General features: G+C 34.2%; 5 protein-coding genes and 1 non-coding gene across 9 annotated transcripts in view; 3 read left to right on the top strand and 3 right to left on the bottom strand.

The window, feature by feature from the left end:
* The first annotated feature begins 5,396 nt into the window (after positions 1 to 5,396).
* Positions 5,397 to 14,633, top strand: LOC145635620 (uncharacterized). Of its 2 annotated transcripts, XM_081686934.1 has the most exons (9): positions 5,397 to 5,589; positions 7,343 to 7,441; positions 7,558 to 8,012; positions 10,140 to 10,203; positions 10,309 to 10,362; positions 12,751 to 12,819; positions 12,902 to 12,967; positions 13,335 to 13,403; positions 14,143 to 14,629. In XM_081686934.1, the coding sequence occupies exons 1-9, from the start codon at positions 5,479 to 5,481 to the stop codon at positions 14,227 to 14,229; spliced, it is 1,074 nt and encodes a 357-aa protein (XP_081543060.1). In that variant the 5' UTR covers positions 5,397 to 5,478; the 3' UTR covers positions 14,230 to 14,629. The 2 variants fall into 2 exon arrangements, with proteins under 2 accessions (XP_081543060.1, XP_081543061.1); XM_081686935.1 differs by lacking the exon at positions 10,309 to 10,362 and having other exon boundaries at positions 14,143 to 14,633.
* A 673-nt stretch (positions 14,634 to 15,306) lies between these two features.
* On the top strand, positions 15,307 to 24,202 carry LOC145635619 (serine/threonine-protein kinase Aurora-3-like). 2 transcript variants are annotated; one of them, XR_014113881.1, is made up of 7 exons: positions 15,307 to 15,571; positions 15,669 to 15,911; positions 16,772 to 16,867; positions 17,305 to 17,519; positions 17,623 to 17,695; positions 17,791 to 17,991; positions 24,171 to 24,202. XR_014113881.1 is itself a non-coding variant. In XM_081686933.1 (6 exons), exons 1-6 carry the CDS (start codon positions 15,374 to 15,376, stop codon positions 17,890 to 17,892), a joined length of 927 nt encoding a protein of 308 aa, XP_081543059.1. In that variant the 5' UTR covers positions 15,307 to 15,373; the 3' UTR covers positions 17,893 to 18,170. The 2 variants fall into 2 exon arrangements, 1 of the variants encoding a protein (XP_081543059.1); XM_081686933.1 differs by lacking the exon at positions 24,171 to 24,202 and having other exon boundaries at positions 17,791 to 18,170.
* On the bottom strand, positions 21,998 to 24,670 carry LOC145635618 (myb family transcription factor EFM-like). 2 transcript variants are annotated; one of them, XM_081686931.1, is made up of 4 exons: positions 24,263 to 24,670; positions 23,170 to 23,781; positions 22,893 to 22,966; positions 21,998 to 22,730 (listed from the first exon to the last, which is right to left on the bottom strand). In XM_081686931.1, the coding sequence occupies exons 1-4, from the start codon at positions 24,474 to 24,476 to the stop codon at positions 22,233 to 22,235; spliced, it is 1,398 nt and encodes a 465-aa protein (XP_081543057.1). In that variant the 5' UTR covers positions 24,477 to 24,670; the 3' UTR covers positions 21,998 to 22,232. The 2 variants fall into 2 exon arrangements, with proteins under 2 accessions (XP_081543057.1, XP_081543056.1); XM_081686930.1 differs by having other exon boundaries at positions 22,893 to 22,969; positions 24,263 to 24,669.
* A 5,301-nt stretch (positions 24,671 to 29,971) lies between these two features.
* LOC145634308 (uncharacterized) lies at positions 29,972 to 30,634 on the bottom strand. The gene has a single exon (XM_081685727.1). It carries the CDS (start codon positions 30,632 to 30,634, stop codon positions 29,972 to 29,974), a length of 663 nt encoding a protein of 220 aa, XP_081541853.1.
* A 27,093-nt stretch (positions 30,635 to 57,727) lies between these two features.
* On the bottom strand, positions 57,728 to 57,799 carry TRNAG-UCC (transfer RNA glycine (anticodon UCC)). The gene has a single exon. It is a non-coding gene; the product is annotated as a tRNA-Gly (tRNA).
* Positions 57,800 to 59,206: 1,407 nt separating this feature from the next.
* LOC145636521 (ABC transporter G family member 38-like) overlaps positions 59,207 to 64,305 on the top strand; it is a 9,072-nt gene continuing 3,973 nt past the window's right edge. Inside the window, exons 1-12 of the mRNA XM_081688107.1 lie at positions 59,207 to 59,496; positions 59,906 to 60,026; positions 60,146 to 60,234; positions 60,627 to 60,711; positions 61,339 to 61,498; positions 61,636 to 61,712; positions 61,946 to 61,999; positions 62,168 to 62,258; positions 62,759 to 63,060; positions 63,188 to 63,469; positions 63,665 to 63,981; positions 64,078 to 64,238. Of these exons, the coding sequence (XP_081544233.1) occupies positions 59,207 to 59,496; positions 59,906 to 60,026; positions 60,146 to 60,234; positions 60,627 to 60,711; positions 61,339 to 61,498; positions 61,636 to 61,712; positions 61,946 to 61,999; positions 62,168 to 62,258; positions 62,759 to 63,060; positions 63,188 to 63,469; positions 63,665 to 63,981; positions 64,078 to 64,238 (2,029 nt within the window). The remainder of the gene's footprint in view (positions 59,497 to 59,905; positions 60,027 to 60,145; positions 60,235 to 60,626; positions 60,712 to 61,338; positions 61,499 to 61,635; positions 61,713 to 61,945; positions 62,000 to 62,167; positions 62,259 to 62,758; positions 63,061 to 63,187; positions 63,470 to 63,664; positions 63,982 to 64,077; positions 64,239 to 64,305) is intronic.

Below are 64,305 nucleotides of genomic sequence, written 5' to 3'. Positions count from 1 at the left end.
TGAATCAACCAACACTCTACTGTTAAGAAATTAAGCTACATACATTTGATTGATTTTGACTGATGAAGTATATTCACTTATAATCTGGTATATAATGAACGTAATTTGTTTGCACTTTTCCAAACACATATATAAACTCTGTTTATACTTATACGAGTATTAGTGTTTTACTTTTATGTTTTCAGCTGGTTAAACAAATTAAGTGAATCGACCGCTTAAAACTAACTATGCCACGAGTACTCCCTAGCTAATAACCAATATTATTTGCTTATACTAGCTACTAGTGGACTGGCCTACTTAATCAAAGATCTCACATGGTGGAAATCAGTTCAAGACATTCTTGTGAGATGAAAAGTTGTTGTGTCAAGATCAAATGATGAACAAAAAGACATTTTTTTTTCAAGTACATTACATTATACAAATTAATTATTTAAATATAAAGGAGATTGATAAATGGTGGAGATGAATTCGATCATAGCATATTTGAATAAGGTATATAGTTGAATGATGACAATTCATGAAGAAAATTATACTACCAATGTCCTTTGCATCATTACAAAGTGCAATAAAAATAGCCAATACTTGTACTCACTGTTTAAGTTGTGCCTAGAATAGCTGATTTGACCCCTATATATCATTCTAATCCATTTTGTCGGTACTACAAATTAATTAACTAAAATGAGAAAATTGAGTTTAAAAGATGGCATACTTAATTAATAAAGTACAGAGTACATGATTAACAAGTAAATAGTACTCATTATACAACAAATGCATTGCATTGAAATTTTATGAATTGTAACATAAAACTTCACATAGTGTACATAACGATCATATATACGTAGTATGATAAATAAAATCTTCCAAACGTGGTAATATCTCAAACACTAAGAACATTGATTGAAAAGATTCAATCACCACTGATTCAGGCTCAGTTATCAGTATGTAGTCTAACTCTTATATTATGCACACTTGAGTTGCTCCTTATAAATTAGGGTATATGTTCTGTTCAGTTTAATTTCAGTTAAGTTCAGTTCAGCTCCAATCAGTTCATCTTTATTTCAGTTCAATTCAGTTAAGCTCCAATCAGTTCAATTCAGTTCCTAATTTCCTTATCTTCTCTCATAAACAATTAAGTTTAGCCCCAATCAGTTCATTTCAATGAATTGGAACAAGCCCTTAGGCGACTCGCCTTAACTGGCCACATGGTTGCGTTCAACTTAGTACAAGTACATCATTTATCAATGAGTTCCTATTAAATGATGGTAAGCGAAGCTGAACCTAAGTATATATAGTACTTACTCAGATCATGTCAAAAAGTGGTCAAGATCAATCTATTCATCATCTTTTTCTTTATGCTAGATAATACATACACAAAGTCGATAAACTACGGAGTACCAAACATGCATACAATTCCACATAAACAAAAAGAAAGCAAAAACACATAGATACAGAAAATGATATATGCAGATGATTGCTTTTATAATGCAAAGAGAACTGAAAAAACAGTTTTAAGGGTAAACATAATATATATAGTGGAAGTTAAAGGTTCCAGAACAAAGACACAAACTCACTCCTTTTCATATATAGTGTTTGCTGTAAAGGTAAAAGCATTGTTTAGTGGATGGATCCATTCATTCATCATCTATCTCTTCGATCAATTTTTTTGATCCCACCATCATATCTCATCCACAATAAATCCCAGATATAGTATATCATTGCATATGCATGAACATTGCTCCTATCTTAATCATATAGTATATGCTCCTATCTTAATCATATAGTATATCTGATGAATATTCAAGAAATAATTATGAACTATATTATGATGATGACTTGTACATGTGCATATATACATGCATGCATTGATCTTTTCATTTTGCCATGGCCTTTTGGTAAGTTATCATGGATATTAGCATGTATCATCATAATTTAAATTGTCGTTTTCACTTTTAGAGCGGAGGCTGAATGGTTTAATGGCTTGCATGAACGTCTTAATCCTATCAGTGGGTTCGGCTACATCAGCCAAAACAAGGACTTTCTAGGATTGAGGAGTTCACCCATCTTAATACATATTACATACACCTTTCAATCATCATTGTGACGCATGTCAAGCAATATGATCTGATAAAGTTTTACACTAGTTGTTACTGACCTACGGTAATCCTCCTTCTTTATTCAAGCTTAAGACTAGCAGTAAGAAACCAACTAGTAGAGTAAATAAGCTGCATACAACTTTACATACATATTACGGAGTATATGTAGTTATATATATGTACAATATAAAAGTTAACCAGCTAACTTGTTATATGCCACACATTTTCGAATTAATCATCTAATTTGAGACCATTTTCCTAATTATACACACACATGGACCAACATGATTATAATCAATATTGTTTAAGGATAATCTACCAACAATTTATGCCTTATAAACGATCCAAAGACGATCAACATTTATTTAGTATTAGAATTGAAGTAATAGTCGTGCTAGCTAGAAGTTAAGGGTTACCAACTTACCAATGATATTGACATGATATATATTCTATATAATCACTAACAAGGAACTAATTATGCAACCAAATGTCCAAATCAACTATAAATTAAATTGTATTTTAGTGTTTTAAGTTTTGTTTTGGCTTTATCAGATTGAAGTTAACGGTTTACCCGTTCAATTATAGTTCAAAGCAAGTATAATTATATGAAAAGCATGTCTTTTTGTCTCGGATGAAAGTTGATGAAAATGTACGTGAAATGACTTTAGACTAACTAGCTACTAGTGGGAGTTTGATGTAAAACTAGCTAGACAGCTAAGGTGGGGTAAATAATTATATGATCATAAAGAAAATTTGATGTACTCATGTAGTATAAAGGAGTAACTATGATAGGTGTGATAGTTATTTGATTTGTTCAATTCGTCCTCTTCTTTGACTGGTTTTTAAGGTTAAAATAAAAGTTATAAAGCATGCAATATAAAAACGGACAACTTCTGCTAAAAATTTAGGGCATTTTTTTTTATTCGTTCTTATCATCTATTTAAATGACGAGTACAATAAAAGGAGATAAAGATCTTCCTCTCTTCAACTTTATTAGCTCCAATGTACTTGTTCTAGTCGATGCGTAAAATTGTATAGTAATAACTTTGATTATACGTGTCATTTTTAACCACTGATATCTTTAAAGGATGATAATAGATTAATAGTGAATTATGATATCATATTCTCATACGCAACTAATGCAAGTTATTCTAGTTTTTTTTAGGGTAAATTCTAACTTTATTGTTATCTAATTGTTTTATTATTGAAGGACCACTTTAACCAAAAAGTTAAAACGATGATTAAAGTCCAAGATTGATTTATATAGTTTATCACTTATTTTGCTCATTATTGCCCTAAACGAAGGTCGTGCTCCAAAGTCCAAAACCGTTGTGATGTACAATGAAACAACAAAATCTAAGATGCGTGCTGAGCCTCCAGCTATATGTACTCCTCATGGGAGTGAGTTAAAGATTGAAGTTCACAAACATTGCAATCTTATAAAGATCCGTTACAAAAGCTAGCTTTATGTTGGTTTTTATAGTAAAATTAACATATTATGTAACATAATTTTGGTTGATAAACTATTAAAATCAATAAATCTTTTTAGCCCAAAAAGTACTTTTTTGAAAAGATTTATGGGGTTTAGGAAAATGAAGATGGATTTGTAGTTATGGCAAGGAACAAAGAGACAATAAAAACTTTAAAAATCATTGAATGATACCCGTGAGAAATTGTGTGCGAAAGTGAATATGTGATGTTTTTATTTCCTTTATCTATAACTATTAACTACATAAAATGGGTTCAATAACATAGGATATATACTATCATGAGTCATGAACTTGTATGACATTCTAACTACCATGCTTTTGTGTAAACACATACTTCCATAGTTTCATTTCATTTCTTGTATGGATTTCGTGTATTGGTTCCTAAACTTATCATGCGTTATGATGGCATGGCAATCTCCTTTGTCACAATCTCAATCTCTAGAATTTGTCACAATTTTCTCAAAACCCGATATTTTTCATTGCAACCAATTGGTTGTGGTCTTGTGGATGATTGGTTGTTATTCTTTCGGAGGTATGTTGATAGGTACGGAGAGTGATTTAGGTCATGTTCCTTTCAGCTTAATTATAAAACAAATTTGTAGTAAAAATAAGAAAAAAAATTCAAAAAAAAAAAAAAAAGAGTTAAATTCTAAAATATATATTTTAAGTAAGTTTTCATATAAAAAAAAATAAGCATACTTGAGTAGAAATAAGCTTTTTGAACAAAAATAAGTTGAGTACAATACATATACGATGTATAGACTACGTATAAGCTAAGTAACCAATAATCCCATCTCAAGTGGACTTTTCATTTACTTTCAATTTGTCTCAATCACTCAAAGGAGGAATTATTGATATTAATTTTCCATTGTATATTTAAGGGGTGGATTTTATAGTGTGTTAGGATGACTTGTATTTTTTTGGTAACTTATCATATTGTTGAGAGATAAATAAAGTTTAGAGATGATGCAAATTGTCGTGTGTCTTATTTATAAACTAGGTTAGACATTGAAAGATATAGTACTAAGAAAGACATATTGCGGTCTTGTGGAAGAGAGCTTTCTCAAGCTATCTTTACTTTTAAGCTATGAATGGGGACATAAGAGAAGGGTAATAGTTTTGACGGCACATAGCAAGTTAAATTGAGTTTATATATGTATCCACAATAACAAGTTAGAAACTAAATTAAAACCTTCTCCATCACATGGAATGGCTACATAGTCACTATAGAGTATATAATTATATCATTCATAACCTAACCCAACCTATACTTCTCCACTCTTAAAATAGTGCGTTGAGTATATAAATTTGTTCCACATGTGAAAATTTCAAATTTCATTTCGTGCAATCGGTGAAACCAATCTGTTTAATATAGATTGACCATAACAATTTTATAAGTTCAATTCTTAGCACCTATCGAGTTTGAATAACCATCTCATAACCTTCCTCTTATATACAAATCAGCGTCGTTCGACCTTGGTCTAAAATCAACTTATTTCTACTCATGTATAACACTCACACTTTTAATTCACTCACAACTTTAATTTTTCTCGCCAATTTTAAGAACAACCACAAAATATAAATACTACCTCCGTTAATTTTTATGTGCAACTTTAAAATATTTTATATCTCACAAATAATATCCTAAAGTTGCACATAAAATTAACAGAGGTAATACACAAATTGCGAGACAGAAGATTTGAATCCGTTTGACATACACTTGACAACATAATTTCTCAAGTCCTTTACATTCAAAATAAGGCCCAATTCAACAATTTCATTTATCAAGCATTCAGGCCAATTTTCACACTCCCCAAATTTGTTAATTTTTTTTTTTGAATGAAACACAATCTGAAATTAATGGAGCCAAATTAGGAGAAGAAGCTCTCAGAAAAATGACAATAGACGATGACAAATCTGTTTACGTCGGAGGACTTCCGTACGATTGCTCGGAATCCCAACTTCGTCGTGCTTTTGATTTCTACGGCACCATTATCGCTGTTAAGGTTTTTCTCTCTCCTCATTTCAATCCATTTAGGGTTTTTTTTTTTGGAAACTTTTTGATGACATGTTATGCGAATTCATTGAATTTGTTGTGTTTGTTGAATTCGCGAAATTTGTTGAGAATTGTAATTTTGGAGCTTTTATGATTTTGTTTATTGAATGAAATGAATAATCAGGGTGTAATTAGTGTAATGAAGTCAGTGATTTTGGAAGGTTGGAGAAATTGGGTTAATTGCTAGTCTGGTATTAGAAAATTTACATGTGAAATTGTGGAATTAAATTATATTGTTGGATTGCTAAATTGTTGTGACTGAGAATGTTGTAATTTTTGGATTGGAGCATATTTGATTATGTTTGAAGAATCGGCATTTTGCGAAATTAGCTGTTCTTGTTCGATGTAAAGATTAAAAAAATAAAAAACCCAAAAAAGGGGAAGCGAGTGGTATCTTGTATGGTAGGAGAAAACGGTATAAATAGCTAGTGTGGTATGAGCTTAGCTTAGAATTGGCAGTATTGCTTAGAGAATCATGTTAATTAAGTATGTGTTATGAGAATTTTGTCCGTGATCGGTACTTGGTTGATGTATAGAGAGGCGGTTTGCAATCCTCTTTGATTCAGAATTTCAGATGTGGTAACCTTGATTATGTCATAGTAATTGATGAGAAATGCTGAAACGTTAAATGTTCAATGTTAAACAAGCTAGTATAATTTTGCTCATCGTAATAGTTCAAAAGTAAAATTTTGAGCTAATTGGAAATGACCATATTTGAATAAAGAGTACCATGGTCTCAACCAAATGATTTTGCTAAATAATCATTTACTTATGTTACCATCTTCCCATTACATGGGGTATGTGTGTTTGACATATATAATATCTTAGTGTCTTACTACACAATCAGCAATATTGCTTAAAGTTGGACACCGAAACACTTTCCTTAATGTTTCCAACTTAAAATAGAATGGATAATTGTAAAAGCATAGTCTTTTATGTTTGGGAAATGTGATATAGCCTGCTTGTTAACTATGGATAAGATAATTTATGTGTAACCCTTGAAGGGAGCCTTGCTTAGCATTTTGGGTTATTATTTACTAAAAAGGATTTATTACCAAGGAATGATATGGGTGTGGGTTTTAGTTGTAATCAGATTTTTTATATTACCTCCGTTTCATATTATTTGCAACGATTTGACATAAAGTAGAGAGGAAAAATGTCTAATCGTTGCAAATAATATGAAACGGAGGTAATATGTAGGATGAATAATTTTGAAGTAATATTTACTACCTTTCAATTGCCATACATATTACTAAGTCAACTGATATGCTAGAATTTCATACTCACTCTCAAGTCTCAAGGGACTAATTGGCTTATTACTGTGGGAACATCAAAGAGGACAGCTAATTATTTGTTGTGTGATAGTATATGTTCCTTTACTTCCCCTATAAGCCATATAATTCTGCTTCTTTTACTTTGCATGGTCTTTAGTTCTTCGATTGCCTGGGAAAAAGAAAGGGCTTTCCTTGAATTATAGGAAGGATGAAGGAGGAACTTGAAAAATTTTCTATCTTCAACATTGAGAGGATATTGTGTATAAATGTAACTTGAATTTTCATTTTCTATACTAAGGCTTTTATGTGACCATAGTCTTCACGGTTAACAGCATCTCTACATGCTTTACTTTTTTCTGGGCATCAATGTATCATCTTAAGAATACTTTTTTTGATGGTTATTACATGTTTGTATGTTTTGCCAAATAGATAATCAATGATCGAGGTGTGGGAGGAAAATGTTATGGCTTTGTTACTTTCAAAAATCCTCGATCGACGATTGAGGCCATCAATGAGATGGATGGGCGGGTATGTTTCCTATCTCCATATTATTCATACTTTAACTGAGCAAAATTCAAGTAGGAGTAATTTTCAGTACCCACTCTTTGCTTTCAATTCCTTTTCAATTAATTTCATTCCTTCAGGCTATTGGTGGTCGAGTTGTGAGGGTTAATGGAGTAAAGGCAAGAGGTGCTGGTTTGAGATCTAACTCTGGTCATGATAGCTTACGACGTAATCAGAGGGAGAGTGTCTTAGATTATGACAAGGGCAGAGGTAGAGAATGGCAGAATGACTTCCATAAGGACAGGCAACATGATAATTCTCTAGAGCACGACGGAGAAAGGGAAAGAAGGCATGATAATTCTCATGATCATGATCAGTCTAGAGATTATTTCCAAGGAAGAGATCGAGGTCAAAGTAGGGATTTGATAGACTGGGAACGGGATCGGGGACGGGTGCATAGCAGAAATCGTGATCGAAAATTGGAAAGTGATAAGGATTTGAACTCTACTCAAGATCGGGAGCTTGATCAAGTAGTCACTGATCACGATAAAAGGGTTGACAAGAGCAGAGCCCTACATACAAAGAGAAAGAACAGGTAAAATATCATATACTTTGTATTATTTGCTGCCTCTCTGCTGCTGCTACATTATCACTTATCAGTGCTAAGCCATTTGAAAATGAGTACAATATTGAGACTAACAAAAATCTTGTACTGATGAAAATTTGTGGGTCCTAGCTCAAAATTACCTTAAAAGATTTTTAAACCAATCCGACGCTGCAATGACAGTGACCTAGTTTGTGACTAATGTTTTTGCTACATTGTGACAGCTATTGTGATCATGACCATACCTTCTTTTTAGAACATTGGCTTAAAATGGATGATTGCTAGCACAAACATTTATCATGCACCTGGCGAAAATAACATACTGTATAAAAACAAAGTATGATTGATGAACATATATCATATATTATCATGACATAAAATACATGAAACAAAATAGCATGTATGTAGTTCAAAATAAATGAGCATATATATATATATATATATATATTATCATGACATAAAATACATGAAACAAAATAGCATGTATGTAGTTCAAAATAAATGAGCATATATATATATATATATATATATATATATATATATATATATATATATATATATATATAAAATCAGGCAAATCTTATACATTAAAATTACTTCTCATTATATCTTTCAAGTTTATCATTTCTCTCCCTTTCCTCCTTCCACATCAATAGATACGCAGTATTTTTTGCCCCTTCTCACCTATAGCTGATATGATAGATGCTCTCATACCTTGTACCTCACTCTTTGGGCCAAATATGTTGTTCATCATCAAGTGTAGTATGCTATACTCTGTACTACAATTTATTTATCATTTTGTTTTGTTTTGTTTTTGTTTTTTTTCCCCTCTTTTTGGATGCATTCTGTAGATGTTAGTTTATTTAGAAAGCTACAACGTTCACATTACTCTTCCCCTCTTCCTTTTGCTTCACTACATCCTTTCTTTCCTTGTTTATGATCTACTATAAGTTGGTATTGTGAAAAGTTTTGTGGTTGATTTTCTCCCACTTAAGTTCTAGATTTGGGACATTGGTGTCCAAATAGACAATCATTAGTGCCAAATGAATATTATGGTATGAGATTGAACATTGTGCTGTTGAGTAAGTGGTAATTGCATCAGGGATGGAGGAGCAGCGACCATAAAGGAAGGAACGGGGTAATGGTGGGATTTCAGTTGTGTTGGTGCTTGTGTTAGTGTAGACCTGCTCCTTTTTTGTTTCTCTCTTTATTCTTAGTTTCCCTTACCCTGCTCAAAGCAGGAGTTTTATCAGGACTGGGGCAGAATTGCAAAAGTAGTTAGTGCTCTTGATTCTAGAGTAGGGGTTTGGGGCAAACCCTCCTTTCCTCATGGTTATGGGAAAAGGTGCTTATGAGAAAAGGTGCTCCTAGAGTCCTAGGCAAGGTCATTTCATTGAGGTGCATATGAGGAATGCTGAGTTGCTCTAAGGCACACCGAGTTGCAAGTTTTAATTTTCTGTTAAGTGCACCATACTGCTAGAAGGATCCTTATTACCTTAGCAGGCTTTAGCCTTTTTATACATTGCTCATATCCGAGGGTTTTCTGAAATCCATCAACCTAACGTCAAGTAAAGTTTGGGTGATTTATACTCTCTGCGTATTTTATTACTTGCTCCATTTCTCCATGCATGGAGTTTTAGGAGAAATAGTAGAAAGTAATAAAATATGATGGAAGAGGGGTTGGTTGAAGGATAAAAAAAAATCTAAAAAAGCATAAGTGAGTATAAGTGAAAGAGGACACAAAATATGAAAAATATTAAAATATGATATGAGGAGACTGCTAGTGGAGAAGGAAATAGTAAAATATTGTTAAAAGTTTCCAAAAAAAAAAAAAAATGGAGCAAGTAATAAAATACGGCCTCAAAAGGAAAGTGGAGTAAGTAATAATATACGGCCGCAAAAGTGGAGTAAGTAATAAAATACGAAGGGAGTAATTTATAGTAACTAATACCTATACTCAAACAAACAGGGCCTTAGTATGTGGTTAAATTTGTTTGTGATGTTTATATGCTGTGCTCTATATGTTGTAATCCTTCATCCCAGATGCTGTGAAAGAATAAAGCCTTTGTTGACAACATCTCTCTGTTCTTCACATTTTTTTTCTCCCCTGCTAAACAGCGCCAGTAGTCATGACCAACATAGTAGAGATTTGTCATCAGAATCAAGTGATTATCAGTACCAGGTGAGCTTATTTCTTTAGGGTACACTATTCCTGAATACAATTAATTAATTTTGGCTAGAAGATGTCATCGTATCAACATTGTGCTTCTCTCTTCTCTAAAATTAGATGGAAGAGCAGCTGGATATGTTGATTAAAAGACGAGAAGAACTTCAGAAGGAGGTCTGTGCTCAGACTAGACTCTTGTGACTTTGCCAACAAGGCAACAACATCAATACGACGTAACACCTTTTAATTTTTATGTTGCTAGTGCTTAGGACTACTCATCACTCTTATTTGCATTTGAAGCATTGAGCACTAGCAGTGTTAGAAGGTATAAGCTGACTGCTAAAAGTCTCAAATTCTTTCGTATAAAGTGCTTGGCCTGTGAAGAAATCAAGTGATAAAATTATGGGAATTTCCATAATGTCTCCTATTTGTTCTGAGAGAGAGACAGGGCCACAGGAGTGGGGGGTGACTGGGTGAGTGTGGAGTTATCATATGGCATTATATACTTGTAGGTCATTAAGTCAATTACGTTTAATTGGGGTGGGACGTGGGAGGGTATTTGGGAAACAAGATCATTATTGGCCTAATAAGGTTAAACATATAGAGGGAGAATCTGTATCAAAAGAGCTTCAGCTTTTCTCGAACCTGCAGATCTGCTTTTTGTTTACTTTCTGCCTATCACATTTCTCGTATGTTCAGACAATCATTTCTGCTAAGTTGCTAATTACCCGGAAATAACTTTAAGCTCTTTGATAAATGCTAATAACTTGTGTACATCACAAAATCCATCAAGTTTAGAGTTTGTTGGACTAGTTATCAGCATATTTTGGACCTTTCTGAGTCCAAAACTTTGTGCTAGTGACTGTCCACAGTATGTCAGGTCATCTTCCAGTCTATATATAATCCATTAGACTCCATATTTTAGCACTTTTCTGTGGAAGAGTGGCCATGAACAACCTTTATATTTTGCTCAATTGAGTTCCAATTGTTGTTTATATGCATTATGGTCTTGACAGCCGTGCTAAGTATTTCTAATGAAGAAAAAAAAAAAAAAAAGGGAGAAATTGAGTTTATAAAACTTTGGGCGATTTACTATGAAAAATCCCAACTATGCATTATCCCTCAAAAATCCTAACTTTGATACCCATTTTCTTTTAAAGATCCCAACAGGTCACCAAACCTGTTACTATAGGTTACAATCCACGTGTCAACACGGGATTGGTAAAAAAATAATTAAAAAAAAAAAAACTAAAAAAACCAAAAAAAAAAAAAACAGCAGCCCCCTCCCCATCCTGGAAAACACCCTACCCGTACCCCAAGCCCGCCGGATTATCACCCCCCACCCCCGACAACTCCACCCCGTCGCCGGAATCCGACGACCAACTATCTCCCACCCTCGAAACCCACTCCTGTCGCTCCTCCCACCCTCGTGAAACCCACCCACTAACCCCCTAACCCGGAATACACCCCTCCCCTAACCCCCACCTTCGAAAACGCCCCCTTCCCCTTCCCTAACCGTGGGTCGATTTTTGGGGTGGGGGAAGGGAGGGGGGCGATTTCGAGGGTGGGGGTTTTGGGATGGGGTTTTACGGTTTAGGGTGGGAGGGTTTCGCGAGGGTGGGGGGAGGGTTTTTCGCCGGATTCCGGCGACAGGGAGGGATTATCGGGGGTGGGGGAAGGGTGGGCGCCGTTTTTCGGCGGCGGGGGAGGGGTTTTCGGGGATGGGGGGCGATTTCCCGGCAGGGTGGGGTGGGGGTGAGGTGTTTTCCGGGATGGGGGTGGGAGCTGGGTTGTTTTTTTTTTTTTTTATTTATTTTTGAATAAATCAGATTTTTTTATGAAAAACAATTAATTTTATTTTTTGGACCACTAAAATTCTGACAAGTGGCAATTTTTTTTTAGAAAAAATGAGTTAACCTTCTTTTCAGGTAACCGGTCATCTGGGATCTTTAAAAGAAGATGGGTATCAAAGTTGGGATTTTTTAGGGATAATACATAGTTGGGATTTTTCATAGTAAACCGCCCAAAGTTGGGATTTATAAACTCAATCTTTCCAAAAAAAAAAAAAGCAAGAAAGAGAAAGAATTTTGATGCTTTAACAGCAGTTTGGTCTAATGAAATTCTATTCATCAAAACCTTGGGAAAAAGCTAATGGCCCTTGATAGTTGATGTGTACCTAGATGATGTTTTTATTTTGAAAATGCATGGGGTGATCTTTAGTCTTAAGTTTCACATTGACTGCTTCCTGCAGATTATTTTTTTCGAATTGAGCTCTTGTTCATCCTCCTACTCTTAGATAGACTTATTACCAGTATGGCAGTGTGTAGTAATCCCTGTAGTATATATTGCTATATAGCCTCAGCATTTAACTTGTCAAAGATGCTCATTTCATTTATCAATCAACGCAAGGTTATAATTAAATCACGCGGATCACAATTCCAAAAACCTTTTGTGTTGCTTATTAATTACTTCATTTCTAGTCTGTATCATGCCGTTTCTTTACATATTTTCAATGAATATTAACTTCAAAACTATCAAGAGACTAATCTATAACTTTATCAGAAATCTGACATGGAGCAGAGTTTAGAAGAGAAGAAACAACTCATAGCTGATTTAGAGAAAAGATCCCAGGTGCTAAAATTCTCTCTTTCTGTTGCTTAGCACAGGTAGTTTATTTTTGTTGTTGTAACCTGTAACTTGATGGTGATAACAGAAATTGGAAGATTTGTTGTCCTCTGCAAAAAAACAATCCTCAGTGCGTCAAATGCAGTTGGCTAAGGTATTTGCCTGGATGGATAACACACATTAACAGTGTGTTTGGATAACATTAGAGGAAGGAAAAGAAGGGGAGGGAGGAGAAGAGGAGGGGAGGGAAAGGGAGGGGCGAGAAGAATGGTGAGTTTTCCTTCTAAATCTCTATATTGTTGGAGGAATCATTTTCCTACAATTTAATCCCTCCATTTCTCTCTCCTCCATTTCTCTTCCTTCCTCATTTGTTATCCAAATGAAAGATATCACATCTCTCCATTTCCCTCCCCTTCTTTTCCTTCCATTTCCTTCTATCCAAACACACCGTAAGTTTTGAATTGGGAATTTGAAGTCAAAAGGTTTACTTATTGTGCCATGGAATCGTGGATTACTTGCAGTTACATAAAGGTTTCCAGCAAGTAAAGGAGTGTGGCGTAAAACTGAAAAGTGCCGAAGAGAAACTGCAGGTCAATTTCCCTAGTCTTTTGCCACATTACTAAGACACAGTATTATGATAATTTTTTCAGACCTATTTTGTACTAGCATACCTAATTATCTGACTAATAGAGAGTTGTGTAGCATGTGCTCACTTCATGAGGAAGCATACTCTGAATATAATTTCTGTTTTTGCTTGAATTTTTATTCAGTTTTGAGTCATGTAGGCATGTAGCATAACATTCTGTGGTTCTTTCCTTTATCCAAATGAGCTGCACCAGTGCACCTCCCCCCTCATGCAACAAATCAAAGCTTATCTGTCGAATTCTCTGTCACTTGTGTTCTTAATCTTATACGCTGTGTATTGGGAGCGTAGTTATGGAGATACATGTGGATTTTGTATGAACTTGAAATATTGTCAGTAGATAAATTTTTTCTGGTCTTCTGTGTGAATCACAAACAAGTGCTGACCTTATGTTTCATAATGATTTTGTTTTGGAGTAGCTTTTAGGGGTATGGGAACCTGCAATCTATTAGAAATGAGACATTGTAGCATCCTGTGACCTGGATTCAGCATTGCTCTGATCATAGGGGAAGCTCAATATGGATTGTATGATATTTGGATGCAAGAAAAATAATTTACTGGGGTTTAATACTTTGATGTTTAATCAAGTAGCAGTGAACAGCCTTTTAGGAGATGCGTTGTTATAGACTAGATTTTTCCCGGATCCATGCAATGCTCTTACTATATATGTCCTTTGCTATGTGCAGAAACTTGTAGATTCAGTGAGCATGGAAATTGATGCTGGTGGTGATCTTGGAGCAAAGGATGCCAACCTCACAAACGGCAAACTTTGAGAAGCCTCTGTAGATGTCTTTTCACCTTGTAAAACAGCAGCTCTTTTGCTGTTTGTTTCTTGTTAGGTATATACAGTAGAAAACTTTTCTCTCCTTCTGTACTTATCGATCTTGAAATTCAGTCAGCCTTGTAGAGAGCAGCTCTCCACGCAATGGAACCTGTAGATCATTGGCAGTCTTTGTCCTGGATTTTGAAACCTGTATATAGCAACTTCCTGCTCTCTATGTTGCGCTGTGTTATTGAACGCATAAATTATAATGGGAAATTATCTATAGTCACCTCAACTGTGAAGATATCTGTCAATTTGAGATCATAAACAAGCACACATTTGATAAATTTTGGGATGCTATTTGTAGACTCTAATACGGTGCAGAAATCAACCTTGTGACATAAGACATGGGTAATGCCACAAAATAAAACATATTGAGATCTTAGCCATTTTGCCTCATAATTTGTCGAGGTAAAGCTAAGAAATTTTGGTTCTTTGATTTTAGATTTGTTGGAAAATTTGTCAATTGCAGTCATTTAAAGTTTGTATTTAGTAAATTGCTGCTATTTAAAAAAAAAAATTGCAAATTGCTGCTCAAAAGTTCTTGTAAATTATAAACTGCAACCCAATTTAACTTTTTCATCGATTTTGTTTAAAATTCAGAGTTTAATTTTTTCCTTTTGTTACATGAAATTCATGTTACTTTTTTTAAATCATTTGATGAATAATGCTCACATGTACCAACTTACATTACTTTAATTATTGTATTTTTCTTAATACGGAGTAATTTTTTTTTTTTTGGATGTTTAGACAGGGCGGGGTGAGAATTGGTTACAAGGTCTACTGAAAGCGAGAGGAAAGCTCTACCCACTTGAGCTATCCTTAATACCGTCACCCTCGATTTTTCCTTAATACTCCGTATGAGTATTTACATTACGAAAGAGAATTTTGTAGTCGTAGAACATAAGGAGTACTCTGCCCTAAATTAAGATGAAACTTTATACATGCATTAATTAGCTTCAAAAAGAAACTAATTCAATTTGAGCCTTCCAATAATACCCTCACAAATTCAAATCACAATCCACAGGCTCTTTCCCTCCTTTCTTCAACTTCTCACTGCTCCTTCAATCTCTCTCCTCACTCAAGCTTCATCAATGGCGCCCAAAATCCCTAAACCTCCTCAAAAACCCATTCAACGCCCCAATAAACCTCAACCAATTCAAAATCCTACCAAGCAGCAGCAACCGCAAAACCCTAGCATCAAGCGAAATTGGTCAATGGCTGATTTCGAAATCGGAAAACCCTTGGGAAAGGGCAAATTCGGCAGAGTCTACCTTGCTCGCGAAGTCAAGGTTTTTCCCCCAATTTTCTCCATTTTTTTGCTGTAGTAATTGTTAATTTGTTCAATTGTACTGAATTTGTTTTCGATTTTCGATTTTGTTGGAGCAGAGTAAGTATATAGTGGCGTTGAAGGTGATATTTAAGGAGCAAATTGAGAAGTATAAACTACACCATCAATTGAGGAGAGAGATGGAGATTCAAATGAGTTTACGCCACCCGAATGTTCTGAGGCTTTTCGGGTGGTTTCATGATGAAGAGAGGATTGTTTTGATTCTTGAGTATGCTTTGATGGGTGAACTTTATAAGGAACTCCAGAAATCAGGTCATCTTCCCGAGGAGCAAGCCGCCACGGTATAATTTCGATATTTTGTTTAGTTTTTTCTGAATTGTGTGAGAATTTTGATGTTTAATTCTGTTGAGTTTATGTTGAGTTTTGAGTTTTTGCTGTCGAAATGATGATATAGTTGCTCATTCAGTGTTCTAATTTCGAAATTCGGTTTAGATTTTCTGAATTTTGTGAGAATGTTAATGTTTAACTCTGTTGAGTTTATGAGTAATTATGAGTTTTTGCTGTCGAAATGATGATTTAGTTTCTCATTTAGTGTTCTATTTTTGAGATTGGCTAGTGTATATTGGTGGAATCACAAATTAAGAGACATTAAGGCCCTGTTTGATTCACCTTAATTTTGCTGAACTGAAATTATTTTTACTGAACTGAACTTATTTTTACTGAACTGAACTTAATTTTACTGAACTGAAATTAATTTTACCGAACTTAAATTATTTTTACTGAACTTAAATTATTTTTATTAATTTTCTATTATAATTCTTCTTTAAGAAAACTGAATTTTACTAAAGTGAACTTATTTTTACTGAACTGAAATTAATTTTACTGAACTGAACTTATTTTTACTTAATATTATTTTTTTAAGGTGAAGAGAACATGGCCTAAATAGTATGATTGCGAATGAGGGTTTAGATATTGGATCCTTAAGGGAGTGTCTAAGCTTCAATAATATGGAATTTTTGTATTATTTGTTCATTGGTTAATAAAGAAAATTCTGATTTGGTGAATGAAAAAAATACAATGATGATGTTTGGGATTTCTGTTATTTTTCGCCTTAATTGAATTTTAATTTTCAGTTTGGATGAGCTTAGGTTGCTTCTTTATTGATTTTAGGGGATTTACTTTGATTGTTTCTTTGAGACAGTACATTGCAAGTCTAACGGAAGCATTGGCGTATTGTCATGACAAGAATGTCATCCACAGGGACATCAAACCAGAGAATTTGTTACTTGATCATGAGGTACTTTTATGACTTCTGAGTAACTTGCTTTGCTTTCATTGTGGCTTTACTGGGAATGGACTATACTATTGTACTAATGTATGCATCATAGAGTACTTTATTGTTTGATGTACTAATTCATGAGGTATTTTTCTTTTGTGATTGAGTTTATGATTCATTGTAAATCATTGAACCGGTAGAAGTATCTGAACACACATTGCTCGGTCTCAAAAAACAGTTTTCATTGCTTTAGCTTTACTCTCATCAGTAGCACATTTCTATAAGGATGTTACAAAAAATGTGTAGAGAGTAGAGACTGCCTTCATTAATCAGTCGCCGCAATCTGTTACAACTTACAAACATCTGTAGATAGTTTTTTGCTGTGTGTAGCCTGCTATTAGCTAAGCAATGTATTTTATGGATGAAGATGAATATTGTTGAATTCTATTTCTTTTCAGGGTCGTCTGAAGATTGCAGATTTCGGTTGGTCTGTACAATCAAGAAACAAGAGGCACACCATGTGTGGAACTCTTGACTATCTGGCACCAGAAATGGTGGAAAACAAGGCCCATGATTATGCAGTTGACAACTGGACACTGGGTGTCCTTTGTTATGAATTCTTGTATGGGGTACCTCCATTTGAGGCTGAGAGCCAACGCGATACTTTCCGGAGGTAAGAAGAATGCATAAATGTTTTCTTTTTCCTTCTAAAAAAAGAGTATATAGGTTGAGAGCCTTGCAGCCTGCTACTTAACTCAAGTCTTTTTCCTTTGTAGGATTATGAAGATTGATTTGAAATTTCCAGACACACCCCAAGTTTCGTCAGAAGCCAAGGATCTTATTACCCGAGTAAGTATACGCTTCATAGAATGTTCCTTGGAAATCAATGGACCTCTTAAAATCTATTTTGGAGTTTCTGAGCATGTAATATTGACATCTTGCAGCTTCTGGTAAAAGACACATCAAAGAGGCTCTCTCTTCAGAAGATAATGGAGCACCCCTGGATCCTAAAGAATGCAGATCCCACTGGCATTTTCCGTAAATAGTTCTTTCACCAAGCAATCAAGTCAATGGTTATGTACACAGTGCTGTATCAAGATTCAAGAGTGTGTTAGTGATCAGAGCCGTGTCAAATGTGTAATTGGGTATGTACATTTGACACTTCGTTTTGGGCTAAAAGCTTTGAAATTTTCATGGAATATGTGTGTCTAACACTAGTTATACCTGGCTTTCCAATTCATTCATGTAATCAAGACAGCATAAGCTGTACATAATCAATTATCAGGATTTGATAAATGCCAAATGTCTAAAAATGTTCTTCTCACTTGGTAAATATATTTGGCATAGAGTTCTTTCTTACCTTTATTTGGGACAGCCCATTTGTTTAACTTGTATTCTCTGTTACCATTTTTGGTGCTATTTTATCTAATTACTTTTTTTGCCTATCCTGCGAATATAATGGTTAGCAAGGAATGCTCTTTGCCTTATTTGGGCATGTTTGGGGTGATAACAAGCTGAAGCTGGAGTTAATCAATACTGATCATTGCAATTTCATTCAAATTTAAGCCGAGCCTTAATTTTGTTTTGAGCACTAATTGTCAAGCTCAACCTATGTAAAAAATTAGCTCGAGTTAGAAGATTGTGACGAAATAAATATTCTTTTAAAGAATTATACAGTGTTTTTATAGTTAAGCCTAGGCAGCTTACCTATATTTTGTTGAGATCCTCATTAGTAATGTTCAATTTGTTAGTACGCAAATTACTATTTGAAGTTTATAAATATAGATAAAATAGTACAGAGTATTATAAATTTAAGGAAAAATTGATGGGAATAATCCCACCTTTTGAGCATCGGAGATTAATAATCCCACCTTTGGGATTCTTTTTAATAATCTCACCTTTGCTGTCAATTCATTTTAAATAGTCCCAACCGGTCAAGTAACCTGTTATAACAAGTTACTTGACACGTGGCGGCTTATGATTAGTCGAAAAAAAATTAATAAAAATTAAATATTTTATAAGAAAAAAAAAAACCACCCACCCATCACCCACCAGCTGCCCAAGCCGACACCACTATCCCCAGCCCCGTGACTCCGGCCACCCAGCCTCCAACGACAGTTCCGGCTCCGGCGCCGGTGTCGCGACTGACCCATTACCCTCATAGACCCAACTCCGCAGCCCCCTCCCCTCGAAAACCCCTTTCGATCCCAGCCCCTCCCCTCGAAAACCCCCGGTGTCGCGACTGATCCCAGCCCCCTCCCCTCGAAAACCCTTTTCGATCCCATCGCGATCCCATCCCCTCACCGTCCTCCATCCCTTTCCCGGTCGCGTCAGCCTTCCTTATCCCCTATTCCGACCTCTCCGTCCTCCCCTGATCTCGAATCACGCCGTTTCCTAGTCAATTTGGTGGGTTGCGATTTGTTTGAAGGGGTTAATTTGGGTTGCGATTTGTTTGAAGGGGTTAATTGGTCTGGGTGGTGGTGGTGGTTTCACGTCTGGGTGGTGGTGGTGTTTCGCGTCTGGGTGGTAGTGGTTTCGGGTCGCGGTGGTTTCGCGTCTGGTGGCGATGGTTTCTGGTCTGGGTTTGAATGGTGGTACGGTGGGGATGGTGGTGGACTAGTGGGGATGGCGTGGCTGTGGTGTTGATTTTTTTTTTTTTTTTTTTTTTACTTTTTAATTAATTTTATTTTTATTTTTAATTTAGGACAAATCATATTGTGACACGTGTAAAATTAACTTAATAAAAAAAAAATTACCTCTTCAACCGGTAACTGGTCACCCGGGACTATTTAAAGTGGATTGATATCAAAGGTGGGATTATTAAAAAGAATTCCAAAGGTGGGATTATTAATCTCCGATGCTCAAAAAGTGGGATTATTCCCATCAATTTTTCCTAAATTTAAGCCTGTTTATATTATGAGTTGTATAAATTAAGCATAGCTATGCTCAAGTCAAGAATTCTCTAAACCGAGCTTAAGTAGCTTGCAAGTAAGAGGGCTTGTTATCACGCCTAGAGTGTCCTACTCTTTGACTACCTATTGATGGCTTTTGGGTGGTTTGTCTAGTTTCTTTGTGGTATAGAGAAGGAGGGGCTTTAGTACCTTACTCCGTATATTGAAGAAAATGGCTAGTACATAAAACCATAAGATGGTAATTTTCTTTAGTTGTATAACATCTCTTTTGGAGCCATTAAGTTATAGGAAATGATCCAAAATTGTTACATGGTATTTAGTTGGAATGTGCAGTTTTTGTATTCATAGAAAGTAGAGCTAATGTATGATTAACGTGAGTATACATTAAATAGTGTATTATGTTATATTGTTATCTTTGGCAAAAAAAAATTATGCTTCCCTCCCTCTTTTCTCTTTAGACTTTTACTTTTCCTTTTCTCCTTTTTTTCCTCTTTAGCATTTCTTTTTTTCATCTTATCTCCTGGATAATGTTCTTCTTTCTTTTTTAATAACATTTATATAAGTTTTGAATCTTTGTTCTTGCATGAGCATGAGTTCTTTTTATTCATTTTTCTTAAAATTTTTATTTTAGGAAGCAGGGCTGAGGGCTATATTTGGCATTAGCCAGCCCTGTCCAAAGCATTACATGACCTAAGTTGGTCTTGGTTTGGCCCCATAAGGGCTCGAGCCATGTATATTTCAACAGTCGACTCAATACTAAGTTTAGGCTAGGATGATACAAACATGGGATCCGGAAATAACACAAAATCTATGCCTAGGCTTAAAAGCATGACACTACCCAAACACGTGAAACAGCACCCCAATCTTGACAGCCTGACTCAATATTAGGCTACTGGTGCCATGGCATATGCCTAGCTAATTTTATGATGCTAGGCGCGACCTTAGTTATTTTCCTGGTGCAAACCTTAGTTAGCGTTATATTCTAGTAGTTCAAGGTGACTTGTAGATACAAATCTACAATTCATACTTTTCGAAATAACTTTTTCTTTTACTTTTCATTGATTATTAAGGTTAAGTTGTACTCTTATATGTCCTCTCAAGACTTAGATGATAAGAAGTCACTTTGTTAATTGTGGGGGCTGAATGCTTGGAACTGCCATAGAACAAGTTTGCCACTATGGGTTCACAATAATTATCCAATCATCTGTTCTTCGGTCAAGGCTAGAGGTCCCTTGGTCGCCAGATTATGCGTTGGCGTGGGTCCAAAGTGTGTGGAATGGAGACTTAAGTTCTTGGAGAATGAGCCAAGAATACATCATGATTGTCTTGACCATTTTAGGATATGATTTCCTAAAACAGGAGTTTTCCTTGTGCCCTAAAATAATAAAAGTTTCTTAAGGTTTTTTTGATTTTTTGACTAATGAAGTGTCATTATAGCCTTATAGGTGCTCTTTCATCGCTTTCAATCTTTAGTTACTAATCATTACTCATTAGTTCCTAACAAATATAAGGGATTACATAGTGATTGATGGTACATATATACCAAGAGAATTTAGGCAGCTAGATCGAACTTCATTGTAGTGTAGTATTTGAATTACAATAATATCAACTTAACCCCCTATGGAGTTGGATCGAGGAAGGTAAATGAGTAAATCCATAGATGTAAAAGTTTTTTCGCAAACAACTTGTATTGTCATTTATGGCCTCTAATAGTGATTAATTGGTTGTAGGAATTTGATCGTAACTCATTAATGTATTCTCTTCGTATGTTAGCCATAACTAGTGGAAAGGCTTACATATAGTTTGTGATAACACAAGTAGCCTAGGTAGGCTGTGACGCGGTACTAAGATTGTGATAGGTTTGTGTGGAGGATCTTACTTTCTTTGGTTAATTAGTGCCTTAGCATGGAGAATAGTGAAGTAAGCATGTGATATAAATTAAAAAGGTGAAATTTTTCATAACGTTGCAACTCTTGCTAGGCTTTATCTTTGGTTTCAGCAATAGTATTTTTTTTTAGTGTTTTTACTACATGTTGCATAACCCAACTTTTTTACCATATGAGTTTATACTTTCTAGCCTTAAAAGCATGAAATTCCTCCCATCACCTTTATTTTTTTTTTCATATTCATAGATTTCATACTCCTAATTTCTGGGATTTAGTATTTACTGTTCTTAGGAACTTGGGCTCAGTTTACCTTGTCCTTTTTGCAGTAGTAATCATATATTCAAGAGCAAAACTGTCAATACAACCAAAAGTTATTGGCTTCATGTAAATCTATACATGAATTTTATCACTAGATAGTGATTACTGAATAGGAAATCTAAGAACAATATGTAAGTTAATAAAATGAACACTCACTTTCTCTTTATGCCTTCTTTAACCTCCCTCTCTACACATAATAATTCACACAAGAATCAGAACAAAAATTAATAAAAAAAAAACCCTAATACTAACCCTACAAACAGTAATTAACTAGAATTTTAATGTAATCTGGCTTCCATTACTCTCCTCACCATCATCTCTTAATGCTGCCAGCTTCCTCCCTTCTCCATTCTCCCCGCTTTCGCCTTTCCAGCTGCTGCAATCTGACTTCCCATCTTCGATGCTCTCTGACCGGTCACCGGCTCGTTGAGCATCTGATTCCGGGGAGCTATGAGTCTGTGTGTGAGAGGTAGTCTTGTACACATGAAGCTGGTGATGATGGTGGTGTTGTAGGGCTGGATGGTGCAGTGCTTGTGGGGGTGCTACTGGTTGTGGATAATAGTCTGGTGGGACTGTAGGTGAGCAATAGTGTGATGAGACTTGAGTACTTGGGTGAGCACTGTAAATGGTGGGTGCACCACCATGTGCAGCAGCAGCCGCAGTGGCGTATTCGGGTGGGACCCATATTCCTCCTAAGACAACCAGCTGTGGTGCTTGGCCTCCTGCTTGAGGACTAGGGCTAGGTCTTCTGGTGTGAAGTCTATATTTCTGCATGTTGGTAAAAAATACAAAAAAAGTTACCATAAACTGTAAAAAACATAAAGAAAAGTTGAAGACCAAAAGAGTAGAGACAATTAGTATATGCTCTGCACTATATAGTACAGTATCAATGTGTATGTCATGATTGCTTGTTCAGAGAAAGATTGTTACCTGGAGGTGACTTTTCACTTCATCATTGGTTAGTCCATCAACCTTCATTAGCTCCCTTATTTGTTTAGGGGTAGCTACTGTTTACAAAGATAAGCAACCAATAATCAGTTAATTATCCATGTTTTTAAAAGCTAATGATAGTGACATGATCAGTTTTAGACATAATTAAAAGCCACTTCTAAACAACCTGCATTATTCTATGTTGTTTGTGATGATGATCAAACTATCATAAAATACAATTATATCATTATGTTAGAAAGACAATAATAATAATTACCTTGTGAACCACCAAGCATCTGAAGGGCATTGACAAATCTTCGGTGCAAGTCCGGTGACCAACACCGCCTTGCTTTCCTGTTTGTCTGAGTTGTGGTAGTGGTGGTGGTTGTCGTGACAGGTGCTTGACTATCTGTGGAGGCCATACCAACTATTGCATTTCCTCCTTTGCTAGAATTATCACTCCTTGATCCACTCAATCCATTTTCACTCTTGTCATCCAGCTCTCTGTCACTTGATGCTAGGGCCAAATCTGGGAGTGGCCTTATGTTTGAATTGTTAGGAACTGAGTTTCTTTCTTTTGCGAATGGAAGAAAAGCTCCCCCATTTCTCTGATTGGTGTCTAATCCTAGTTTAGGACTGCTGACACTGAAGCCAGTATCAGCTTCAGATTTAGGCAATGTCGTCGAGGACTGTTGCTTGTTCGCGTCACCTGCAGGGCTCCATAGCTGTGCAGATACCATCCAGTTGGCCTTATCAGAAATGTTTGCTGTCTTTTGGTCAGACCCTTCTAAGTTAGAATGTTTTAGTGGCATAAATTCTTCAAGAACTGGCCTTGCACCTTGATTATTTATTCTGAAAGATTGTAACTGCTGCCTTGATGCTTCCATGGCTGATGAGTAAAATAAAGTTATAAGTTATGATACTTCTAAAGTAAACTAGAAGAAAATTTTCAACCCTAGAAAGAAGCAAATCTTAATTTTTTTTTTTAAAAAAAAACCGTCTGGTTCAATTTTTACTTTGCCCGATTATTTATGTTACTTTATAGTGTTATTTTTGTTTGGAGATTTTGAGTGAAAACTAAAAGCCTAAAATAAAAGTTGCATGCAAAAAAAAGCCTTATAATCCTCATCTTTATTTGTGAATTAGAGGAAAAAAGAAGGATCAAAAGTATTTCACAATAAATCCAGAGAGATTAAACTATTATATTGCTTGGATTTAATAACATACTGATTTGATTTTGTTCATTGAATAATTCATTGGTGGGTACATAAAATGCAGTGTTGAAAAACATGCAAAAGAATGAGAAAAAGGAGACAAAGAAAAAGGAAGAACTAGGGACATGAATATGCAAAGTAAGGTTAATACAGTACCATTGGTGAGAAGCTGCATGCATAGGGGAAGCTCACGCTTGAAAGCATCAATCTTATGGCGCTCTTCCTCGAGGCGATTAAGGTATTCTTCTAGCTTGTTGGTGGCTTGGTCTGTTTGGTTATTGTGATCACCAGCACCGCTGAATGATTTGAGTAGCATAGAGTAGCTTTGAGGTTTACAGTCAAGGCTTAGTTCTGATGGAGATGCCATCATTTCACTTATGATTATAACAAAATATTTAGTGTAATATGATAAGATGGTTTTATTTGTTGCTTGGTGATATATATGTATATATTTTTGTGCAATAAACTTTATTGGTCTCAAATGTTGGTGTTCTTATAGAATTGAGGGTGAATAGCAAAAGAGGGAAGCAAGGTGGCCTTCTCCTTTTTAGGTTATGAGAGAAGGAAAAAGGGATAGGATGTTGTTTATGAACACAAGGAGGATCAACTGCTTTTAGAGTTGTGTTCGAGGGAGAATAAAGTGGAATTTTGGGGTGAGAGTGAGAGAAAGAGAGGAAAAGGAAAAGTTGAAGAGAGATAAAATTTTAAAGTGGAGGAGGAGGAGGAGCATGGTAACTTCTTGCAAAGAGAGCAAAGGCAAAAAGCTCGAATTTGTGATACACGCACTAAAGTCTAAATTCTGATCCTGTACTATCCATGTCCATATATAGTTGTCACGTTACGATGAGTTTAAATTTCTACAAAATTGTTAATTTTGGAGATAGTAACTATTTTGCGCGTATGTTTGTCTATACAACGTACGTATAAGTGTGTATGGAGTTAAAAGAGAATCAAAGGGGGGTCATGTGGTTGCTGAAGCCTTTGTAGGGATTTTTAGAACCTTTGGACGTTCCTCACCTCCTCTTTAGCTGTCCGAATTTCAAAAAATCACTAATTCAAAAGATGATTCTCCTTCCTCTGCCCTGTTGCCTTTTTCTCTCATTTTTTTTCAATTTATCTTTTCCTTTTTGTTACCATCATTTTTACCTTTTATTTATTGGTTATTTGACATAGTTTTTATATTTGTTAATATGAGCTGAATATACTGATTTTTGCAAAATGTATATTTCTTTGCTCAGCTTTTATCTCTACGCTCCTATTTTAAAATCAAAGAATTAAATTCAAAAAACCCTTTTTCATGAGAAAAATATCTCTTTTATTGTACAGTATATTTCTTTGGGAATGAGAAAAATGCTAGATAAGCTTGAATCTGCTCCATTTGTATATTCATGGTTTATTTTTGCCAGATGCTCTGGACCATGCTATGAACTCTCTTTATATATTCTTCCTTTTTTTTTTTTTTTTTTTTTTTTTGTAATTATCTGTTTATATTTTTAAGACAAGATGTGAAAATGGTTCTTGTCTTTTGATTTTATACAAGCATATTTTTAGATACAAATTAACCTGTTATTAGCTTAGAGAATATGACCGCGTTTTTATAATTGTTGATGCTTTATGTTTTAGCTAGGATTACGATTTTATTTGGTAGTTACGTATATAGCTTAGCCTATCAAAGAGGCATTGTGATATCAATATTACATAATAATAACGCTTATAAAGCGCAACTGAAAATACTAAGAAATTACATATGCTCTAAACATTTCTTAATAATTTGTCCTGTTGTACATGGTATTGGTCATTGTATTTTATTTATAATTTAGGGCATTTAAAATGGTGCAATGCCTGTTTGTGAAAATGTGCTAAAATATAATGAATTGTGTTCACTGTAAATTGTATATCTCATAAACGGCCGCATACAAATATATATAGACTAGGTTACTTGGAGGGCAAGACCAAATAACCTAAAGATATTCACAAGATATATTTCCCAAATATTCACAATATTATCTTTCCTAATACCCCCCCTCAAGTTGGAGAGTACGGATCTCGGACACCCAACTTGCGAAGTAGAAACTCAAATTTAGCTTTTCCCAAAGCTTTTATAAAAATGTCGGCCAACTGAACCGTCGTAGGAACATACGAGGGTATAATCGTCCCATCTGTAATCGCGTCCCGAACAAAGTGACAATCTGACTCAATATGCTTTGTTCGTTCATGAAACACTGGATTCTGCGCAATGTATAACGCAGACTGACTATCACAATAAAGGTGCATCCCATTCTCATGTCGAACACCTAAATCACCAAGTAGTCGCTTCAACCACTTTAATTCACAAGTCGTTGCATTCATACAACGATATTCTGCCTCTGAAGAAGAAAGGGCCACAGTAGGCTGCTTCTTGGTTTTCCATGACACTGGAGACAAACCCAGAAGCACGAACCAACCACTCAAGGATCTTCTGGAGAGAGGACAACCTGCCCAATCTGAGTCACACCAACCTTCCAACTGTAACGCGCTATCAGATCTCAATAAAATACCCTGTCCCGGACTTTTCTTCAAATATCTAACAACTCGCAGTGCTGCTTCCCAATGATCAATCCTGGGTTTTTACATAAACTGTGATAAAATGTGTACAGAATATGCTAAATCGGGTCTCGTAACAGACAAATAAATCAGTCGACCAATGAGGCGACGATATTTCTCAATGTCATGAAAATACTCTCCCTGTGATAACGCCAACCTGTGATTTTGTTCCATAGGGAACTCTGCAGGTTCAGCATCAAGTAAGCCGGTCTCTGCAATTATATCCAATGCATACTTCCTCTGACAAATGAAAATTCCCTGTTTGTTCCGGGCCACCTCTAGCCCCAAAAAATATTTCAACACTCCAAGATCTTTCATCTTGAAACAATCTCCCAAATATGATTTAAAGCTGAGCATAGCATTTTTATCGTTGCCTGCAACAATTAAATCATCTACATATACTAACACATTAAGTTGCATTTTACCCTTTGTCAGAGTAAATAAGGAATAATCATAATATGACTGTTTAAAGCCATAACTTTTCAAAGCTGTAGCAAGCTTTGCAAACCAGCATCTAGGAGCTTGTTTGAGCCCGTACAACGATTTCCGCATCCTGCAAACTTTGTCAGAATTGTCTTTCTCAAAACCAGGGGAAATTTTCATATATACCTCTTCTTCCAAGTCACCGTGAAGGAATGCATTATGAACATTCATTTGATGAACTTCCCAGTTTTTCACCGCCGCTACTGCAAGAAAAGTCCGAACTGTCACCATTTTCGCTACTGGAGCAAACGTCTCATTGTAGTCTAGACCTTCGACTTGATGATTGCCAAAAACCACTAGTCTCGCTTTTAATCTCTGCAAGTTCCCGTGCTCATCATATTTTTCTTTGTACACCCACTTGCTCCCGAGTGCCTTTTTACCAGGTGGTAATTTTTCTAACACCCAAGTACCCTGTTCTTCAAGTGCCTGTATCTCATCTGCCATTGACTTTCTCCAACCCTCATGTTTCATAGCCTTCTTGAAACTTTTGGGTTCATTTCCTCCTGTAATAGCAGCAATATATTTTCTATGTTTCACAGAAAACCGGTGAGAATCAACAAAATGTGTTATAGGGTAAACAGTACCTGAGGGAGGTGACGTCGCAGGTGAACTTTGAGATGTAGATGGACTATTATTTCTGATTGTGTGAGTTACAAAATCACGAAACTTCACCGAAGGAATTTTAGTTCGCATGCCTTTACCCAAGGCCTCATTCTCATTGCTAGCTAATGTGTGTGTATCACAGTCTTGCTGAGCATTGTGGGCAGGAGTAGGGTGCTGAGATATATCCTCATGCGAGCTGCCATTAGGGACAGCAGCACCAGCGTTCGCTGGAGTTCCTTCGGGCTGATCAGGTGCCCTGGCAGGATACTCCGCGGCCTGGTCGCGGGCTGTGGCTGCAGGTTGCGGGGGGGTTGCGGACCTCTCTGCTGCCCCCTCAATTCTCTCTGCCTCCCTCTCTTTTGCTGCTGCCTCCCCCATATTTGGTGTCTCCACGCTGCCCCCCTCACGCACACACTCCCTTTCATGTTCCACACCCCACTCAACATCATCATCACTCACCCCCGCATCCACACAAGAATCACTCACTGTTTTCTCATCAAGAATAGGGGTTATGTAGGGGTATTCGGTTTCACGAAACTGAACATCCCTCGACACAAAAATTTCCCGGGTTTCCAAGTCATACACCTTCCATCCCTTCTTCCCAAAGGGATAACCAATAAACACGCACTTCCGGCTACGGCTAGCAAATTTGTCTCCTTTACTCCGTTGGTTATAAGCATAACATAAACACCCAAACACCCTAATATGCTCATATGAAGGTTGTTTTCCAAATAATATGTCAATGGGAGTTTTAAAATTAAGCAAACGAGAAGGGGTTCTATTGATTAAATGACAAGCTGCTTCCACACACTCCCCCCAAAATTTTAAAGGTAAATTTGCTTGAAACCGTAAAGCTCTAGCAACATTCAAGATATGTTGATGTTTTCTCTCAACACGCCCATTTTGTTGAGGCGTGCCCACACATGAAGTTTCAAAAATGATCCCATTTGCAAAAAAATATTCTTTCAAGGAATTAAACTCCGTACCATTATCACTACGAACAACTTTAATTTCTTGAGAGAATTGACGGCTAACAATAGCAACAAAATTAAGAAACATATGCTCAACTTCCGTTTTATTTTTCAATAAATAAATCCACACACCCCTAGAATAATCATCTACAATGGTTAAAAAATAGTAAGCACCACAAGACGATGGAGTCTTGTAAGGCCCCCATAAATCTAAGTGAACTAGCTCGAAAATTCTACTAGCTTTATTTTGACTCAAAGGAAAACTACTCCTATGTTGTTTTGCCCGAGGGCATACATCACATGAATTTAATTTATTTCTACTATAACTCACAAACGGAAGATGTTGTAGAACTTTTCCCGAAGGATGCCCCAAACGTTGATGCCACAACTCCGTCGATTGATCCACATCTATCTTCAAAGTCTTCACCGTAGGAACACCCCAGAAATAATATAGTCCATCCACTCGTTCACCCGCTCCAATCACCTTCCTCGTCGTTAGGTCCTGTATAACACAAAGTTTATTAGTAAATTGCATTACACAATTTGGTTCATCACATAATTGAGTTGTTGAAATTAAATTGCAATTCAATTGAGGCACATAAAGAACGTTATTTATCATCAATCCCCCTTGCAATAACACCGATCCAATTTTCGAAGCATTCGCAAAATTCCCATCCGGCAATCCCACCGGATAATGACTCACATTCGTCACATTTGTCAAAAGAGTAAGGTCACAAGTCACATGATTTGAAGCACCGGTGTCAATAATCCAACCGGAATCTTGCTTACCGTGAAGCTTAGGTTTGAGAGAGTTTAAATGGTCAAGAAGCTGCTGTATTTGAGAGGATGTAACCCCCGCAAGGCCTGCCCCATCAAAAGCCGTGGCAGCAGCCCCTTGCGAGGCGTGGGAAGTGTTCTGCCCACCTCCAGTTTTGTTGGCACGACCTGAAGTGCCCTGTCCACCCCTGCCTCGACCTGTGCGCCCTGTTCCACGACCAGCCGACGCCCCACCACGGCCTGGCCCGCGTCCTCCTCGAGGTCTGTCCCCCCACCACTCGGGGAAACCATGTAGTTGAAAGCACCCCGACTCATCATGACCCTCACGGTTACAATGACCGCAAAATTTATCAGAGTTGTCCCGATATTTTGGCTTCGAGTCCGATTGAACTTTGAAAGCCACAGCGTTCTCTCGAGTGGAGCTCTCCTCCCCACGCAATTGTTCAGCTTAAATAAGCTGTTGGTAAGCCTTATCAACCCCTGGCAGAGGGTCTTGTGCCAGAAGTTGGCCTCTAATTGATGCATACGCATCATCCAAACCAATGAGGAAGTGATGCACATAATCATCTTCCCTGAGTTTCTCCACTTGAGCCACAATATTACACGTGCACAGACCACACGAGCAGCTAGGCACCGTAACATACGCGGTTAATTCATCCCAAATTTTGGAAAGTCTTCCAAAGTATGCAGCAATGGTTTCGCTCGAACTCTGCTTGCAATCACCAAGCGTTCTCTTCAATTGGCACACACGAGTGCCGCTCACAACACAAAAACGATTCTTGAGGTTGTTCCACAACAAACAAGCATCATCATAATCACCAAGAGTAGCCCGTACAATCGGGTTTAAGGTATTCATCAACCACGACACCAACATCGAGTGCACGGCCACCCAATCTTCAAGCTTCTCAGCATCACTAGGCTTTACGATTGTGCCATCAATAAAACTGAATTTTCTCTTCGCTTTCAAAGCCGTCCTCAGGGCCCTAGCCCATTCATCATAATTTTCACCTCGGAGTTGAACCGGAGTAATGATATTACCTGGTCCATCGCTGGAACCTAGGTAATAGGTCAAATCGACCTTTTTCTTGGATCCTCCATCATCACCAGGCATCTCTCAATCTCACACACGGTTGTGTTTATTTTTAAAAATTAATTGGATTTGTGAACTCTCACAATCAATCGCACAAAGGGAAACAAAGTTTATGAAAAACAATGTTTGAGAAAAAAAATCAATTTCGGATCTCACAAGGCTCTTGATACCATGCTAAAATATAATGAATTGTGTTCACTGTAAATTGTATATCTCATAAACGGCCGCATACAAATATATATAGACTAGGTTACTTGGAGGGCAAGACCAAATAACCTAAAGATATTCACAAGATATATTTCCCAAATATTCACAATATTATCTTTCCTAATAAAATGTATATTATTGTAAACAGTTGGAACTTTGAATAAACAAAATTTTGTAGAATCCACACATTTATATTTTGTTTTACTGTACCTATTTTACAAGAACATGGATCAAATAGGTATCCAAGTAAATTTTGAAGCTTTTTATGACAAAACTATATTATTTTTTAAGAGAATCAAAACCATCCAGAATAAAACTTTTTCTAAACTTTTATTTAAATATATTCATTTAGGTAAAGATCGTATTACTTAGAGGTTTAAGGGCCCACTTAAAAGCAAAGTTAAAGATGAGATGGATTCGATGGTCATGATTTACAGATCATATGTTAAATTCCCAACCAAAAGTAATTTGCTTAAAAAATCACAGCAAAACCCAAAAAATTAAATTAATTTTTAAGGAAATAAAAATAGAATTATTAAGGGCAGATGTCAGACATCCATACGGCTAAGTACTACTAGAACAAATTATTCTCTCTTATTATATGGAATTATGGATATGAATTATATGATTCTATCTTTATTATTTTTATTTTCTGAAGAGGAAATTATATCAAAAAATTGAATATAATTGTGCTTTTAAAGAGCATATACTATTTTCATCTGTTTTAATTATTTTCATGATTAACTAATATCATGTAAAAAAAAGTAAAATAATACTTAATGTCGAGTATCTATCAACCATTCAACTTTCTTTTTTGGTTTCAAAAAGTAAATAATTATTCAACATTTGAGAAAGAGTGATCTGAGAATATAAAATCTACTTGAGACGTTCATTTTTATTTTAATTTGTTTTTATAAAGAGGAATAAAATATTTCATTTGATGTAAGGAAGGAATATCTTAGTTCCCAAAATTCTGCGACTGTAAATCAAGGACACAAAGCTTAAATAAAATGAGAGATTGGAGGGAAAAACAGCCCAAAAGATTGAAAAAAAAGAGGGTTTTGGGAATCTTCTTCTGCTACTTCAAACTTTAGTGAAGTGGGTGGGAAGGTAAGTTGATTCTCTCTAAACATATGGCTAATTTTTGTTAATAATAACGCGCTTGATTTTTTACTTATCTAAACTTACTTGCCTAAACTCATTTATCCTTATCCAAACTTATTATAAGTTGTTAAAGGTAAACAAAACACGGCCTAACAAATTAATGAATTGTTTGTAAGGACTGTAACACCTAGGTTCGAACTAACTTAAGGCCTCTAACTCTCGATGTTGATCACCTTAATGCAATGTGCATTTTTATTTTTTTTGAAGGAAAAAATTTGAGTATAGTAGTTGATGAACATTCTGGATGTAGGTATTGTATTTTTTTTTTTTAATCTTTCTTTTTTAGGGACCATACATTTTATGAAAGAATGGTCATGTTATTTGTTGAATCTCAAGAAGATTTGAAGCTAGCCCACTTATACAGTCAACTATGCACCCTTTCTGCTTCTTTCTGGAAATTTGTTTTATGCTTAGGAAAATTCATGTACAAGCCACCTGAAATAGTCATCTATTATGTTTCTTTACCTTCTTCCTTTTCTATCTTTTTTTAGCTTTTTAATCCATTATATTGCTCCCTTTGTTTTTTTCACAAAGGTTGAAAGAAACATGCTTATATTAAGAAAGTAATCCGTCAATTCAAATAAAATCTCAACTAACTCATTTTTGTACTAACTTGTAATGTGCATAGGATTTTCTTAGACCAACATTAGTATGCAAATTTATGAATGTACATACCCTTCTCAGTATTTATCAAAGAGGTTGAGAGTTCTAGAGTCATATATACACACATAGATGATGGTGTTATTGAACTGCATGTATGGAGTGAGTGCATTGCTTAAAGAGTCCATGTCATGTAAGTGGCATGTCAAAAAAACACCTTAAATACAATGCTGACCTTTGTGTCACGCTGACTCTTGATACCATGTTAAATAAACAACTCATCGAAAGTTTAAGTTGATGGTTAGAGCCAAAAATCGATTTATATACTCTATCAAAATGGAATTAAGTTGTAAGTAATTGAAGTGGGGTTAGTCATGAAAGTTAGTAAAAGGAGGGAAGGGTGGTGCATGAGTTTGGGGTAGTGAAAAAGGTAAGAATAGATTACATATAGAGGTGAAAAAGAAAGAAAGAAAAATGAAAGAAAGAATCGAATATCTTTTAACAGCAGAAGAAGAGAGAAAGAGAAAGAGAAAGAGAAAGAGAAAGAGGGGCAATAATGAAAGAGAAGGTTGGTCGCTTTCAGAAAAATCAGACTTCTAGTACAAGCCTCCAACATCTTCCTTTTTCATTCTCTAGATTCTTTCTCTCTCCTCTTTCTTCTATAATCTGTATTATACTATGCATGGTACTACTACTACTACATGGTTAGTTGTGAATGAATGAATGAATGATAAAAAAGAAAGAGAAAGAAAGAAAGATTCTCCTCGTGACACGCGTTGAGATATTCTCTGCTTAATCCAAATATCATCCTTCTCTGAATATCCCTTTTGTCTCCTCTTCTTTGTCCTTTAGTCCTAAACCTTCATAATCATACACTATTACCCACCTTCACCATTAGGGTCTGTTCTCATACGCTTATTTTCAGTTCGGTTCAGTTCAGCTCACAATTTCCTTTTCTTATAAAATATTCATTTCAGTTCAGTTCAGCTCAGCTCAGCTTAGTTCAGTTCAACTGAGTTCAGTCTATGAGAACAGACCCTAGTCCAATTACATTGGGCATTACTTTGGCCGTTTTCTTTTGAGCTGCGCTGCTCTCTGTTATGTTGACATCTACTCTACTTTGTTGAAATCTGATTTGCTCTTCTGACCCTCTTTGTTCTGCTATTCTGTTGACACATGTTCTGCTTGCCTAGAGGCTTAAAAGAACAAGACATTTGTGTATTGCCTTCATTTTCACTAGATCAAAATTGTCGTATTACAAAGTATATTACTCCGTACTTTTGTAAAGAGTTTGTTCAAAAGAAAACATATGGGGTTGTAACGTTATGTGTGTATATCATTTTCCTTAACTATCTACGTACTACGTAGTATAATATTAGAGGTAAAGACTAGTAAGCTTGTTAGTTGTTTACCTAGAGATGATAATATGCTGTGAGTCCTCGTGTCTAGGGTTAGTCAATTTTGCCCTGTATTGATCAAAAGAGTGGCAATGGCTTGGCTCGAGTCACATGCCGTTTTGTGTTATATATCACTATGTGCCTTGCTTAGGTTTAATTAAAATCATGTAACATGCTTTGTAGTATTGAGTTATGTCGTATTTTTCAAAGATAATGTGGTTTAAGAATAAAAAATCAAGTGCAGAAGTAGAATACGCTTCAAGCTGATTTTGGATTAAGCGACGTACTATTTGGCATAGAATCATCTTGAGTCATATCTTAATTGCTTCATATTTTAGTCTATTGGCAATCATGATAAGTGAACAATTATTATTACTCATTTCTACTTAGAATAGGTTAAGTATATTTCATAGTTTTTAGGTACGATTCAATTAACTAATCCAGTATAGGATGGTTCTTCTTACCATTGCTCCTTATTTGGGGGTAGTTCTTTTAGATATGGGGCATAATTAAAATTACAAATGTAGTCTTGGTACTTGTAATAAAAATTTTATGAAGTGAACATTAACATGTACGATAGTACTACCATTTACCAACTTTTGGTTGTTTTATAAAAGTTTTGTCACATCTATATAACTTGGTCCATATATAAAACAATTGTTACAACTTCATAAGTATATTTTTTCATACAATTGTAATGATATCTTTCTTTAGTAAAAAAATAAAAAAAAAAAATTAAAGTATTTGGTTAATCATTGTGTTAATCAACTTCATTCATTATTACATGAAAAAAAATATTATTTAAGCTATAAAAAGGGTCAAAAAAAATTGATTTTGAAACAACTACGAAGTATAAGTCTAGAAATAATATCTTTTCATATAATAATCCAATAAATACTCCGTATTTGACTAATGGTTGAGATACTTAATTTACCTAGTAAAATCAAATACTTGTATAGTTGTATTATTTAATAGAAAATGGAGATAGTATAAAGGGGAACAAACTTAAAGATTAGATATATTGAAAATTTCAAAAAGAGAGAAAAATGTCCTAATGAATTGAAGTTATAGTAAGAATTTAACTTTATTGTTAGTCTTTTCCCCCCACTTGAAGTGCATAAATTGATTCCTTGCAAGTCCACCCCGCAATGATTTTCATGAAAAGCCTATTTTTGAGGATTCACCAACACCATCCTTTTAATAAATTAAAAAAATAAATTATTTTACCTTTAATTCAATTCATTAATTTTGAAAAAATAAGCATTAATATCAAAGGATTTGATGCTAATGTAATCTGTTCATAGTGGAAAAGGCCATGATTTAATAGAGTAATACAGTATTAAATTAGAAGAATCTAACCTTATAAAATTGGTGCATGAATTAGAAGTTTAATGTTAACGCATTTTCTTCTATTAGTCGTTTCTTAATTAGAATATGCCATGATTCATTCAATGTACATGATTTATTTTCATGTAACCATGATACAAGCATTACCTAGTGGTCCGTGATTCGTTTAAAAAATGTGTATGAGAAATTAATTTCTTCTTATTCATTTCCTTTTCAGATCGGCCCTCTATATCTTTTCTTTTCCTTGATTATTGTACTCCTTAGTATTTTTATTTTTTTTTAGGATTTTGATATAGGTAATCATAAGAAAGAGGGTTATGCATAAACATTAAATATATGTACAATGTATATTACACTTGCAAATTCTCTCTAATTCTAATAGAGTGCAGTTAAGCATTCTAGATTTTAGTACTGTACAAATAAACATATTTCAAACTCGTGTTAGGTTGTTAAAAACAAAAAAAAAAAAAAAAAAAAAAAAAAAAAAAAAAAAAAAAAACTAGGATTCGGTACATGGTCTCTTTGTAATTAAATCCCAAACATTCCCTTTTTAATACACCTATCTTATTACCAGAGTTAGATTTATAATTACCAACTTAATTATTTATCCTTTATACTTTCAATGTTATTATTACTACTTATTACTTGTATTCTACTTCAATGTTTATTACTCGTATTGTCTATTAATTAGTTCCACTTTCTATTTTAAGTGTAGGTTTTTTTTTATTTATATATATATATATTTTATATATTTTTTTTTACCCATATTGGCCATATCTATTTTATTTCAAGTTAAGTAAACATGTGTTACCATCTTATCTTTTTTTTTTTACCTCACATTCATCTACCGTTTCATTCCAATTAGATCATTCTCTCTTACATAATTTATTTTTCTTGAGTTTTGAATCTGTAGTAAGTGAGTAGAAGAAAAAAGATAAAAGAAAAACCAATCGAGTGATTAAGGCTACTTGGCTAGCTATATTAGGTCCAATGTGCCATATAGGAATTTTACTAATCTTCCCTATTTATAAAATATTCCTTATTAAAAAAAAAATTATTAATAAAGATGGTTCATTGCAACCGTATAATTCTACACAAGGAAAGCCTAGATAGTAGATACCAAGAATAATCTATAAAAATTGCAAAAAAAAAAAAAAAAAAAAAAAAAAAAAAAAAAAAAAGATGTAATGCAACTATGCAAGTACCTAAGTGTATTGGATTCTATTCCTCTTTATCCACAACCCTTTGTTGGATAATCACGTACGTATATCAAAAACTTAGAAAATCAAATATTTTAAAAATTCCATTCAACTTAAATTCAAAGTGAGTGACATAATTGAAAAAAAAAGAAAATACAAAGTATGTTCTTTATTTAATTTTTGCATGTACATGAAATATTCTTTCCTTTACTTTAATTTTGCGGAAAGAGATTGATGTCTACGTTTACGGATTATAATGCTTCTTTGTCAAGAATCATACTGAAAATATTATATACTGATTTGATGAGAAGTTTGATTAATTATGTTTAACTAAATTCCCCAATATTGCAATATAGATAGATAGAATTTGTTCATTTTTAGGGACTTGGTCATTCATTTGATGATTGCTAGTTGTTGGGTTTTGATTTTTTTATTGGATGCTTTCCTAATTTTTAATTAATTTTTTTTTTGAAGGTTTTTTGTCTTACTTGATCTTCTTTAATGGAATGACTATGATGGTTTAAAAATTAATTTAATTAATTTTGTTCTAGAACATGTTTACTATATTCGAAGTCTAACTTAGTATAAAATTACTCTTTGTGTTCCTTAATATATGGCCATATTATCTATTTTACGGAGTAGAATGTACTGATATTATAGGTTTCTATCAAGTTTTTAAGTTAACTACAATTTCAATGGTCTCATATTTGTGTTCTTAAAATTAAAATAAATGGAAAAATTCTTCTCCTTTCTTAAGTATATTGCTTAGTGTTCTTGGACTGCTTACTAGATGTATTTCTTATATAAATTGAAATTTAAAGAAATTTTGGGTAGAAATATATAATTGCTTAACCGATCTTTATTTATTACTCCATATTTATTTATTTATTTTAAATAAATATGGCCGGGTTAAGTAAACGAGACAAAGAAATACAAGTTTATCGTCGTGGCATGTGGACTACATGGCTACATGACATTGTCAAGTTCGAAAATTTAAGATGCGAATTTTGTAAAATGTAATAACTTTCTAATATAGAGTATAGATACGCCAACATTAATAATAGCCAATTTAAGGGTAATAAATCTTTAGTTTGGTGTACCTTTCACCTATTATCTTGATGCTCATTATGGGATCCTTTACATATTGCCTCTTGGGCTTCATTAAATTCCAATTACATAAACTCTCAAATTTAAAACCTTACCCTCTTAATGTCTTTTATACTATATATATGTTCGAAAAATTGTCAACTTGAATAATCTCAACAATTAGCCATTAAATTATTAACTTTACATCATAGTATATGTAAAAAGTATAATTAAACTTTCTCAAAAAATTTAAAAATAATAACCTAATTAGAGATTGACTATTACTAAAGAACTAAAATAGGGTAAATAGAGAAAGAGCAAAAAACAGCATCTAAATAAGCAAGTTGAAAAGGGGAGAAGAATAGAATTAGAATCAGAATCACTCTTGTCGGCCTCTTAGCAAAAGATAACTCTTTCTTAAAGCTAATTTTTAGATTGCAATTCAAGATAGGAATTTCAAACCCTCTATTTTGTTACAAATAATTGTATAAATAAATTCATTCATAATGCATATAGTTGACCATATAGTATATTACATTATTCTAGTATTTTTGATTTGTTGTCGTAGGAAGAGGCATGGAAGTACAATTTTATATTTATTAAATAAGGTAAAAATTATAATTAATTGTAAGAAATTAAATTCGATACGGAAATTGACAAAAGCACTAGCACACCAGCACCAATATGTTGAAAAAAGTAAAATAAAAATATAGAATTTAGATAATGGATGTATCTTCTTCCTTGTTATACTTATATTCGTGCATCCAATAATGCATATGCACAAAATCCATAGAATTGAGTATTGGCATCTTTGCCTTTTAAAGTGGGGTCTTGTATTAGTTGTTATACAAGAGGCGACTAGAATGACAAAAGATTGCATGACCAAACTATGTCTTTATTCATTTATCGAACAAGATCCTCTCCAATTAACAAGACGTGCAGTTTCTTGCTGCTTCTTGTTAAAGGGTTATATATATATAATACGTTTTTTTGAGTTTAGATAATCCTCTCGCTCTTATTAGAAACTTAAGAGAGAACGAGGGGGTAATTGACTACCACCATATTGTTTAGAGCAGTCAGAAGTTGATCCGACCCAAAATATCGACTCAAAACCGATTATTAACCGACCTATTTGAACCCGAAAAAATGGTGACCCAAACTCGACCAGAAACCAACCCTAGACCCGAGTTGACCCGAGTATGTGAGACCCAAACACGAACATCAACTGACCTAGAGATGACCCGATCCGAATATAACCCACAAATTATTGACCTGAACCGAACACGACTTGAACCGAAATTGACCCAAACCCGTTTTAGCCCGCCAAAACTCGAATTTAACCCGACTTGTTACTAACCCGACCCGAATTTAACCCAATCTGTTACAAACCCGACCCGAAATCAACCCGACTTGTTATTGACCCGACCCGAATTTTTCCAGACCTATTACTAACCCGACCCAAAAATTCAACCTCATCTGTTACTAATAACCCGACTCGAAATCAACACGATTTGGAATCGACCCGACCTAAATTCAATCCAAATTGATCCTGACTCGATTTCAGATCACCTTAATTGCAATTTAGACCACCTTATTATTATAGATCAAAACATTTTGTCTTGGGAGACCAAGTCGGTCAAGGCCAGCAAAAGAAAGGAGCATCATCCTCAAATTTAAGAGTTAAATATAGTTTATATTTGTTGTATAGTCAAATGAGAAAATTATCTTCCTAAATTATAGACTATAGTTCCCTAGTATATTGCCATATATATTATAGTCAAAGGAAATAATTAGCTTGATAAAAATGATAATTATCTATTTATAGTTAGTTGAACAGTTGAACCCGAATATGACCTGACTTGGAAATGACCTGACCTGAGTGTAACCTGCAAATTATTGACTTGAACATAACCCGACTTGAATTCGAGAATAATGACCCGACTTGAAAATGACCCAACCTGATTATAACACGCAAATTATTGACTTGAACTGAGCCCGACTTGAAAATGAACCGACCTGATTATAACCCGCAAATTATTGACTAGAATCGAACCCGACGACTCAAACCCGATAATGACCCGACCTGATTATAACCCAATAATTATTGACTTGAACCGAACCTGGCTAGAACCCGAGAATTACTCTAACCCGTTTTAACTCGTGAAAACCCGAATTAAACCCGAACTATTGTTCACCCGACCCGAATGTAAACCGACCTGTTATTAACTCGACCTAAACCCAACCCAAACCCGATAAGAAATATGACCCAACGTGACCCGACTAAAGCATGACCAGACCCGCATAGGTTATGGAATTAATCCAAATTGACCGGACCCAAGTTGACCCGACCACTCTTAGCGACCCAAACCCGACCCATTTACTCGAATTGACAGCTCTACCCGAAACTTCCAAAATTTCTCAAAAAACGTGGATATTAATTAGCCTTCAATTTTGGAATTTTTAACTTTTTTCACCCAAAAATAAAAATTGCCTAAATGTTTACCATGGTCCCTAATACCCTCAAGGAGTCCAATTGACTGGGTGGAACCATCTAATAATTTGCCTTTAAACGACCAATTTACCGGTTTACTTATTGCACCGATTTCATTAACTCAAGCTTACCACGGACATTTATGACAACATATAATGATCATATGGTTCCAAACGGCATTATATGACCCCGAGATTTATCCTCTAAAATATAAAGCTTTTTCGACACCGGACCCCCGAAACCTACAAAATTTCTCAAAAAGCGTGCATATTAGCCTTTAATTTTGGAATTTTTTGACTTTTTTCGCCTGTAAATAAAAATTTCTGAAATTTTACCATGGTCCCTAACACCCTCCGGGAGTCCAATTGGCAAGGAGGAACCATCCGATTTGCCTTTAAACAGCCAATTTAAATGTTTACAACTTGCACCGATTTCGTTCATTAACTCAATTCTACCACGAACATTTATGACAACAAATAATGATCATATATGGGACCAAACGACAATATATGACCACGAGATGTATTCCCCCGAATTTCAATACTTTTAGATACCGGGCCCCAAAGACTCCAAAATTTCTCAAAAAGCGTGAATATTAGGCTTTTATTTTGGAATATTTTTGACTTTTTTTCCGCCCGGAAATAAAAATTGCTGAAATGTTTACCATGGTCTCTAATACCCTCCCGGAGTCCAATTGGGTAGGTGGAACCAACCAATTTGCCTTGAAACGGCCAATTTACCGATTTACAACTTGCACTGATTTCATTAATTCAAGCCTACCACGAACATTTATGACAACATATAATGATTATATATGGTTCTAAAAGGAATTATATGACCCCGAGATGTATCCCCTGAAATCTCAAGACTTTTCTTCAACAGGCCCCGAAACCTCTATAATTTCTCAAAAAGCGTGGATATTAGACTTCAATTTTGGATTTTTTTTTTACTTTTTCGTCCGGAAATTAAAATTGCCAAAATGTTTAACATGGTCCCTAATACCCATCGAGAGTCCTATTGGGTGGGTGGAAATATCCAATTTACCTTTAAACGGCCAATTTATCGGTTTATAACTTGCACCGATTTCATTAAATTAAGACTATCACGAACATTTATGAGAACATATAATGATCATATATGGTTCAAAACGACATTATATGACCCCAAGATTTATTCTCTAGAATTTCAAGAATTTTTGACACCGAGCCCCGAAACCTTAAAATTTTCACAACATGTGTGGATTCGTATTCAATTTTGGAATTTTTTGACATTTTTCACCTATAATTAAAAATTGTCGAAATTTTTACCATTGTCCCTAATACCCTTCAGGAGATCAATTAGGTTGGTGGAAATATTCAATTTGCCTTTAAACAACCTATTTACCGGTTTACAACTTCATTGATTTTATTAACTCAAGTATACCACAAACATTTATGACAACATATAAAGATTATATATGGTTCTAAACATCATTATATAACTCTGAGATGTATTTCCTAAAATATCAAGGCTTTTCGACACTAGGCCCCGAAACCTTATTAATTTCTCAAAAAGCGTGGATATTAGCCTTCAATTTTGGAATTTTTTGACTTTTTTTCACCCATATATAAAAATCGGCAAAATGTTTACCATGATCCCTAATATCCTCTGGGAGTCCAATCGGGTGGGTGGAACCATCCAACTTGCCATTAAACGACCAATTTACCGGTTTACAACTTTCACCGATTTCATTAACTCAAGCCTACTACGAACATTTATGACAACATATAATGATCATATATGGTTTCAAATGGCATTATATGACCCAGAGATTTATCCCAAAAAATCTAAAGGATTTTTTACACCGAGCCCTGAAACCTACAAAATTTCTCAAAAAGCTTGGATATTAGCCTTCAATTTTGAATTTTTTCGACTTTTTTCGCCCGTAAATAAAAATTGCTGAAATGTTTACCATGGTCCCTAATATCCTCCGGGAGTCCAATTGGGTTGGTGGAAACATCCAATTTGCCTTTAAACAACCAGTTTACCGTTTTACATCTTGCACCGATTTCATTAACTCAAACTTACCACGAACATTTATGACAACATATAATGATCATATATGGTTCAAAACGGCATTATATGACCCCGAGATTTATCCCCTAAAATCTCAAGCCTTTTCGACTCCGGGCTCCGAAACCTACAAAACTTCTCAAAAAGTGTGGATACTAGCCTTCAATTTTTGAAAATTTTCGACTTTGTTAGCCCGTAAATAAAAATTGCCAAAATGTTTACCATGATCCCTAACACCCTCCAGGAGTCCAATTGGGTGGGTGGAACGATCCAATTTGCATTTAAATGGCCAATTTATCTGTTTACAACTTGCACCGATTTCATTAATTCAAGCCTTCCACGAACATTTATGATAACATATAATGATCATATATGGTTTCAAACGACATTATATGACGTCGAGAAGCATCCCCGGGTCCCGAAACTTCCAAAAGTTCTCTAAAACCGTGGATATTAGCCTTCAATTTTGGAATTTTTCGACTTTTTTTCGCCTGTAAATAGAAATTGACGAAATGTTTACCATGGTCCCTATTACCCTCCGGGAGTCCAATTGGGTGGGTGGAAACATCCAATTTGCCTTTAAACGGTCAATTTACCGGTTTACATCTTTGTTAACTCGAATGAACAATACAAGAGAGGGGGTGAATTGTATTGTAGAGGAATTAGGGTAATTTTTTCGGAATTAAAACTTAAACTTAAAGTGAAATGAGAGATTTTACGTGGAAAACTTCTTGGCCCTAATCAAGAAGAAAAACCACGACCACAAGGGATTTTAAACTCAACTCTTAATAATAATAGGACAAACAACCTATTACAAATTAAGACTCTAACTTAAGTTCCTCAACGAACTCAAGTTCCCCTTCAACTGATTCCTCAACCAATTGAACTCTCTCAACTCTCTCTTTCTCCTTGCTTCACTCAAAGCAATAAACACTTTAGAGTTTACCCAAACTCGATCTAACTCAAGATTAAACTCTAATATACTAAGTACAAAGACACTCAAGGACTTAAGTGGATTATGACTCTTTTTGAAAGCTAAAATATTGTAATGCTCAAGTGTATTTTTCCCAACAGAAAACCTATTATTTTTATAGAGGAAGAAGGAAGTTAAAAACTGTCGTTTTCCTTAATCTCCACTAAGCCACAACTTCCATAAAACTAGGAAGTGTAGATAATGGGAACTTGGGCAGCAAGCTAGTCGAATTAACAAGAAGTGGTTTTACTGGCTTCCTGATTTTTCTCAACCTCTTTGACAAAGTAAAAACACACGTTTGAAAGATATTTTTCCATAACAGATTTTCCAAAAAGATAGCCTTGAATAAAACTGAAAATCTTGTTTAAAAAGATATTTTAACTAAAGGATATTTTTCGAAAATAAACAAGTTAAAATGTGGAAAATAAAATCTTTGTCATATAAAATTAAATCCACTTAAATCCTATATCAAACATCATTGTGCTTAACATAAATACAAGAAGCCTAAAATAAAGATAAAATACATTAGACTCCTTGAGACTTTGTGAAGCTTCGACTCTGGAGCTTCAGTTCCTCACTCAAGGAACTAGTCTTGAAACTTCGACTCTGGAGCTTAATAACTTAGACTTTGTTCCATGCTCCATTCTTACTCCAGAATCTTGTAGCATAAACCTGTCAATAATCAATGCTAAAACAGAAGTTAAACTAGTTATGGTTTGCTTTGGTTCCTTGAGTCATCATCAAAACTTAGGGTCAACAATCTTGCACCAATTTCATTAACTCAAGCTTACCACGAACATTTATGAGAACATTTAATTAATGATCACATATGGTTCAAAATGGCATTATATGACCTTGATATTTATTCTCTAAAATCTCAAGCCTTTTCGACATAGAGCCTCGGAACCTACAAATTTCTCAAAAAACGTGGATATTAACCTTTAATTTTGGACTTTTTTTAACTTTTTTCGCACGTAAATAAAAATTATCAAAATGTTTACCATGGTCCCTAACACCCTCCGGGAGTCCAATTGGCAAGGTGGAACTATCCAATTTGCCTTTAAACGACCAATTTACCGGTTTACAACTTGCACCGATTTCATTAACTCAATTCTGCAACGAACATTTATGACAACAAATAATGATCATATATGGGTCCAAACGACAATATATGACCACGAGATGTATTCCCTCAATTTCAAGACTTTTAGACACCGGGCCCTAAAGACTCTAAAATTTCTCAAAAAGCGTGGATATTAGCCTTTTATTTTGGAATTTTTTGACTTTTTTTCGCCCGAAAATAAAAATTGCCGAAATTTTTACCATGGTCCCTAATACCCTACGGGAACGGGAGTCTAATTGGGTAGGTGGAACCAACCAATTTGCCTTTAAACGGTCAATTTACCGATTTACAACTTGCACCGATTTCATTAATAATTCGAGTCTACCACTAACATTTATGACAACATATAATGATTATATATGGTTCCAAAGGGCATTATATGACCCCGAGATGTATCCCCTAAAATCTTGAGGCTTTTTGTCAACGGGCCTCAAAACCTCCATAATTTCTCAAAAAAAACGTGGATAATTAGACTTCAATTTTGGAATTTTTTTTGTTTTTTTTTTCGCTTGGAAATTAAAATTACCGAAATGTTTAACATGGTCCATAATACCCTCCTAAAGTCTTATTGGGTGGGTGGAAATATCCAATTTACTTTTAACGGCCAATTTACCGGTTTACAAATTGCACCGATTTCATTAAATGAAGCCTACCACAAACATTTATGACACAATATAATGATCATATATGGTTCCAAACGGCATTATATGACCCCGAGATTTAACCTCTAGAATTTCAAGACTTTTTGACACCGAGCCCCGAAACCTTAAAACTTTCACAAAATGCGTGGATTAGTATTCAATTTTGGAAATTTTTGACTTTTTTTCACCTAGAAATAAAAATTGCCCAAATGTTTACCATGGACCATAATACCCTTCAGGAGTCCAATTGGGTGGGTAAAAATATCCAATTAGCCTTTAAACGACCAATTTACCGATTTTCAACTTCATCGATTTTATTAACTCAAGCCTACCATTAACGTTTATGACAACATATAATTATTATATATGGTTCTATACAGAATTATATAACACCGAGATATATTCTCTAAAATATCAAGGCTTTTCGACACCACGCCCCGAAACCTTTTTAATTTCTCAAAAACCGTTGATATTAGCCTTCAATTTTGGAATTTTTTTACTTTTTTTCGCCCGTATATAAAAATTGGCGAAATGTTTACCATGATCCCTAATATCCTCCGGGAGTCCAATTGAGTGGGTAAAACTATCTAACTTGCCATTAAACGATCAATTTACCGGTTTACAATTTGCACCGATTTCATTAACTCAAGCCTACCACGAACATTTATGTCAACATATAATGATCATATATAGTTTCAAATGGCATTATACGACGTAGATTTATCCCAAAAAATCTAAAGGATTTTGGACACCAGGCCCCGAAACCTACAAAATTTCTCAAAAAGCGTGGATATTAGCCTTTAATTTTGAAATTTTAACTTTTTTTGCCCGTAAATAAAAATTGAAGAAATGTTTACCATGGTCCCTAATAACCCCGGGAGTCCAATTAGGCGGGTGGAACCATCCAATTTGTATGTAAACGGCCAATTTACAACTTGCACTGATTTCATTAACTCAACCCTACCACGAACATTTATGAAAACGTACATATAATGATCATATATGGTTCCAAATGGCATTATATGACCCCGAGATGTATCCCTTAAAATCTTAAGGCTTTTTGACACCGGGCCCCAAAACCTCCAAAAATTATTAAAAATGCGTTAATATTAGCCTTCAATTTTGGAATTTTTTGACTTATTTTCGCTCGGAAATAAAAATTTCCTTAATGTTTACCATGGTCCCTAATATCCTCCGGGAGTGCAATTAGGTGGGTAGAACCATCAAATTTGCCTTTAAACGACCAATTTACCGGTTTACAACTTGCACCGATTTCATTAACTAAAGCCTATCACGAACATTTATGACAACAAATAATGATCGTATATGGTTCCAAATGGTACTGTATGACACCGAGATGTATCCCCTAGAATTACAAAACTTTTTGACACCGTGCCCCGAAACCTCAAAAATTTCTCAAAAAGCGTGGATATTAGTCTTCAATTTTGGACTTTTTTGACATTTGTTCTCCCGAAAATAAAATTTACCGAAATGTTTACTATGGTCCCTAATACCCTCCAGGAGTCCAATTGGGTTGGTGGAACCATCCAATTTGCCTTTAAACGGCCAATTTACCGATTTACAACTTGCACGGATTTCATTAATTCAAGCCTACAACGAACATTTATGACAACGTATAATGATCAAATATGATTCCAAACGACATTATAGGACCTCGAGATGTATCCCCTAAAATATCAAGACTTTTCAACACCGTACCCCGAAACCTTCGAAATTTTTCAAAAAACGTGGATATTAGCCTTCTATTTTGAATTTTTTTGACTTTTTTTCGTCCGGAAATAAAAATTGCCGAAATGTTAAACATGGTCCCAAATACCCTCCGGGAGTCCTATTAGGTGGGTAAAACTATCCAATTTGCCTTTAAACGACCAATTTACCGGTTTACAACTTGCACCGATTTCATCAACTCAATCCTACCTCGAACATTAATGTCAACAAATAATGGTTACATATGGTTCTAAACCACATTATATGACCTCGGGACTTATGCTCTAGAATTTCAAGACTTTTAGACACCGGGCTTCGAAGACTCCAAAATTTCTCAAAAAGGTGGATAATAGCCTTAAATTTTTGAATTTTTTTTACTTTTTTCGCCTAAAAGAAAAAATTGTCGAAATATTTATCATGATCCCTAATATCTTTCGGGAGTCCAATTTGGTGGATGGAAACATTAAATTTGCCTTTAAACGACTAATTTACTGGTTTACAACTTGCACCGATTTCATTAACTCAAGCCTACCACGAACATTTATGACAACATATAATGATCAAATATGGTTCCAAACGTCATTATATGACCCTGAGATGTATTCCCTAGATTCTCAAGACTTTTCGACATAGTGCCCCGAAACCTCCAAAATTTCACAAAAATCATGGATATAAGCCTTCAATTATGGAATTTTTTGACTTTTTTTCGCCCGCAAATAAAAATTGCCGAATTTTTAACCATGGTCTCTAATACCCTCCGGGAGTCCAATTGGGTGAGTTGAACTATCCAATTTGCCTTTAAACGACCAATTCACCGGTTTACAACTTGCACCAATTTCATTAAATCAAGCCTACCATGAACATTCATGACAATCTATAATGATCATAAATGGTTCAAAACGGCATTATATGACCCCGAGATAAATCCCTTAAATTTTTGAGGCTTTTAGATACTGGGCGTCGAAATCTCCAAAATTTCTCAAAAAGCGTGGATATTAGCCTTCAATTTTGGAATTTTTCGACTTTTTTCGCCCGGAAATAAAGATTGCCAAAATAATTACCATGGTCATTAATACCCTCCGAGAGTCCAATTTGGCTTAAAACGACCAATTTACCGATTTACAACTTGCACTGATTTCATTAATTCAAGCCTACCACGAACATTTTTGACAATATATAATGATCATATATGGTTCAAAACGTCATTATATGACCCCGAGATGTATTACCTAAAATCTCAAGACTTTTCGACACAGTGCCCCGAAACCTCTAAAATTTCTCAAAAAGCGTGAATATAAGCCTTCAGTTTTGGAATTTTTTGTCTTTTTTCTCCCTCAAATAAAAATTGCCGAAATTTTAACATGGTCCCTAATACCCTCTGGGCGTTCAATTGGGTGAGTTTAACTATCCAATTTGTCTTTAAACGACCAATTCACCGGTTTACAACTTGCACCAATTTCATTAAATCAAGCCTATCAAAAACATATATGACAACATATAATGATCATAAATAGTTCCAAACGGCATTATAAGACCCCGAGATATATTCCCTAAAATTTTAAGACTTTTCGACACTAGGCCTCGAAACCTCTAAAATTTCATAAAAAGCGTGGATATTAGCCTTCAATTTTGGAAATTTTCGACTTTTTTCGCCCAAAAATATTGCCGAAATGTTTACTATTGTCCTTAATACCCTCCGGTAGTCCAATTGGGTGGGTGAAACCATCCAATTTGCCTTTAAACGACCAATTTGCCAGTTTACAATTTGCACCGGTTTCATTAACTCAAGCTTACCACGAACATTTATGAAAACAGATAATGATCCTATATGGTTCCAAACGACATTTTATGACCCTGATATATATTCTAGTTACTTAAGGCTTTTCGATACCGGTCCCTGAAGCCTCCAAAATTTCTCAAAAAACATGGATATTAGCCTTTATTTTTGGAATTTTTAGACTTTTTTCGCCCAGAAAAAATAATTGCCGAAATGTTTACCATGGTCCCTAATACCCTTCGGGAGTCTAAATGGGTCGGTGGAACCATCCAATTTTCCTTTAAATGGCCAATTTACCGGTTTATAACTTGCACCGATTTCATTAAATCATGCCTACCACGAACATTTATGACAACATATTATGATCATTTATGGTTCCAAACGTCATTTTATTACCCTGAGATGTGTTTTCCCTAAAATCTCAAGTCTTTTCGACACCGTGCCTCGAAACTGCCAAAATTTCTCAAAAAACGTGGATATAAGCCTTCAATTTTGGAATTTTTTTGACTTTTTTTCGCCCGGAAATAAATTTTGCCAAAATTTATACCATGGTTCCTAATACCTTCTGGGATTCAAATTGGGTGGGTAAAACTATCCAATTTTTCTTTAAATGACCAATTTACCGGTTTATAACTTGCACCGATTTCATTATAACAAGCCTACCACGAACATAAATGACAACATATAATGATCATAAATTGTTCCAAAAGCATTATATGACCCCGAGATGTATTCCCTAGAATTTCAAGACTTTTCTACACCGAGTCCCGAATTCCCAAAATTTTTCAAAAAGCGTGGATATTAACCTTCATTTTTGTAATTTTTGACTTTTTTTTCGCCTGCAAATAAAAATTGCCGAAATTTTTTTCATGATCCCTAATACCGTCAGGGAGTTTCATTGGGTGGGTGGAATCATCCAATTAGCCTTTAAACGACCAATTTATCAGTTTACAACTTGCACCGATTTCATAAATTCAAGCCTACCATGAACATTTTATGACAACAAATAATGATCATATATGGTTCTAAACGCAATTATATGATCCCGAGATGTATCCCTGAGAATTTCAAGTCTTTTTCGAAATTGGGCCCCAAAACATCTAAAATTTCTCGAAAAACGTGGATATTAGTCTTCAATTTTGGAATTTTTTTGACTTTTTTACGCCCGGAATTAAAATTTTTCGAAATGTTTACCATGGTCTCTAATACCATCCAGGAGTCCAATTGGGTTGGTGGAACCATCAAATTTGCCTTTAAACGGCCAATTTACCGGTTTACAACTTGCACGGATTTCATTAACTCAAGCATACTACGAACATTTATGATAACCATATAATGATCATATATGGTTCCAAACGGAATTATATGACCCCGAGATGTATCCCCTAAATTATCAAGACTTTTCTACACTGGGCCCCGAAACCTCTAAAATTCTTCAAAAAACGTGGATATTAGCCTTCTTTTTTGGAATTTTTTGACTTTTTTTCGCCCGGAAATAAAAATTGCCGAAATATTTACCATGGTCCCTAATACCCTCCAAGAGTCCAATTGGATGGGTGAAACCATCCAATTTGCCTTCAAATGACCAATTTACCAGTTTATAACTTGCACCGATTTCATTAATTCAAGCCTACCACGAACATTTATGACAACAAAAAATGATCATATATATATGGTTCTGTGGGGAATAATTTCAAGCTTTAAACCCACTAGCTCGAACCCCACTGTGATCATACACTAAAGTACGGTGGCGTCCAAAAGGGAAGAAGATAGAGCAAAAGAGTCGCCAACAAGTTTTTTAGGAACTTGTAAACCGTTCATAGGATGAAGGTTACACCCCTTAACGATCCAAGAGATCGTCAACTCCATAAGGTCTAGAACCAAATAAGGGTTCGGGGATGAAGGTACAAATCCAACCTAAAAGAGATTGAACTTGCCCTAATAATAGGACTCTACTTTATTCTGATCGTATTCATGTGCGCTTTCTAATTAACATGCAATCAATAGATTACCCTAAACCTGTTTATCTATGTTGGTTGAATATTAATGCACAAATAAACTATTATTGGCGATCACTTGAAATTATAATCATATTTAACCCTAAACAAGATTATTAAATATCTTATTAAGCGTGATTGCAAGTACAAATTCCCTTTAAACATGCAATAAAAGATGTGATCAAGCAATAACAATAAATAAGCATCAAGCAACATAATAATAATCAATAATCATGAATAATAATTATAATCATATCATAATAATAATCATAATCATAATCATAATCATCATAAATAAAATAATCATCATCAAAATAATAATAAATTATAACAATTATAATCATAATCATGTTCATGTTAATATTAAAACATAATAATAATAGCAAGATCCTAGGCATGATACTAACAAGATTAATAACAAACCCTAGCATGTCACTAAGCAATAAAAATCAAAGTTTTAGCCCTAACATGATACTAACAATCATAAATATTAGGAAGAACATAGGAAGCATCATAACAATCATATTTAATATTATAATGATACTAGGAATCAATAATAACAATATAAACATAATGTCTACATCATAACATCAACAAAAAATCATTAAAGTACTTACTTTGATGCTTCGTACCTCTTTCTAATAACAAAATACACGCGTTAGTAATTTCAAGGAAAATAATAAACAAAACAATTAAATTAAATAATTGAAATAGAGATTTGGGACCAAACCCTCAGAAATTAAACCTTTCACGTCTAGGGCGAAGGCAACTTCGAATATGGCTAGATGTTTCTAGATCTTGTACGTGAATGCGGAATTTTGTATATGAAAACAAAGTTTAAAGAGAGAAAGAATTGAAGAATTAAAGAATGCTAATTAAAACTGATTGTAGGTGAATGTAGATGATTGATGATTGAAAACGGAGTTTTTAATACGATATTTATAGAGAAAATCAGCCAAAAAGATAAAATAAACAAAACAGAGTCTGACGCACAAAAAATAGAGTTGGCGCAAACCCTGGCTAGCTGGCGCCAGGCACCAACACTAGCGTCAGGCGCCAGGCCTAGTTCCAGGCACCAAGCCTATTTTCAACGCGTTTTCAAAAATCAGATAAGTTTGCCGTACTGGAGGATAAAACCATATAATTTCCTCGAAAATGCTATTTGATTTTGATTAAAACTCTGAAAAGTCAACAAAAGTCAATTTATCAATGCTAATTGAATTAGAAATGAAAAGAACCTTCTAGAAGATTCTAGAAGACTAAAACCATTCCTAATTGCATTAGGAATGATAAATCATATTAGGCCCTCCTCTAGATCATTGGGCCGTACATAAAGCTCAAACCGGGCCCAGTTTAGTAAATTGGCCATAACTTCCTCAATATTCATCGGAATTGGGCTTATAATATATCGTTGGAAAGGTCTTTTCAAGCCCCATCCAACTATACTACTATTGGACCCATATCATGGACCAACCAAACTGGATTGGCTGTTTTCTTAAAATAAGTTTTCAAAAACAGAGAGAAGAGAAAAGAAATTAAAACTATCCGCAACACTAGACTTTCCACACTTTCACTTCATTCGATTATGATTCGACGTGAAAGGTACTCATCACTGGGTTTGGTTTTGGGGAGACACAAATGGGTGTCTACAGGTTCCAAACGGCATTATATGACCCCGAGATGTGTCTCTTAGAATTTCATGACTTTTCGACACCGGGCTCCAAAACCTCCTAAATTTTTAAAAAAGCATGGATAGCCTTCAATTTTGGAATTTTTTGACTTTTTTTTGCCTGAAAATAAAACTTGTCGAAATATTTACCATGGTCCTTAGTACCCTACATAAGTCCATTTGGGTGTGTGGAACCATCCAATTTTCTATTTAACGACCAATTTACCGGCTTACAACTTGCACTGATTTACCGTTTTACAACGGCCAATTTAATTAACTTGCACCGAACCCGACTTGAACCGAAATTGACCCTAACCCGTTTTAACCTGTTAAAATCCGAATTTAACCTGACTTGTTACTAACCAGACCTGAATTCAACCTAACCCGTTTCTTAACCCGACCCGAATTTAACCTGACTTGTTACTAACCAGACCTGAATTCAACCCAATCTGTTTCTTAACCCGACCCGAATTTAACCCAACCTGTTACAAACTCGATCGACCCGAAATCAACCCGACTTGTTATTGACCTGACCCAATTCACCCGACTTGTTATTGACCCGACCCGAATTTTACTAGACATATTACTTACCCTACCCAAAAATTCAACCCGATCTGTTACTAACCCGACTCGAAATTAACACGACTTGTTATTGACTCGACCTAAATTCAACCCAAATTGTTCCTGACCCGATTTCAATTCACCTTAAATGCAATTTAGACCTTCTTATAATTGTTGATCAAAGCATTTTGTCTAGGGAGATCAAGTTGGTCCAGGCCAACAAAAGAAAGGAGCATCATCCTCAAATTTAAGAGTTAAATATAGTATATATTTGTTGTATGGTCAAAGGAGATAATTATCTTCCTAAATTATAGACTATAATTCCCTAGTATATTGTCATATATATTATAGTCAAAGGAAGTAATTAGCTTGATAAAAATGATAATTATCTATTTATAGTTAGTTGAACCCGAATATGACCTGACTTGGAAATGACCCGACCTGATTGTAACCTGCAAATTATTGACTTGAACATAACCCAACCTGAATCCGAGAATGACCCGACTTGGAAATGACCCAACCTGATTATAACCCGTAAATTATTGACTTGAACCTAACCCGACTTGAATCCGAGAATGACCCAACTTGAAAATGACCCGACCTAATTATAATCCGCAAATTATTGACTTGAACCGAACCTGACTCAAACCCGAGAATGACCCAACTTGATTCTAACTCACAAATTATTGACTTGAACCGAACTAAACTCGAACCCGAGAATTATCCTAACCCGTGACAACTCGAATTATACCCGACCTATTGTTCACTCGACCCGAATGTAACCCGACCTGTTATTAACCCGACCCAAACCAGATAAGAAGTATGACCCTACGTGACCCGACTCAAGCATGACCCAACCCAAACCTGACCCGCATAGACTATGGAATTAATCTGAATAGACCCGACTTGAGTTGACCCGACCCACTCTTACCCGACCCAAACCTGACCCGTTTACTCGAATTGACAGCTCTAATATTGCTAGATGGGTTGTGTGTGTGGTACATTCACACTAAATTTTGTACATTTAAGCTTTCTTGGATGTATGTGCATGTAAGCAATGAATTGTCTTGCTTAATAGTTTATCAAGATGTATAATTAAAATTGCCACTCTTTCTCTAATAATTTAATGTGTCAATAAAGGATTCTCAAGATTTCAATAAATTGACTGATTTCAATTTTCGTATACTTATCTATACTTAGTATTTAAAAACACAAACCATAATTTTTCATATGACACATGTCATCACAAGTCACTCACTACCACACATGACACATGTCACCCCTTTTAATCTTTTAGTTTAAGTCTTTATACATTCTATAACTTGCAAATTCAATTAAGAAAATGAAGTGTTTCATTTACATCATAATAAAATAAAGTTGAACCAATTAATATACATCACATAAACATATGAATTGAATTATATAAAAATTGTCTTTTCAACTAATAGACTTAAAATATAACTTAAACCAATATATCATTTCATATCCTATAGTCTTCATGTATATATATGTAACTAAATTCTTTTATCTTTTTTCCCCAGTTCTACCCTCATTCTTTTTTTCCTTTTAAATTTTAGCAATGAAACAATTAGTTCGTATTTCATATCACAAGTTTCAACTACTGAAAAACATACCTACATATGAAATAACCTAAATATGAACCCGTGCATCGAACGGGCCAAAATTCTAGTTGACATTAAAATAAATGACGCTTTTTTACAATTATAATATCTATATGTTTATTAATGTAAAAAAAATATAATAATCTATATCTATACTTATATTATTTTATATATTAAAAAGCGTTCTTAAAACGTTTATGTTCCACGTAGATCTACACTAATATTGTGCAACATCACTATTCACGTACGCCACGCCACCACTACCTTTCACTATTGAGAAAAAAACATCCCACAAGATTTGAACATGTGACCTCATGTATATGAGGTCATATTCTTACCATCTTAGCCAATAGTAACTCATGTCATTTATACACACATAAATTGGTATATATTTAAGTAAACACATAAATAATTGTATTGCGTAGAGAAAAATTAATAAAAACGAATAGATTCAACAAAATTACGATAATATTAAGTCTTTTTTTTTTACCAACATTATGTCATTGATTATATATATTTAAAAATAGTAACTCGGTGCAACGTCCGGGCTACACACTAGTTTATAACATATAACATGTGCTCACGGGCATACGTTAGACAAATTGTTTATAATACTTTTTTTGCTCTCAATTTTTCAAACAAATGAGAACGTGGTAGTTAAATGTTGTTGTAGACACCTTGACTAGAAGAGAGTTTAGTTTAAAAGCTCCTCAAAAGTTTACATGTAAATTGTCAAAAATTAACCAATAGTGTATAACCAATTAACCATAATAAAACGCTTTACCTATATTGTTATTCAATAATTATTTTAAGCACATAAAAATATAGCATGATGCACGTCATAGTCTCGCTAGTCAACTTGTTCCACGAGACCACGATTACATGACCAATTTTATTGCTACCCACTTAATTATGCGCTGGATTATGTGAGTAATGTGACATAAGAGCCCAATCTAAATGACCAACATCTTTTTTTTTTTTTTGCAGCTGTCTACTTTGGGTGTAATTGTGTAAACATTCATTCTCTGTCCAACAATATGTAAAAGGCCTACTTTTTGGCATTGTTTTGTGCTGCTTCTTTTTGACACAAGTGAGCGGCCCAACCAATACTGTTATACGTGAAAATTTTACACTACATCCTGGTGTAGCTTCTGCTACTTACACCCCCCCCCCAAAGTCACGTCATTTGGTTCTTTTTTGTGTTTACTTTTTTTTTTCTTCTTTTTTTGTTACCATTGCAAGTTAATTCAATGTTTTGAGTTTCAATTCCATGTAAAAATTATTGTACTCGTATAAAATAAAGAGTGTGAAGAGATTTCCATGGTATCAATTATAATAAAGCAGTTGATGATCCTTTGTTTCAAAAAACTAAAAAAACAATTAATGATCCTAACTCACAAGCAATCAACTCAATAAGCAAATTGCAAGCCTAATCGAAGCAATTACAAACAAATTCCAGTTTTTATGGCAGTGGTGGTGGCGAGAAGATGGTGGTTGTTGTGGCAGCGGTGGTAGCGGCGGCAGCGAGACAACAGTGGTCGTGGGGTCGGACAATGAGCCAATAGTGGTTATTGTGGCTTAATTAGCTGAGTGGGTTAGAGGGGGAAAGTGCAAAGGATTAAGAAGCAGGGAAAATACAAAGAAGCTCAAATCACCATTGATAAAGCTTGCTTGTGATTTTAATGAGAAGTGTATAATTTTTAATTTTTTTTTAAATAGTATACTCGTATAATTTTATAATTGAACATATAATATTTTTAAAATGAACATATTTATTTAATAGTTTTAAATGAACATACAATTATTTATAATTGAACATATAATATTTCCAAAATAATGAACATATTTATTTAATGGTTGTAAATGAAAATACAATTATTTATAAATGAACATATACTATTTCAAAAATGAACATATTTAATTAATATTTGTAATTGAACATACAATGTTTCAAAACTGAACATATTTATTTAATAGTTGTAAATGAACATACAATTATTTATAATTGAACATTTAATTAAGGAGCATTATTATAGATGAAAAATGTATAAAATTTATGATTTTTGTACTTGTTATTGAAATTTTTTGAAAGTAGCACACACTCCTTATCGTAATTGTAAGAATCATTTCCATGACAACTACAATATAGCACACACTCTTATTGAAATTCCTTATTAAATTTGTAAAAATAACTACTTCATGATATAATTGGGTGCTTTAATTAGTAGTATAAAAATGAACTTTTAAGTATATATATGCACATGTTCATTTTAAAATTAATGCATTTACTTGTTAAATATGAAATGATCATGAATAAGAATGAGAATGAACATTTATCAATACATAAATTAACATTTATATATAATGAAAATGAACATTTATCAATACGTAAATTAACATTTATCATTTATTAAAATGTGAATGGCGTTATACTAACCTATAAATGAACATTTAACAAAATCAAAATGAACATTTATAAAAATTAAAGAAATAATAATAAAAAAAAAACTACGAACTATAGTCTTTGTTTCTCTTCTCTGAAACTGTTTACTTCACTCTAATGTACTGATATAATTTACTAGTTTTTCCATAAAAAATACTAAGATTATAGTATAATACTTACATTGATATACAATTTTCATGGTTGATGTTCGAGTACATTTTCAAAATACATGCAACAAAAAAATTAGTAAAACCTAGGGTTTATACTTTTTTTCATTCCAAATTTAAACAAAACAACTTACTTTTTCAGATTTTGCGCCTTGTTTTATTGAATTTCATAGTGCTGGAAGTTTTTTTGGGGATAATTTAAACACAATTTTGCAATTAAAGCTTTTGATGAGAGAAAAACTTACAGAGAAATGGGTGTGGAGAGAGAAAATGTAAGAAAGGGTGAGGAGAGAAAAAATGAAAGTTAGTGGAAGGTATGGGTAGTATTTTAAATGACGCTTTTAGAGGGGGTGTAGGATGTCCTACCTACACTAGGGTCTAGTGTTCACTAATTATGTTATACATAGTACTAAGTACTGTATTAAGATTGTGAATTAGGCTCTATTACTTCTCATCTTAATTTCAGTTATTTCATCCTATAGTATAAAATACTACGTACAAGGTAAGATATCATAATAGTCGTATAAGATAAGTTTAAATAATGTAAGACACATACTCTAATTTAAATAATATAACACTGCCTTGGTGATTGCTTCGAAACTTTATTTAATTAATTTAGTTATTATTTAGTCATTTGGTCGAAAGAAAAGGAAATGAAACGGGATGGATGCGATTAGGAATAGGGTTTAGGGATGGAAATGTATCAACCATTTTACAAAATTACCAAGGAGAATGGTAAGGGAAAAAAAAAAACAAAACAAAACAAAATAGTTAACCTCCTTAGCTGAACAACCTACACTAGTGTTAGGCTAAATTGCTAAAATGAGAGGATGAAGGAAAAGTGGGACAAAATATAAATTGAAAAAAATATGCGTTTGCCGGGAGTCGAACCCGGGTCTATTGCTTGGAAGGCAATTATCCTAACCGTTGGACTACAAACGCAATTGTTGATGTAAAACTGTGTATAAACATTAATAATAAATACCATAATATAATGATTTGGTTTTTTTGCATGTAGATTAACGTCAAATAATTTGGTTGACTTATATGATCTGCTCAAGTGTGGTACCTTAAACATTGACGTGGTTGATCATATGTACATGTATGAGTATTATGTTACCTTGCAAGTAATCTTAGGTTAATTTCTTATATTAGGGCTATTCTGATTTACTGAATGAGTTGAACTAAACTGAATTGAATTGAACCAAAATAATTGGAGCTGAACTGAATTGAACCAAACTAATTGGAGCTGAACTGAATTGAACCGAACTAATTGGAGCTGAAATGAAGAACTGAAACTAATATTTTATGAGAGAAGAAAATTAGGAATTGAAGTGAACTGAACTGAAATTAAGTTGAAGAGAATATACCCTTATTGATTTTAGAATGATAAGACGTGACAAATAAACGTAACTCACAATATGAACTTTATTATATGTATGGTTTTTGGTACTACTCCTCTTCCCTATATCTCCGATCCAACATTAATCACCAATGACATTAGATACTTTTCTTAATTATATTGTTCCTATTATATTACTAATTGGCTTGGTTTTAGAAGATATGATGTTACAATAAACTTTATCATCAATGACAAAAAGTTATGTAATACTCTCTCCGTCCCATAATACATAAGATATTGGACTTTTTTCGCTACTCATGCATTAGCTTTGACCATATAATTTTACCAACATAATAAAACCATATTTTATAAAATATGTTGTTAGATGGGTATAAATATAAAGTGTCATAATATAATTTTTAAAATAATTTTTATTAATATTTAATTATATTAAAATAAAGTCAAACTAGTATATTGACATGTGTGCAATATTGATTGTGTCATATATTATGGGATAGAGAGAGTACGTGTTTACATTATTACATTAAGTTATGTCAAAAAAACCAATTATCATATTACATAATTAATAGGGATTTGTACAATGATGTTATGAGTCAATGAATCCAGGACCAAATCATGATCATAATCTGTAGAGATTTTCACACCTTTTCAAATCAATTCTAGAAGGTAAAATCACCATCAATTGCAAGTATCAAGTGTGATTTTGTATTTTTACAGATTATAGTACTTAACTTATACTAATATATAAATAGAGTAAATTAACTTGATTTTAGATTAAAAAATTGTGTATGTCCTTTGGCCACGTGGCACCTCCATCTTAAAATAATTTCTCTATAATTTCATACTACGTATGTTTGATTTTCTCTATGTATATATACACAATTGTTTCCCCTAGGTTGAACCTCTTATATTAGTATAAATACATAAAAATAACCAATATCAATTCCCAAGCAAAAAAAAATATTCTTAAGCTAAGAAGAAAAAAAATGAGGTTTTTCAAAAGTGTTCAAATTGAACATAGAAGAAGTTCTTTTAGTAATTCAGATGAAAATAATCAAAGTGAGACTATTGATGAAATTAATTGGGCAGCCCTAGAAAGGCTACCTACATCAGTAAGAGCACATTATAGTTTTTTGCATGGAGTGACAGGTGAATTCAAAGAGGTTGATGTTAATAAACTTAATCTCTTTGAAAAAAGGGCTTTGTTGAATAGAATGGTTAGAAATATGACTCAAAATGAAATCTTCTTGCACAAAATCAAGTCTAGGTTTGAAAGGTAAATTTCTTGCATTGTCCTTTTTTTTTTCAAGTTTTTGATTTTTTTTTCTTTTATTAGTTTATCTTAATTCATTAGGATAAAGTCGTATACATCTAAACCTTCTTATATAAAATTTCTATTGATTATATTTTAATTAAAGGATGTAAATCATCTTATACCTTTCTATGTAAAAATTTGTACATCAGGTTAAGATTTTATACATCTTATCCTTCTTATCTATAATCTCGTTTGTTTATATTTTAAGGATGTAAAATTGTAAATTACACTATACCTTGTTATGTAAAATTGTGTACATTTATTTGAACATGCATAGTTCATATATTAAATGTGTATTACTATTTTTTATCATGTAAAATTGTGATTACTATGTTAAATTACTAAATAATTTGGTGTGTTGATGAGATAGAGTTTCCATGGAAATTCCATCAATAGAAGTCCGATTTGAGAATCTCAATGTTGAGGCGTATGCTTATGTGGGTAGTAGAGCTTTACCTTCGATCCTCAATTCCTTGGTGAATATGGTTGAGGTATTTGGATAAATTTCTGATTTTTACCATTTTTAAAAACTTAATTTTTGCTGTCCTTTCTTTTGCTTGGTGAGATAATGAAGACATGCGATTTGATTCATCTTTAATTACCATTTTAGGGTGTGTTAGATTGCCTCCATATACTTCCAAGTCATAAGAGGAAATTGGAAATTCTTCAAGATTTTAATGGAATCATCAAGCCTGGATGGTAAATCTCTTAGTTTTTGTTTCCCTTTTAATGTTTAATCCTTTCGTTGATTTTTATGACAACTAGTTATATATGCACACGATGCGTGTCTCATATCTGATCACCAATTTTTACTTAAAATGCATGTGATGCATGTCTCACTTGTCAATAAACTTGTAAACATGTAAAGTGACTCATGAAATCATGACATATTATTCACACTTAAAATAAAAGTCATCAAGTAAAAGAGTAATTTTTTTTTTTTGACAAAAGTAAAAGAGTAATTTAAAAATGAAGGATTTATAAGTAGAAATCAAAGTACTTATAAATTTAGTGATGTAATTAGATACATAAATAGAATATTTCAAAAAACGTGTTTGTATTAAATTATTAACCCCTCTTTTCTCCTCTAGGATGACTTTGCTTATTGGTCCACCAAGCTCAGGAAAGACCACTTTATTATTAGCTCTTTCCGGTCTTCTCGATTCGAAATTAAAGGTATTACCCCTGTCTCTATTTGTTGTATCTACCTAGTTATAAAATACTCTATACTATCACGTGTAACACAATTATTTATCACGCTCAATTTTTAATATTATTCACTTCAAAGTGTTATTATTGTAAAAAGTTACTTTATGGAGTATATTCTCATTAATACACAATTATAAATTTTGGATATTGATCAAGAAAGAACCAAAGCATCATGATTCCCCAAACCTAACCACCAAGAATTGATCCCCGAATACAGATTATATAATCATATACACATAATTGAGAGGAGACTGAAACTTAACCACCTAGAAAAATTGCTCATATGTCCTCATATAATCATATACACCTAATCTGTAGATTATTAACCCATTTTATATCTTATGTTTGTAATTGATTTAATTCTAGTGCATGCACAATATTCAAAACCTATGAATTGCACGCAATTAATAATCACTTCGTATTTATCAATAAATAATTAATGTTACATCTTACATATGCATGCATTGAATTTCTTAACTGATGAAATAAAAATGAATGGCTATGCATAAATGCTGCATCTTTTTTTTTTCCTTTTAATTTTTTGTCATATTTAAATTATAATTATATAAAAAAAAATGGGTGTAATTTTATCAGGTTTCTGGAAAGGTGACGTACAATGGACATGAATTACATGAATTTGTTCCTCAAAGATGTTCTGCCTATGTTAGTCAAAATGATGTCCACATTACTGAATTGACTGTAAGAGAAACTTTAGGCTTCTCCGCCACTTGCCAAGGAGTTGGTCATGCTTATGGTACGTACGTCCATACCGAGTTTAGTTTAAATTACGCTATTAACATGACAATTAAGTCCTAACGGATATGGAAGGACTCGAATAAGTATAAGTTATTCTTTGGACTGATACTTGTGCCCGTTGTTTCCATTATATAGAGTTGCTATTAGATTTGCTGAGAAAAGAAAAGGAGATAAAGACTAAACCAGACCCCTTACTTGACGCGCTATTAAAGGTTAGTCTAAATAAAAGAAAATACTAGCTTCGTTAAATGTTATGTGCAACTTTAGGGTATTATTTGTGAGATATAAAATATTTCAAAGTTGCACATAAAATTCAACGGAGGTAGTATAATTTTTATATTATTCGGAGTTTTGGGATATACAAATTGGTACATTTGTACTTTTGACTTTTATTATCTGTACACAATTGAAACTTTAACATTTATTTGTACATGTGTGTACACAGGCGTCAGCTATGGATAAACATAGAAAAGCTTTGTTCACTGAATATATTCTTAAGGTAACAAAAACTACTTGATTTCATAAAGCATAAATAAATTATGCTAGTCTCACCCTAGTTATAATTTCTAAATTTTAGTAGCATGCAATAAATTTTGTTCCCAAATTAAATTTGCTATACATACATGGTATATTTTCAATTATCCAATTAATTAAGCAATTGTTTCAGGTTTTGGGGCTGGAACAATGTGCTGATACACTTATAGGTGACCAAATGAAAAGGGGCATTTCTGGAGGTCAAAAAAAGCGAGTTACTATAGGTAAAAAAATTTATTTTATTTTTTTTAATCGGATTCTCACTAGTTACTAGACCATCGAATTATTGTGTTAAATACGGGTCTGGGCCGCACCCGTCACGGGAGAGTGCAAGTCCACCACTTTTACAAGACCAAGGAGGTTCCACCTCAAAACCATATGGCAATGAGGGGAGTAGCCCCTTAGCCTTATATTGTGGTGGTAACTCTTGAATTCTTTCAATGTGGGATTTCATTACCACTACACTCCCCCTTTTAGTGTTTTTAATGTGGGACAAGAAGAATGCTCACATGTGGGTTGTTCATGGGCTCAACATATTGCGTTCAAATAGGGGAGGTTAAGATCCCCCTTTTATTTCCTTAGTTACTAGACGATCCAATTACTAGAGAGAATCCTGGTCCATAGTTTTACGCGTACATAGTTGTATACTATATAGGAGTATATAAATTCGAAAATGTTTTTATATACTCATTGCTCCATAATCTTTGTAATGATTTTAAAACAGGGGAAATGATGGTTGGTCCTGCAAATGTGTACTTCATGGACAGCATTTCAGTTGGTTTAGACAGTTCTACAACGTATCAAATAATTAACACAATCAGGCAATCTGTACATATAATGAACAAAACTGCCTTGATTTCTCTGCTTCAGCCTCCTCCTGAAACATTTGAGCTGTTTGATGACATAATTTTCATCTCTGAGGGGCAGCTTGTGTACCAAGGCCCTAGGGTGTATGTTCTTGAATTTTTCGAGTCCATGGGTTTTCGATGCCCTGAACGAAAAGCCATAGCTGACTACCTACAGGAGGTACTTAATACTTATGCTACTTGCACCATCTAAATTATGCAAGTTTTAGGCCAAAGTAATTGCAAAACATAGAGGAAAATTTTTCTCTAGGAATGTTTTGCTTAATTTGCTATAAATATTATGACAGGTTGTTTCGAAAAAAGATCAAGCACAATATTGGGCGCGACAAGATGAGGAATATGCTTATGTTTCTACTAAGCAGTTTGTTGACAAATTTAAGGAATTTCATGTTGGAAGAACCATCCAAAATGAGCTTGATGTGCCCTATGATAAGTCCAAGAGTTACCCTTTTGCCTTAACTAAGTCGAAATTTGGAGTTGGGAAGGTGGTTTTACTCAAAGCTTGTTTATCTAGAGAACTTATTCTCATGAAACGTAACATGCTCATCTTTGTTTTCAAGGCAGTTCAAGTAAGTTACCTTAATTATATTTCAAATTTCATATTGTCCTGTAACATATATACATGTTACATTATGCTATCGCGGTTAAAAACTATGAAAAAATTGCATTTTTGAGATTAATCACGTACACTTTAATAGCCGGGAATATTATTATTACTGTTTATGGTCCATTGCTAAGACTATCTCGGGATGGACTCATTGCAGCTCACGGTTCTTGGATTCGTTGTTGCAAGTGCTTTTGCTGAGGATAAGAAACATCATAGTACAATCGAAGATGGGGTAGTTCATATGGGAGCACTCTTCATTGGACTAGTCACTATCATAATTTCAGGATTTGCTGTTCTACCTATGACTATTAGCAAACTTCCAGTCTACTATAAGCAGAGAAATTACAGATTTTTCCCTTCTTGGGCATATTCATTTCCAACATTGATCCCTGGGATGATTTTTTCGAGTTTTGAAGTTATCATTTGGACGATTACAACTTACTTCATCATAGGATTTGATCTTAACTTCTTCAGGCAAGTTCTAGCTTACTGATGTTTCTTCTTCATTTGTTCTGATTTCAGAACTTTTTTTGCTAACTTTTTTTTCCCAAAATACATAACTTGTTTCAGGTTGTTGAAACATGGTCTTATCTTGATACTATGTGGGCAGATGTCTTACAATCTCTTTAGATGCATTGGCGCCGTGACAAGAGATTTTTCCATAGCAATTGTAGTTGCAAATCTTGCAGTCATGTGGCTGATGATTTTCAGTGGCTTTGTGTTAGCAAGAGGTAACACTAGAAATCATTTGACAAATCTGTTTAAAGTCAAAAACTCATTTTCCTATTGATTGTACTA

The sequence above is a fragment of the Chenopodium album genome, chromosome 6 (genome assembly GCF_948465745.1).
Source record: "Chenopodium album chromosome 6, dcCheAlbu1.1, whole genome shotgun sequence".
In the NCBI taxonomy this organism is placed as follows: Eukaryota; Viridiplantae; Streptophyta; class Magnoliopsida; order Caryophyllales; family Amaranthaceae; genus Chenopodium; species Chenopodium album.
This window is presented reverse-complemented; position numbering and strand designations above follow the sequence as displayed.

Coding starts and splice junctions, on each gene's coding strand:
- LOC145635619 (XM_081686933.1), top strand. CDS start 15,374: ATGGCGCCCAAAATCCCTAAACCTCCTCAAAAACCCATTCAACGCCCC. Junction 16,868..17,304: donor ATTTGTTACTTGATCATGAG/GTACTTTTATGA, acceptor ATTTCTTTTCAG/GGTCGTCTGAAGATTGCAGA. Junction 17,696..17,790: donor CCAAGGATCTTATTACCCGA/GTAAGTATACGC, acceptor GACATCTTGCAG/CTTCTGGTAAAAGACACATC.
- LOC145634308 (XM_081685727.1), bottom strand. CDS start 30,634: ATGCCTGGTGATGATGGAGGATCCAAGAAAAAGGTCGATTTGACCTAT.
- LOC145635620 (XM_081686934.1), top strand. CDS start 5,479: ATGACAATAGACGATGACAAATCTGTTTACGTCGGAGGACTTCCGTAC. Junction 10,204..10,308: donor CAAGTGATTATCAGTACCAG/GTGAGCTTATTT, acceptor CTCTAAAATTAG/ATGGAAGAGCAGCTGGATAT. Junction 10,363..12,750: donor GAGAAGAACTTCAGAAGGAG/GTCTGTGCTCAG, acceptor TAACTTTATCAG/AAATCTGACATGGAGCAGAG.
- LOC145635618 (XM_081686930.1), bottom strand. CDS start 24,476: ATGATGGCATCTCCATCAGAACTAAGCCTTGACTGTAAACCTCAAAGC. Junction 23,782..24,262: donor CATGCAGCTTCTCACCAATG/GTACTGTATTAA, acceptor TTTACTCATCAG/CCATGGAAGCATCAAGGCAG. Junction 22,731..22,892: donor AAGTGAAAAGTCACCTCCAG/GTAACAATCTTT, acceptor ACCAACATGCAG/AAATATAGACTTCACACCAG.